The sequence below is a fragment of the Chiloscyllium punctatum genome, chromosome 50, assembly GCF_047496795.1.
Source record: "Chiloscyllium punctatum isolate Juve2018m chromosome 50, sChiPun1.3, whole genome shotgun sequence".
Taxonomy (NCBI): Eukaryota; Metazoa; Chordata; class Chondrichthyes; order Orectolobiformes; family Hemiscylliidae; genus Chiloscyllium; species Chiloscyllium punctatum.
Window position 1 is genome coordinate 17,495,218 of NC_092788.1, and position 69,968 is coordinate 17,565,185.

Genomic DNA, 69,968 nt, shown 5'->3' on the forward strand with positions numbered 1-69,968 from the left:
TTTACATAGTGGGGTCAGTCTGCTCTTCACTGAGAGTCTCACATTGACAGAGTGCAGTCAGTCTGCTCTTCCCTGAGAGTGTCACATTGACAGAGAGGGGTCAGTCTGCTCTTCCCTGGCTTTGTTACAATGACAGAGTGGGGTCAGTCTGTTCTTCCCTGGGTGGGTTACATTGAAAGAGTGGGGTCAGTCTGCTCTTCGCTGGGTGAGTTACACGGAGCGAGAGGGGTCCGTCTGCTCTTCCCTGGGTGTGTTACATTGACAGAGTGGGGTCAGTCTGCTCTTCTCGCGGTGTGTAACATTGACCGAGTGAGGTCAGTTTGCTCTTCCCTGGGTGAGTTACGTTGACAGGGTTGGTTCAGTCTGCTCTCCCCTGGGTGTGATACATTGACAGAGTGGAGTCAGACTGCTATTCCCTGAGTATGTTACGTTGACAGAGTGGGGTGTGTCTGCTCTTCCCTGGGTGTGTTACATTGACAGGGTGGGGTCAGTCTGCTCTTCCCTGGGTGTGTTACATTGACAGGGTGGGGTCAGTCTATCTTCCCTGGGTGAGTTACATGGAGAGAGAGGGGTCAGTCTGCTCTCCCCTGGGTGTGTTGCATTGACAGAGTGGGGTCAGTCTGCTCTTCCCGCGGTGTGTACCATTGACAGAGTGAGGTCAGTCTGCTCTTCTCTGGGTGAGTTACATTGACAGGGAGGTTCAGTCTGCTCTTCCTTGAGTGTGTTACATTGACAGAGTGGGGTCAGTCTGCTCTTCCCTGGGTGTGTTACATTGACAGAGTGGGGTCAGTCTGCTCTTCCCTGGGTGTGTTGCATCGACAGAGTGGGGTCAGTCTGATCTTCCCTGGGTATGTTGCATTGACAGAGTGGGGTCAGTCTGCTCTTCCCTGGGTGTGTTACATTGACAGAGTGGGGTCAGTCTGTTCTTCCCTGGGTGTGTTACTTTGACAGAGTGGGGTCACTCTGCTCTTCCCTGAGAGTGTCACATTGACAGAGTGGGGTCAGTCTGCTCTTCACTGAGAGTGTCACATTGACAGATTGGGGTCAGTCTGCTCTTCCCTGGGTGTGTGACATTGACAGAGTGCGTTCAGTCTGCTCTTCCCTGGGTGAGTTACATGGAGGGAGAGGGGTCAGTCTGCTCTTCACTGGGTGGGTTACATTGACAGAGTGGGGTCAGTCCGCTCTTCTCTGGGTGTGTTACATTGACAGAGTGGGGTCAGTCTGCTCTTCTCTGGGTGTGTTACTTTGACAGAGTGGGGTCAATCTGCTCTTCCCTGGGTGTGTTACACTGACAGAGTGGGGTCAGTCTGCTCTTCCCTGGGTGTGTTACATTGACAGAACGGGGTCAGTCTGTTCTTCCCTGGGTGGGTTACATTGACAGAACGGGGTCTGTCTGCTCTTCCCTGGGTGTGTTACATTGACAGAGTGGGGTCAGTCTGCTCTTCCCTGGGTGTGTTACATTGACAGAGTGGGGTCAATCTGCTCTTCCCTGGGTGTGTTACATTGACAGAGTGGGGTAAGTCTGCTCTCCCCTGGGTGGCTTACATTAACAGAATGGGTTCAGTCTGCTCTTCCCTGGGTGTGTTCCATTGACAGAGTGGGGTCAGTCTGCTCTTCCCTGGGTCTGTTACATTGACAGAGTGGGGTAAATCTGCTCTTCCCTGGGTGTGTTACATTGACAGAGAGGTGTCAGTCTGCTCTTCCCTGGGTGGGCTACATTGACCGAGTGCGGTCAGTCTGCTCTTCTCTGGATGTGTTACATTGAAAGTGTGGGGTCAGTCTGCTCTTCCCTGGGTGTGTTACATTGACACAGTGGGATCAATCTTCTCTTCCCTGGGTGTGTTACATTGACAGAGTGGGGTCAGTCTGCTCTTCCCTGGGTGCGTGACATTGACAGAGTGGGGTCAGTCTGCTCTTCCCTGGGTGTGTTACATTGACAGAGTGGGGTCAGTCTGCTCTTCCCTGGGTGTGTTACATTGACAGAGTGGGGTTAGTCTGCTCTTCCCTGGGTATGTTACATTGACTGAGTGGGGTCTGTCTGCTCCTTCCTGGGTGCGTTACATTGACAGGGTGGGGTCAGTCTGCTCTTCCCCGGGTGTGTTACATTGATGGAGTGGGGTCAGACTGCTCTTCCTTGGGTGTGTTACATTGACAGAGTGGGGTCAGTCTGCTCTTCCCGCGGTGTGTTACATTGACAGAGTGAGGTAAGTCTTCTCTTCCCTGGGTGAGTTACATTGACAGGATGGGGTCAGTCTGCTCTCCCCTGGGTGTGATACATTGACAGAGTGGGGTCAGACTGCTATTCCCTGAGTATGTTACATTGACAGAGTGGGGTCAGTCTGCCCTTCCCTGGTTGTGTTACATTGACACAGTGGGGTAAGTCTGCTCTTCCCTGGGTGTGTAACATTGACAGAGTGGGGTCTGTCTGCTCCTTCCTGGGTGCGTTACATTGACAGGGTGGGGTCAGTCTGCTCTTCCCCGGGTGTGTTACATTGATGGAGTGGGGTCAGTCTGCTCTTCCCTGGGTGTGTTACATTGAAAGAGTGGGGTCAGTCTGCTCTTCCCTGGGCGAGTTACACGGAGGGAGAGGGGTCAGTCTGCTCTTCCCTGTGTGTGTTACATTGACAGAGTGGGGTCAGTCTGCTCTTCCCTGGGTGTGTTACATTGACAGAGTGGGGACAGTCTGCTCTTCCCTGGGTGTGTTACATTGACAGAGTGAGGTCAGTCTGCTCTTCCCTGAGTGTTTAACTTTGACAGAGTGGGGTCAGTCTGTTCTTCCCTAGGTGAGTTACATTGAGATAGAGGGGTCACTCTGGTCTCCCCTGGGTGTGTTACATTGACAGAGTTGGGTGAGTCTGCTCTTCCCTGGGTCTGAGATAATGACAGAGTGGGGTCAGTCTGCTCTTCCCTGGGTAGGTTACATTGACTGAGTGTGGTCAGTCTGCTCTTCCCTGGGTGGGTTATATTGACAGAATGGGGTAAGTCTGCTCTTCCCTGGGTGAGTTACATAGAGGGAGAGGGGTCAGTCTGCTCTTCACTGGGTGGGTTACATTGACAGAGTGGGGTCAGTCCGCTCTTCACTGGGTGTGTTACATTGACAGAGTGGGGTCAGTCTGCTCTTCCCTGGGTGTGTTACACTGACAGAGTGGGGTCAGTCTGCTCTTCCCTGGGTGTGTTACATTGACAGAGTGGGGTCAGTCTGCTCTTCCCTGGGTGGGTTACATTGTCAGAGTGGGGTCAGTCTGCTCTTCCCTGGGTGTGTTGCATTGACAGTGTAGGGTCAGTCTGCTCTTCCCTGGGTGTGTTACATTGACAGAGTGGGGTCAGTCTGCTCTTCCCGCGGTGTGTAACATTGACAGAGTGAGGTCAGTCTGCTCTTCCCTGGGTGAGTTACATTGACAGAGTTGGTTCAGTCTGCTCTTCCCAGGGTCTGTGATATTGACAGATTGGGGTCAGTCTGCTCTTCCCTGGGTGTGTTACATTGACAGAGTGGGGTCAGTCTGCTTTTCCCTGGGTGTGTTACATTGACAGGGTGGGGTCAGTCTATCTTCCCTGGGTGAGTTACATGGAGAGAGAGGGGTCAGTCTGCTCTCCCCTGGGTGTGTTGCATTGACAGAGTGGGGTCAGTCTGCTCTTCCCTGGGTGTGTTACATTGAAAGAGTGGGGTCAGTCTGCTCTTCCCTGGGTGAGTTACACGGAGGGAGAGGGGTCAGTCTGCTCTTCCCTGGGTGTGTTACATTGACAGAGTGGGGTCAGTCTGCTCTTCCCTGGGTGTGTTACATTGACAGAGTGGGGTTAGTCTGCTCTTCCCTGGGTATGTTACATTGACCGAGTGAGGTCAATCTTCAGTTCCCTGGGTGAGTTACATTGACAGGGAGGGGTCAGTCTGCTCTTCCCTGGCTGTGTTACAATGACAGAGTGGGGTCAGACTGCTCTTCCTTGGGTGTGTTACATTGACAGAGTGGGGTCAGACAGCTATTCCCTGAGTATGTTACAGTGACAGAGTGGGGTCAGTCTGCCCTTCCCTGGTTGTGTTACATTTACAGAGTGGGGTAAGTCTGCTCTTCCCTGGGTGTGTTACATTGACAGAGTGGGGTCTGTCTGCTCTTTCCTGGGTGCGTTACATTGACAGGGTGGGGTCAGTCTGCTCTTCCCCGGGTGTGTTACATTGATGGAGTGGGGTCAGTCTGCTCTTCCCTGGGTGTGTTACATTGAAAGAGTGGGGTCAGTCTGCTCTTCCCTGGGTGAGTTACACGGAGGGAGAGGGGTCAGTCTGCTCTTCCCTGTGTGTGTTACATTGACAGAGTGGGGTCAGTCTGCTCTTCCCTGGGTGTGTTACATTGACAGTTTGGGGACAGTCTGATCTTCCCTGGGTGTGTTACATTGACAGAGTGAGGTCAGTCTGCTCTTCCCTGAGTGTGTCACTTTGACAGAGTGGGGTCAGTCTGTTCTTCCCTAGGTGAGTTACATTGAGATAGAGGGGTCACTCTGGTCTCCCCTGGGTGTGTTACATTGACAGAGTTGGGTGAGTCTGCTCTTCCCTGGGTCTGTGATAATGACAGAGTGGGGTCAGTCTGCTCTTCCCTGAGTAGGTTCCATTGACTGAGTGTGGTCAAGCTGCTCTTCCCTGTGTGGGTTATATTGACAGAATGGGGTAAGTCTGCTCTTCCCTGGGTGAGTTACATAGAGGGAGAGGGGTCAGTCTGCTCTTCACTGGGTGGGTTACATTGACAGAGTGGGGTCAGTCCGCTCTTCCCTGGGTGTGTTACATTGACAGAGTGGGGTCAGTCTGCTCTTCCCTGGGTGTTTTACACTGACAGATTGGGGTCAGTCTGCTCTTCCCTGGGTGTGTTACATTGACAGAGTGGGGTCAGTCTGCTCTTCCCTGGGTGGGTTACATTGTCAGAGTGGGGTCAGTCTGCTCTTCCCTGGGTGTGTTGCATTGACAGTGTAGGGTCAGTCTGCTCTTCCCTGGGTGTGTTACATTGACAGAGTGGGGTCAGTCTGCTCTTCCCGCGGTGTGTAACATTGACAGAGTGAGGTCAGTCTGCTCTTTCCTGGGTGAGTTACATTGACAGAGTTGGTTCAGTCTGCTCTTCCCAGGGTCTGTGATATTGACAGAGTGGGGTCAGTCTGCTCTTCCCTGGGTGTGTTACATTGACAGAGTGGGGTCAGTCTGCTTTTCCCTGGGTGTGTTACATTGACAGGGTGGGGTCAGTCTATCTTCCCTGGGTGAGTTACATGGAGAGAGAGGGGTCAGTCTGCTCTCCCCTGGGTATGTTGCATTGACAGAGTGGGGTCAGTCTGCTCTTCCCTGGGTGTGTTACATTGAAAGAGTGGGGTCAGTCTGCTCTTCCCTGGGTGAGTTACACGGAGGGAGAGCGGTCAGTCTGCTCTTCCCTGGGTGTGTTACATTGACAGAGTGGGGTCAGTCTGCTCTTCCCTGGGTGTGTTACATTGACAGAGGGGGGACAGTCTGCTCTTCCCTGGGTGTGTTACATTGACAGAGTGAGGTCAGTCTGCTCCTCCCTGAGTGTGTTACATTGACAGAGAGGGGTCAGTCTGCTCTTCCCTGGCTGTGTTACAATGACAGAGTGGGGTCAGTCTGCTCTTCCCTGGGTGGGTTAAATTGACAGAGTGTGGTCAGTCTGTTCTTCCCTGGGTGTGTTACTTTTACATAGTGGGGTCAGTCTGCTCTTCACTGAGAGTCTCACATTGACAGAGTGCGGTCAGTCTGCTCTTCCCTGAGAGTGTCACATTGACAGAGAGGGGTCAGTCTGCTCTTCCCTGGCTTTGTTACAATGACAGAGTGGGGTCAGTCTGTTCTTCCCTGGGTGGGTTACATTGAAAGAGTGGGGTCAGTCTGCTCTTCCCTGGGTGAGTTACACGGAGCGAGAGGGGTCCGTCTGCTCTTCCCTGGGTGTGTTACATTGACAGAGTGGGGTCAGTCTGCTCTTCCCGCGGTGTGTAACATTGACCGAGTGAGGTCAGTCTGCTCTTCCCTGGGTGAGTTACATTGACAGGGTTGGTTCAGTCTGCTCTCCCCTGGGTGTGATAAATTGACAGAGTGGGGTCAGACTGCTATTCCCTGAGTATGTTACGTTGACAGAGTGGGGTGTGTCTGCTCTTCCCTGGGTGTGTTACATTGACAGGGTGGGGTCAGTCTGCTCTTCCCTGGGTGTGTAACATTGACAGAGTGGGGTCTGTCTGCTCCTTCCTGGGTGCGTTACATTGACAGGGTGGGGTCAGTCTGCTCTTCCCCGGGTGTGTTACATTGATGGAGTGGGGTCAGACTGCTCTTCCTTGGGTGTGTTACATTGACAGAGTGGGGTCAGTCTGCTCTTCCCGCGGTGTGTTACATTGACAGAGTGAGGTAAGTCTTCTCTTCCCTGGGTGAGTTACATTGACAGGATGGGGTCAGTCTGCTCTCCCCTGGGTGTGATACATTGACAGAGTGGGGTCAGACTGCTATTCCCTGAGTATGTTACATTGACAGAGTGGGGTCAGTCTGCCCTTCCCTGGTTGTGTTACATTGACACAGTGGGGTAAGTCTGCTCTTCCCTGGGTGTGTAACATTGACAGAGTGGGGTCTGTCGGCTCCTTCCTGGGTGCGTTACATTGACAGGGTGGGGTCAGTCTGCTCTTCCCCGGGTGTGTTACATTGATGGAGTGGGGTCAGTCTGCTCTTCCCTGGGTGTGTTACATTGAAAGAGTGGGGTCAGTCTGCTCTTCCCTGGGTGAGTTACACGGAGGGAGAGGGGTCAGTCTGCTCTTCCCTGTGTGTGTTACATTGACAGAGTGGGGTCAGTCTGCTCTTCCCTGGGTGTGTTACATTGACAGAGTGGGGACAGTCTGCTCTTCCCTGGGTGTGTTACATTGACAGAGTGAGGTCAGTCTGCTCTTCCCTGAGTGTTTAACTTTGACAGAGTGGGGTCAGTCTGTTCTTCCCTAGGTGAGTTACATTGAGATAGAGGGGTCACTCTGGTCTCCCCTGGGTGTGTTACATTGACAGAGTTGGGTGAGTCTGCTCTTCCCTGGGTCTGAGATAATGACAGAGTGGGGTCAGTCTGCTCTTCCCTGGGTAGGTTACATTGACTTAGTGTGGTCAGTCTGCTCTTCCCTGCGTGGGTTATATTGACAGAATGGGGTAAATCTGCTCTTCCCTGGGTGAGTTACATAGAGGGAGAGGGGTCAGTCTGCTCTTCACTGGGTGGGTTACATTGACAGAGTGGGGTCAGTCCGCTCTTCCCTGGGTGTGTTACATTGACAGAGTGGGGTCAGTCTGCTCTTCCCTGGGTGTGTTACACTGACAGAGTGGGGTCAGTCTGCTCTTCCCTGGGTGTGTTACATTGACAGAGTGGGGTCAGTCTGCTCTTCCCTGGGTGGGTTACATTGTCAGAATGGGGTCAGTCTGCTCTTCCCTGGGTGTGTTACATTGACAGAGTGGGGTAAATCTGCTCTTCCCTGGGTGTGTTACATTGACAGAGAGGGGTCAGTCTGCTCTTCCCTGGGTGGGTTACATTGACCGAGTGCGGTCAGTCTGCTCTTATCTGGATGTGTTACATTGAAAGTGTGGGGGCAGTCTGCTCTTCCCTGGGTGTGTTACATTGACACAGTGGGATCAATCTTCTCTTCCCTGGGTGTGTTACATTGACAGAGTGGGGTCAGTCTGCTCTTCCCTGGGTGCGTGACATTGACAGAGTGGGGTCAGTCTGCTCTTCCCTGGGTGTGTTACATTGACAGAGTGGGGTCAGTCTGCTCTTCCCTGGGTGTGTTACATTGACAGAGTGGGGTTAGTCTGCTCTTCCCTGGGTATGTTACATTGACCGAGTGAGGTCAATCTTCTGTTCCCTGGGTGAGTTACATTGACAAGGAGGGGTCAGTCTGCTCTTCCCTGGCTGTGTTACAATGACAGAGTGGGGTCAGACTGCTCTTCCTTGGGTGTGTTACATTGACAGAGTGGGGTCAGTCTGCTATTCCCTGGGTGGTTAACATTGACAGGATGGGGTCAGTCTGCTCTCCCCTGGGTGCGATACATTGACAGAGTGGGGTCAGACTGCTATTCCCTGAATAAGTTACGATGACAGAGTGGGGTCAGTCTGCCCTTCCCTGGTTGTGTTACATTGACAGAGTGGGGTAAATCTGCTCTTCCCTGGGTGTGTTACATTGACAGATTGAGGTCAGTCTGCTCTTCCCTGAGTGTGTTACTTTGACAGACTGGGAAGAGTCTGCTCTTCCCTGAGTGTGTTACTTTGACAGAGTGGGGTCAGTCTGTTCTTCCCTAGGTGAGTTACATTGAGATAGAGGGGTCACTCTGGTCTCCCCTGGGTGTGTTACATTGACAGAGTTGGGTGAGTCTGCTCTTCCCTGGGTCTGTGATAATGACAGAGTGGGGTCAGTCTGCTCTTCCCTGGGTGGGTTACATTGACTGAGTGAGGTCAGTCTCCTCTTCCCTGGGTGGGTTATATTGACAGAATGGGGTCAGTCTGCTCTTCCCTGGGTGAGTTACATAGAGGGAGAGGGGTCAGTCTGCTCTTCACTGGGTGGGTTACATTGACAGAGTGGGGTCAGTCCGCTCTTCCCTGGGTGTGTTACATTGACAGAGTGGGGTCAGTCCGCTCTTCCCTGGGTGTGTTACATTGACAGAGTGGGGTCAGTCTGCACTTCCCTGAGAGTCTCACAATGACAGAGTGCGGTCAGTCTGCTCTTCCCTGAGAGTGTCACATTGACAGTGAGGGGTCAGTCTGCTCTTCCCTGGCTGTGTTACAATGACAGAGTGGGGTCAGTCTGCTCTTCCCTGGGTGGGTGACATTGAAAGAGTGGGGTCAGTCTGCTCTTCCCTGGGTGAGTAACACGGTGGGAGAGGAGTCAGTCTGCTCTTCCGTGGGTGTGTTACATTGACAGAGTGGGGTCAGTCTGCTCTTCCCGCGGTGTGTAACATTGACCGAGTGAGGTCAGTCTGCTCTTCCCTGGGTGAGTTACATTGACAGGGTTGGTTCAGTCTGCTCTCCCCTGGGTGTGATACATTGACAGAGTGGGGTCAGACTGCTATTCCCTGAGTATGTTACATTGACAGAGTGGGGTGTGTCTGCTCTTCCCTGGGTGCGTTACATTGACAGGGTGGGGTCAGTCTGCTCTTCCCTGGGTGTGTTACATTGACAGAGTGGGGTCAGTCTGATCTTCCCTGGGTGTGTCGCTTTGACAGATTGGGGTCAGTCTGATCTTCCCTGGGTATGTTGCATTGACAGAGTGGGGTCAGTCTGCTCTTCCCGCGGTGTGTAACATTGACCGAGTGAGGTCAGTCTGCTCTTCCCTGGGTGAGTTACATTGACAGGGTTGGTTCAGTCTGCTCTCCCCTGGGTGTGATAAATTGACAGAGTGGGGTCAGACTGCTATTCCCTGAGTATGTTACGTTGACAGAGTGGGGTGTGTCTGCTCTTCCCTGGGTGTGTTACATTGACAGGGTGGGGTCAGTCTGCTCTTCCCTTGGTGTGTTACATTGACAGAGTGGGGTCAGTCTGCTCTTCCCTGGGTGTGTTGCATTGACAGAGAGGGGTCAGTCTGATCTTCCCTGGGTATGTTGCATTGACAGAGTGGGGTCAGTCTGCTCTTCCCTGGGTGGGTTACATTGACAGAGTGGGGTCAGTCTGTTCTTCCCTGGGTGTGTTAATTTGACATAGTGGGGTCAGCCTGCTCTTCCCTGAGAGTCTCACATTGACAGAGTGCTGTCAGTCTGCTCTTCACTGAGAGTGCCACATTGACAGATTGGGGTCAGTCTGCTCTTCCCTGGGTGTGTGACGTTGACAGAGTGCGGTCAGTCTGCTCTTCCCTGGGTGAGTTACATGGAGGGAGAGGGGTCAGTCTGCTCTTCACTGGGTGGGTGACATTGACAGAGTGGGGTCAGTCCGCTCTTCTCTGGGTGTGTTACATTGACAGAGTGGGGTCAGTCTGCTCTTCTCTGGGTGTGTTACTTTGACAGAGTGGGGTCAGTCTGCTCTTCCCTGGGTGTGTTACACTGACAGAGTGGGGTCAGTCTGCTCTTCCCTGGGTGTGTTACATTGACAGAGTGGGGTCAGTCTGCTCTTCCCTGGGTGTGTTACATTGACAGAGTGGGGTCAATCTGCTATTCCCTGGGTGTGTTACATTGACAGAGTGGGGTAAGTGTGCTCTCCCCTGGGTGTCTGACATTGACAGAGTGGGGTCAGTCTATTCTTCACTGGGTGTGTTACATTGACAGAATGGGGTCAGTCTGCTCTTCCCTGGGTGTGTTACATTGACAGAGTGGGGTAAATCTGCTCTTCCCTGGGTGTGTTACATTGACAGAGAGGGGTCAGTCTGCTCTTCCCTGGGTGGGTTACATTGACCGAGTGCGGTCAGTCTGCTCTTATCTGGATGTGTTACATTGAAAGTGTGGGGGCAGTCTGCTCTTCCCTGGGTGTGTTACATTGACACAGTGGGATCAATCTTCTCTTCCCTGGGTGTGTTACATTGACAGAGTGGGGTCAGTCTGCTCTTCCCTGGGTGCGTGACATTGACTGAGTGGGGTCAGTCTGCTCTTCCCTGAGTGTGTTACATTGACAGAGTGGGGTCAGTCTGCTCTTCCCTGGGTGTGTTACATTGACAGAGTGGGGTTAGTCTACTCTTCCCTGGGTATGTTACTTTGACCGAGTGAGGTCAATCTTCTGTTCCCTGGGTGAGTTACATTGACAGGGAGGGGTCAGTCTGCTCTTCCCTGGCTGTGTTGCAATGACAGAGTGGGGTCAGACTGCTCTTCCTTGGGTGTGTTACATTGACAGAGTGGGGTCAGTCTGCTATTCCCTGGGTGAGTTACATTGACAGGATGGGGTCAGTCTGCTCTCCCCTGGGTGCGATACATTGACAGAGTGGGGTCAGACTGCTATTCCCTGAATATGTTACAATGACAGAGTGGGGTCAGTCTGCCCTTCCCTGGTTGTGTTACATTGACAGAGAGGGGTAAATCTGCTCTTCCCTGGGTGTGTTACATTGACAGAGTGAGGTCAGTCTGCTCTTCCCTGAGTGTGTTACTTTGACAGATTGGGAAGTGTCTGCTCTTCCCTGAGTGTGTTACTTTGACAGAGTGAGGTCAGTGTGTTCTTCCCTAGGTGAGTTACATTGAGATAGAGGGGTCACTCTGGTCTCCCCTGGGTGTGTTACATTGACAGAGTTGGGTGAGTCTGCTCTTCCCTGGGTCTGTGATAATGACAGAGTGGGGTCAGTCTGCTCTTCCCTGGGTGGGTTACATTGACTGAGTGTGGTCAGTCTGCTCTTCCCTGGGTGGGTTATATTGACAGAATGGGGTCAGTCTGCTCTTCCCTGGGTGAGTTACATAGAGGGAGAGGGGTCAGTCTGCTCTTCACTGGGTGGGTTACATTGACAGAGTGGGGTCAGTCCGCTCTTCCCTGGGTGTGTTACATTGACAGAGTGGGGTCAGTCTGCTCTTCCCTGGGTGTGTTACATTGACAGAGTGGGGTCAGTCTGCACTTCCCTGAGAGTCTCACAATGACAGAGTGCGGTCAGTCTGCTCTACCCTGAGAGTGTCACATTGACAGTGAGGGGTCAGTCTGCTCTTCCCTGGCTGTGTTACAATGACAGAGTGGGGTCAGTCTGCTCTTCCCTGGGTGGATGACATTGAACGAGTGGGGTCAGTCTGCTCTTCCCTGGGTGAGTAACACGGTGGGAGAGGAGTCAGTCTGCTCTTCCGTGGGTGTGTTACATTGACAGAGTGGGGTCAGTCTGCTCTTCCCGCGGTGTGTAACATTGACCGAGTGAGGTCAGTCTGCTCTTCCCTGGGTGAGTTACATTGACAGAGTGGGGTCAATCTGCTCTTCCCTGGGTGCGTTACATTGACAGAGTGGGGTAAGTCTGCTCTCCCCTGGGTGTCTTACATTGACAGATTGGGGTCAGATTGTTCTTCCCTGGGTGTGTTACATTGACAGAATGGGGTCAGTCTGCTCTTCCCTGGGTGTGTTAAATTGACAGAGTGGGGTCAGTCTGCTCTTCCCTGGGTCTGTTACATTGACAGAGTGGGGTAAATCTGCTCTTCCCTGGGTGTGTTACATTGACAGAGAGGCGTCAGTCTGCTCTTCCCTGGGTGGGTTACATTGACCGAGTGCGGTCAGTCTGCTCTTCTCTGGATGTGTTACATTGAAAGTGTGGGGTCAGTCTGCTTTTCCCTGGGTGTGTTACATTGACACAGTGGGATCAATCTTCTCTTCCCTGGGTGTGTTACATTGACAGAGTGCGGTCAGTCTGCTCTTCCCTGGGTGCGTGACATTGACAGAGTGGGGTCAGTCTGCTCTTCCCTGGGTGTGTTACATTGACAGAGTGGGGTCAGTCTGCTCTTCCCTGGGTGTGTTACATTGACAGAGTGAGGTTAGTCTGCTCTTCCCTGGGTATGTTACATTGACCGAGTGAGGTCAATCTTCTGTTCTCTGGGTGAGTTACATTGACTGAGTGTGGTCAGTCTGCTCTTCCCTGGGTGGGTTATATTGACAGAATGGGGTCAGTCTGCTCTTCCCTGGGTGAGTTACATAGAGGGAGAGGGGTCAGTCTGCTCTTCACTGGGTGGGTTACATTGACAGAGTGGGGTCAGTCCGCTCTTCCCTGGGTGTGTTACATTGACAGAGTGGGGTCAGTCTGCTCTTCCCTGGGTGTGTTACATTGACAGAGTGGGGTCAGTCTGCACTTCCCTGAGAGTCTCACAATGACAGAGTGCGGTCAGTCTGCTCTACCCTGAGAGTGTCACATTGACAGTGAGGGGTCAGTCTGCTCTTCCCTGGCTGTGTTACAATGACAGAGTGGGGTCAGTCTGCTCTTCCCTGGGTGGATGACATTGAAAGAGTGGGGTCAGTCTGCTCTTCCCTGGGTGAGTAACACGGTGGGAGAGGAGTCAGTCTGCTCTTCCGTGGGTGTGTTACATTGACAGAGTGGGGTCAGTCTGCTCTTCCCGCGGTGTGTAACATTGACCGAGTGAGGTCAGTCTGCTCTTCCCTGGGTGAGTTACATTGACAGAGTGGGGTCAATCTGCTCTTCCCTGGGTGCGTTACATTGACAGAGTGGGGTAAGTCTGCTCTCCCCTGGGTGTCTTACATTGACAGATTGGGGTCAGATTGTTCTTCCCTGGGTGTGTTACATTGACAGAATGGGGTCAGTCTGCTCTTCCCTGGGTGTGTTAAATTGACAGAGTGGGGTCAGTCTGCTCTTCCCTGGGTCTGTTACATTGACAGAGTGGGGTAAATCTGCTCTTCCCTGGGTGTGTTACATTGACAGAGAGGCGTCAGTCTGCTCTTCCCTGGGTGGGTTACATTGACCGAGTGCGGTCAGTCTGCTCTTCTCTGGATGTGTTACATTGAAAGTGTGGGGTCAGTCTGCTTTTCCCTGGGTGTGTTACATTGACACAGTGGGATCAATCTTCTCTTCCCTGGGTGTGTTACATTGACAGAGTGCGGTCAGTCTGCTCTTCCCTGGGTGCGTGACATTGACAGAGTGGGGTCAGTCTGCTCTTCCCTGGGTGTGTTACATTGACAGAGTGGGGTCAGTCTGCTCTTCCCTGGGTGTGTTACATTGACAGAGTGAGGTTAGTCTGCTCTTCCCTGGGTATGTTACATTGACCGAGTGAGGTCAATCTTCTGTTCTCTGGGTGAGTTACATTGACAGAGAGGGGTCAGTCTGCTCTTCCCTGTCTGAATTACAATGACAGAGTGGGATCAGACTGCTCTTCCTTGGGTGTGTTACATTGACAGAGTGGGGTCAGTCTGCTCTTCCCGCGGTATGTTACATTGACAGAGTGAGGTCCGTCTGCTCTTCCCTGGGTGAGTTACATTGACAGGGTGGGGTCAGTCTGCTCTCCCTTGGGTGTGATACATTGACAGAGTGGGGTCAGACTGCTATTCCCTGAGTATGTTACATTGACAGAGTGGATTCAGTCTGCCCTTCCAAGGGTGCGTGGCATTGACAGAGTGGGGTCAGTGTGCTTTTCTTTGGGTGTGTTACATTGACAGAGTGGGGTCAGTCTGCTCTTCCCTGGGTGTGTTACATTGACAGAGTGGGGTTAGTCTGCTCTTCCCTGGGTATGTTACATTGACCGAGTGAGGTCAATCTTCTGTTCCCTGGGTGAGTTACATTGACAGAGAGGGGTCAGCCTGCTCTTCCTTGGCTGCATTACAATGACAGAGTGGGGTCAGGCTGCTCTTCCTTGGGTGTGTTCCATTGACAGAGTGGGGTCACTCTGCTCTTCCCTGGGTGTGTTACATTGACAGAGTGGGGTAAGTCTGCTCTCCCCTGGGTGTCTTACATTGACAGAGTGGGGTCAGTCTGTTCTTCCCTGGGTGAGTTACATTGACCGAGTGCGGTCAGTCTGCTCTTCCCTGGGTGTGTTACATTGACAGAGTGAGGTCAGTCTGCTCTTCCGTGAGTGTGTTACTTTGACAGAGTGGGGACTGTCTGCTCTTCCCTGAGTGTGTTACTTTGACAGAGTGGGGTCAGTCTGCTCTTCCCTAGGTGAGTTACTTTGAGATATAGGGGTCAATCTGGTCTCCCCTGGGTGTGTTACATTGACAAAGGGGGGGCTATCTTCTCTTCCCTGGGTCAGTTACATTGACAGAGTGGGGTCAGTCTGCTCTTCCCTGTGTGTGTTACATTGACAGAATGGGGTCAGTCTGCTCTTCCCTGGGTGTGTATCATTGACAGTGTGGGATCAGTCTGCTCTTCCCTGGGTTTGTTACATTGACAGAGTGGGGTAGTCTGCTCTTCCCTGGGTGTGTTACATTGACAGAGTGGGGTCAGTCTGCTCTTCCCGCGGTGTGTAACATTGACCGAGTGAGGTCAGTCTGCTCTTCCCTGGGTGAGTTACATTGACAGGGTTGGTTCAGTCTGCTCTCCCCTGGGTGTGATACATTGACAGAGTGGGGTCAGACTGCTATTCCCTGAGTATTTTACATTGACAGAGTGGGGTGTGTCTGCTCTTCCCTGGGTGCGTTACATTGACAGGGTGGGGTCAGTCTGCTCTTCCCTGGGTGTGTTACATTGACAGAGTGGGGTCAGTCTGATCTTCCCTGGGTGTGTCGCTTTGACAGATTGGGGTCAGTCTGATCTTCCCTGGGTATGTTGCATTGACAGAGTGGGGTCAGTCTGCTCTTCCCGCGGTGTGTAACATTGACCGAGTGAGGTCAGTCTGCTCTTCCCTGGGTGAGTTACATTGACAGGGTTGGTTCAGTCTGCTCTCCCCTGGGTGTGATAAATTGACAGAGTGGGGTCAGACTGCTATTCCCTGAGTATGTTACGTTGACAGAGTGGGGTGTGTCTGCTCTTCCCTGGGTGTGTTACATTGACAGGTTGGGGTCAGTCTGCTCTTCCCTTGGTGTGTTACATTGACAGAGTGGGGTCAGTCTGCTCTTCCCTGGGTGTGTTGCATTGACAGAGAGGGGTCAGTCTGATCTTCCCTGGGTATGTTGCATTGACAGAGTGGGGTCAGTCTGCTCTTCCCTGGGTGGGTTACATTGACAGAGTGGGGTCAGTCTGTTCTTCCCTGGGTGTGTTAATTTGACATAGTGGGGTCAGCCTGCTCTTCCCTGAGAGTCTCACATTGACAGAGTGCGGTCAGTCTGCTCTTCACTGAGAGTGCCACATTGACAGATTGGGGTCAGTCTGCTCTTCCCTGGGTGTGTGACGTTGACAGAGTGCGGTCAGTCTGCTCTTCCCTGGGTGAGTTACATGGAGGGAGAGGGGTCAGTCTGCTCTTCACTGGGTGGGTGACATTGACAGAGTGGGGTCAGTCCGCTCTTCTCTGGGTGTGTTACATTGACAGAGTGGGGTCAGTCTGCTCTTCTCTGGGTGTGTTACTTTGACAGAGTGGGGTCAGTCTGCTCTTCCCTGGGTGTGTTACACTGACAGAGTGGGGTCAGTCTGCTCTTCCCTGGGTGTGTTACATTGACAGAGTGGGGTAAATCTGCTCTTCCCTGGGTGTGTTACATTGACAGAGAGGGGTCAGTCTGCTCTTCCCTGGGTGGGTTACATTGACCGAGTGCGGTCAGTCTGCTCTTATCTGGATGTGTTACATTGAAAGTGTGGGGGCAGTCTGCTCTTCCCTGGGTGTGTTACATTGACACAGTGGGATCAATCTTCTCTTCCCTGGGTGTGTTACATTGACAGAGTGGGGTCAGTCTGCTCTTCCCTGGGTGCGTGACATTGACAGAGTGGGGTCAGTCTGCTCTTCCCTGAGTGTGTTACATTGACAGAGTGGGGTCAGTCTGCTCTTCCCTGGGTGTGTTACATTGACAGAGTGGGGTTAGTCTGCTCTTCCCTGGGTATGTTACTTTGACCGAGTGAGGTCAATCTTCAGTTCCCTGGGTGAGTTACATTGACAGGGAGGGGTCAGTCTGCTCTTCCCTGGCTGTGTTACAATGACAGAGTGGGGTCAGACTGCTCTTCCTTGGGTGTGTTACATTGACAGAGTGGGGTCAGTCTGCTATTCCCTGGGTAAGTTACATTGACAGGATGGGGTCAGTCTGCTCTCCCCTGGGTGCGATACATTGACAGAGTGGGGTCAGACTGCTATTCCCTGAATATGTTACAATGACAGAGTGGGGTCAGTCTGCCCTTCCCTGGTTGTGTTACATTGACAGAGAGGGGTAAATCTGCTCTTCCCTGGGTGTGTTACATTGACAGAGTGAGGTCAGTCTGCTCTTCCCTGAGTGTGTTACTTTGACAGATTGGGAAGTGTCTGCTCTTCCCTGAGTGTGTTACTTTGACAGAGTGAGGTCAGTGTGTTCTTCCCTAGGTGAGTTACATTGAGATAGAGGGGTCACTCTGGTCTCCCCTGGGTGTGTTACATTGACAGAGTTGGGTGAGTCTGCTCTTCCCTGGGTCTGTGATAATGACAGAGTGGGGTCAGTCTGCTCTTCCCTGGGTGGGTTACATTGACTGAGTGTGGTCAGTCTGCTCTTCCCTGGGTGGGTTATATTGACAGAATGGGGTCAGTCTGCTCTTCCCTGGGTGAGTTACATAGAGGGAGAGGGGTCAGTCTGCTCTTCACTGGGTGGGTTACATTGACAGAGTGGGGTCAGTCCGCTCTTCCCTGGGTGTGTTACATTGACAGAGTGGGGTCAGTCTGCTCTTCCCTGGGTGTGTTACATTGACAGAGTGGGGTCAGTCTGCACTTCCCTGAGAGTCTCACAATGACAGAGTGCGGTCAGTCTGCTCTACCCTGAGAGTGTCACATTGACAGTGAGGGGTCAGTCTGCTCTTCCCTGGCTGTGTTACAATGACAGAGTGGGGTCAGTCTGCTCTTCCCTGGGTGGGTGACATTGAAAGAGTGGGGTCAGTCTGCTCTTCCCTGGGTGAGTAACACGGTGGGAGAGGAGTCAGTCTGCTCTTCCGTGGGTGTGTTACATTGACAGAGTGGGGTCAGTCTGCTCTTCCCGCGGTGTGTAACATTGACCGAGTGAGGTCAGTCTGCTCTTCCCTGGGTGAGTTACATTGACAGAGTGGGGTCAATCTGCTCTTCCCTGGGTGCGTTACATTGACAGAGTGGGGTAAGTCTGCTCTCCCCTGGGTGTCTTACATTGACAGATTGGGGTCAGATTGTTCTTCCCTGGGTGTGTTACATTGACAGAATGGGGTCAGTCTGCTCTTCCCTGGGTGTGTTAAATTGACAGAGTGGGGTCAGTCTGCTCTTCCCTGGGTCTGTTACATTGACAGAGTGGGGTAAATCTGCTCTTCCCTGGGTGTGTTACATTGACAGAGAGGCGTCAGTCTGCTCTTCCCTGGGTGGGTTACATTGACCGAGTGCGGTCAGTCTGCTCTTCTCTGGATGTGTTACATTGAAAGTGTGGGGTCAGTCTGCTTTTCCCTGGGTGTGTTACATTGACACAGTGGGATCAATCTTCTCTTCCCTGGGTGTGTTACATTGACAGAGTGCGGTCAGTCTGCTCTTCCCTGGGTGCGTGACATTGACAGAGTGGGGTCAGTCTGCTCTTCCCTGGGTGTGTTACATTGACAGAGTGGGGTCAGTCTGCTCTTCCCTGGGTGTGTTACATTGACAGAGTGAGGTTAGTCTGCTCTTCCCTGGGTATGTTACATTGACCGAGTGAGGTCAATCTTCTGTTCTCTGGGTGAGTTACATTGACAGAGAGGGGTCAGTCTGCTCTTCCCTGTCTGAATTACAATGACAGAGTGGGATCAGACTGCTCTTCCTTGGGTGTGTTACATTGACAGAGTGGGGTCAGTCTGCTCTTCCCGCGGTATGTTACATTGACAGAGTGAGGTCCGTCTGCTCTTCCCTGGGTGAGTTACATTGACAGGGTGGGGTCAGTCTGCTCTCCCTTGGGTGTGATACATTGACAGAGTGGGGTCAGACTGCTATTCCCTGAGTATGTTACATTGACAGAGTGGATTCAGTCTGCCCTTCCAAGGGTGCGTGGCATTGACAGAGTGGGGTCAGTGTGCTTTTCTTTGGGTGTGTTACATTGACAGAGTGGGGTCAGTCTGCTCTTCCCTGGGTGTGTTACATTGACAGAGTGGGGTTAGTCTGCTCTTCCCTGGGTATGTTACATTGACCGAGTGAGGTCAATCTTCTGTTCCCTGGGTGAGTTACATTGACAGAGAGGGGTCAGCCTGCTCTTCCTTGGCTGCATTACAATGACAGAGTGGGGTCAGGCTGCTCTTCCTTGGGTGTGTTACATTGACAGAGTGGGGTCACTCTGCTCTTCCCTGGGTGTGTTACATTGACAGAGTGGGGTAAGTCTGCTCTCCCCTGGGTGTCTTACATTGACAGAGTGGGGTCAGTCTGTTCTTCCCTGGGTGAGTTACATTGACCGAGTGCGGTCAGTCTGCTCTTCCCTGGGTGTGTTATATTGACAGAGTGGGGTGAGTCTGCTCTTCCCTGGGTCTGTTAAATTGACAGAGTGGGGTAAATCTGCTCTTCCCTGGGTGTGTTCCATTGACAGAGTGGGGTCAGTCTGCTCTTCCCTGGGTGCGTGACATTGACAGAGTGGGGTCAGTGTGCTTTTCTTTGGGTGTGTTACATTGACAGAGTGGGGTCAGGCTGCTCTTCCTTGGGTGTGTTACATTGACAGAGTGGGGTCAGTCTGCTCTTCCCTGGGTGTGTTACATTGATCGAGTGAGGTCAGTCTGCTCTTCCCTGGGTGCCTTACATTAACAGGGTTGGTTCAGTCTGCTCTCCCCTGGGTGTGATACATTGACAGAGTGGTGTCAGACTGCTATTTCCTGAGTATGTTACATTGACAGAGTGGGGTGTGTCTGCTCTTCCTTGGTTGTGTTACATTGACAGAGTGGGGTCAGTCTGCTCTTCTCTGAGTGTGTTACATTGACAGAGAGGTGTCAGTCTGATCTTCCCTGGCTGTGTTACAATGACAGAGTGGGGTCAGACTGCTCTTCCTTGGGTGTGTTACATTGACAAAGTGGGGTCAGTCTGCTCTTCCCGCGGTGTGTAACATTGACAGAGTGGGGTCAGTCTGCTCTTCCCGCGTTGTGTTACATTGACAGAGTGAGGTCAGTCTGCTCTTCCCGCGGTGTGTTACATTGACAGAGTGAGGTCAGTCTGCTCTTCCCTGGGTGAGTTACATTGACAGGGTTGGTTCAGTCTGCTCTCCCCTGGGTGTGATACATTGACAGAGTGGGGTCAGACTGCTATTCCCAGAGTATGTTACATTGACAGAGTGGGGTGTGTCTGCTCTTCCCTGGGTGTGTTACATTGACAGGGTGTGGTCAGTGTGCTCTTCCCTGGGTGTGTTACATTGACAGAGTGGGGTCAGTCTGATCTTCTTTGGGTGTGTTGCATTGACAGAGTGGGGTCAGTCTGATCTTCCCTGGGTATGTTGCATTGACAGAGTGGGGTCAGTCTGCTCTTCCCTGGGTGGGTTACATTGACAGAGTGGGGTCAGTCTGTTCTTCCCTGGGTGTGTTACTTTGACAGAGTGGGGTCAGTCTGCTCTTCCCTGAGAGTCTCACATTGACAGAGTGCGGTCAGTCTGCTCTTCCCTGAGAGTGTCACATTGACAGAGTGTGGTCAGTCTGTTCTTCCCTGGGTGTGTTACTTTGACAGAGTGGGGTCAGTCTGCTCTTCCCTGAGAGTCTCACATTGACAGAGTGCGGTCAGTCTGCTCTTCCCTGAGAGTGTCACATTGACAGAGTGTGGTCAGTCTGTTCTTCCCTGGGTGTGTTACATTGACAGAGTGCGGTCAGTCTGCTCTTCCCTGGGTGTGTTACATGGAGGGAGAGGGGGCAGTCTGCTCTTCACTGGGTGGGTTACATTGACAGAGTGGGGTCAGTCCGCTCTTCTCTGGGTGTGTTACTTTGACAGAGTGGGGTCAGTCTGCTCTTCCCTGGGTGTGTTACACTGACAGAGTGGGGTCAGTCTGCTCTTCCCTGGGTGTGTTACATTGACAGAGTGGGGTCAGTCTGTTCTTCCCTGGGTGGGTTACATTGACGGAACGGGGTCTGTCTGCTCTTCCCTGGGTGTGTTACATTGGCAGAGTGGGGTCAGTCTGCTCTTCCCTGGGTGTGTTACATTGACAGAGTGGGGACAGTCTGCTCTTCCCTGGGTGTGTTACATTGACAGAGTGAGGTCAGTCTGCTCTTCCCTGAGTGTGTTACTTTGACAGAGTGAGAAGAGTCTGCTCTTCCCTGAGTGTGTTACTTTGACAGAGTGGGGTCAGTCTGCTCTTCCCTAGGTGAGTTACATTGAGATAGAGGGGTCACTCTGATCTCCCCTGGGTGTGTTGCTTTGACAGAGTTGGGTGAGTCTGCTCTTCCCTGGGTCTGTGATAATGACAGAGTGGGGTCAGTCTGCTCATCCCTGGGTGGGTTACATTGACTGAGTGTGGTCAGTCTGCTCTTCCCTGGGTGGGTTACATTGACAGAATGGGGTCAGTCTGCTCTTCCCTGGGTGAGTTACATGGAGGGAGAGGGGTCAGTCTGCTCTTCACTGGGTGTGTTACATTGGCAGAGTGGGGTCAGTCTGTTCTTCCCTGGGTGGGTTACATTGACAGAACGGGTTCTGTCTGCTCTTCCCTGGGTGTGTTACATTGACAGAGTGGGGTCAGTCTGCTCTTCCCTGGGTGGGTGACATTGAAAGAGTGGGGTCAGTCTGCTCTTCCCTGGGTGAGTAACACGGTGGGAGAGGAGTCAGTCTGCTCTTCCGTGGGTGTGTTACATTGACAGAGTGGGGTCAGTCTGCTCTTCCCGCGGTGTGTAACATTGACCGAGTGAGGTCAGTCTGCTCTTCCCTGGGTGAGTTACATTGACAGAGTGGGGTCAATCTGCTCTTCCCTGGGTGCGTTACATTGACAGAGTGGGGTAAGTCTGCTCTCCCCTGGGTGTCTTACATTGACAGATTGGGGTCAGATTGTTCTTCCCTGGGTGTGTTACATTGACAGAATGGGGTCAGTCTGCTCTTCCCTGGGTGTGTTAAATTGACAGAGTGGTGTCAGTCTGCTCTTCCCTGGGTCTGTTACATTGACAGAGTGGGGTAAATCTGCTCTTCCCTGGGTGTGTTACATTGACAGAGAGGCGTCAGTCTGCTCTTCCCTGGGTGGGTTACATTGACCGAGTGCGGTCAGTCTGCTCTTCTCTGGATGTGTTACATTGAAAGTGTGGGGTCAGTCTGCTTTTCCCTGGGTGTGTTACATTGACACAGTGGGATCAATCTTCTCTTCCCTGGGTGTGTTACATTGACAGAGTGCGGTCAGTCTGCTCTTCCCTGGGTGCGTGACATTGACAGAGTGGGGTCAGTCTGCTCTTCCCTGGGTGTGTTACATTGACAGAGTGGGGTCAGTCTGCTCTTCCCTGGGTGTGTTACATTGACAGAGTGAGGTTAGTCTGCTCTTCCCTGGGTATGTTACATTGACCGAGTGAGGTCAATCTTCTGTTCTCTGGGTGAGTTACATTGACAGAGAGGGGTCAGTCTGCTCTTCCCTGTCTGAATTACAATGACAGAGTGGGATCAGACTGCTCTTCCTTGGGTGTGTTACATTGACAGAGTGGGGTCAGTCTGCTCTTCCCGCGGTATGTTACATTGACAGAGTGAGGTCCGTCTGCTCTTCCCTGGGTGAGTTACATTGACAGGGTGGGGTCAGTCTGCTCTCCCTTGTGTGTGATACATTGACAGAGTGGGGTCAGACTGCTATTCCCTGAGTATGTTACATTGACAGAGTGGATTCAGTCTGCCCTTCCAAGGGTGCGTGGCATTGACAGAGTGGGGTCAGTGTGCTTTTCTTTGGGTGTGTTACATTGACAGAGTGGGGTCAGTCTGCTCTTCCCTGGGTGTGTTACATTGACAGAGTGGGGTTAGTCTGCTCTTCCCTGGGTATGTTACATTGACCGAGTGAGGTCAATCTTCTGTTCCCTGGGTGAGTTACATTGACAGAGAGGGGTCAGCCTGCTCTTCCTTGGCTGCATTACAATGACAGAGTGGGGTCAGGCTGCTCTTCCTTGGGTGTGTTACATTGACAGAGTGGGGTCACTCTGCTCTTCCCTGGGTGTGTTACATTGACAGAGTGGGGTAAGTCTGCTCTCCCCTGGGTGTCTTACATTGACAGAGTGGGGTCAGTCTGTTCTTCCCTGGGTGAGTTACATTGACCGAGTGCGGTCAGTCTGCTCTTCCCTGGGTGTGTTATATTGACAGAGTGGGGTCAGTCTGCTCTTCCCTGGGTCTGTTAAATTGACAGAGTGGGGTAAATCTGCTCTTCCCTGGGTGTGTTCCATTGACAGAGTGGGGTCAGTCTGCTCTTCCCTGGGTGCGTGACATTGACAGAGTGGGGTCAGTGTGCTTTTCTTTGGGTGTGTTACATTGACAGAGTGGGGTCAGGCTGCTCTTCCTTGGGTGTGTTACATTGACAGAGTGGGGTCAGTCTGCTCTTCCCTGGGTGTGTTACATTGATCGAGTGAGGTCAGTCTGCTCTTCCCTGGGTGAGTTACATTAACAGGGTTGGTTCAGTCTGCTCTCCCCTGGGTGTGATACATTGACAGAGTGGTGTCAGACTGCTATTTCCTGAGTATGTTACATTGACAGAGTGGGGTGTGTCTGCTCTTCCTTGGTTGTGTTACATTGACAGAGTGGGGTCAGTCTGCTCTTCTCTGAGTGTGTTACATTGACAGAGAGGTGTCAGTCTGATCTTCCCTGGCTGTGTTACAATGACAGAGTGGGGTCAGACTGCTCTTCCTTGGGTGTGTTACATTGACAAAGTGGGGTCAGTCTGCTCTTCCCGCGGTGTGTAACATTGACAGAGTGGGGTCAGTCTGCTCTTCCCGCGTTGTGTTACATTGACAGAGTGAGGTCAGTCTGCTCTTCCCGCGGTGTGTTACATTGACAGAGTGAGGTCAGTCTGCTCTTCCCTGGGTGAGTTACATTGACAGGGTTGGTTCAGTCTGCTCTCCCCTGGGTGTGATACATTGACAGAGTGGGGTCAGACTGCTATTCCCAGAGTATGTTACATTGACAGAGTGGGGTGTGTCTGCTCTTCCCTGGGTGTGTTACATTGACAGGGTGTGGTCAGTGTGCTCTTCCCTGGGTGTGTTACATTGACAGAGTGGGGTCAGTCTGATCTTCTTTGGGTGTGTTGCATTGACAGAGTGGGGTCAGTCTGATCTTCCCTGGGTATGTTGCATTGACAGAGTGGGGTCAGTCTGCTCTTCCCTGGGTGGGTTACATTGACAGAGTGGGGTCAGTCTGTTCTTCCCTGGGTGTGTTACTTTGACAGAGTGGGGTCAGTCTGCTCTTCCCTGAGAGTCTCACATTGACAGAGTGCGGTCAGTCTGCTCTTCCCTGAGAGTGTCACATTGACAGAGTGTGGTCAGTCTGTTCTTCCCTGGGTGTGTTACTTTGACAGAGTGGGGTCAGTCTGCTCTTCCCTGAGAGTCTCACATTGACAGAGTGCGGTCAGTCTGCTCTTCCCTGAGAGTGTCACATTGACAGAGTGTGGTCAGTCTGTTCTTCCCTGGGTGTGTTACATTGACAGAGTGCGGTCAGTCTGCTCTTCCCTGGGTGTGTTACATGGAGGGAGAGGGGGCAGTCTGCTCTTCACTGGGTGGGTTACATTGACAGAGTGGGGTCAGTCCGCTCTTCTCTGGGTGTGTTACTTTGACAGAGTGGGGTCAGTCTGCTCTTCCCTGGGTGTGTTACACTGACAGAGTGGGGTCAGTCTGCTCTTCCCTGGGTGTGTTACATTGACAGAGTGGGGTCAGTCTGTTCTTCCCTGGGTGGGTTACATTGACGGAACGGGGTCTGTCTGCTCTTCCCTGGGTGTGTTACATTGGCAGAGTGGGGTCAGTCTGCTCTTCCCTGGGTGTGTTACATTGACAGAGTGGGGACAGTCTGCTCTTCCCTGGGTGTTTTACATTGACAGAGTGAGGTCAGTCTGCTCTTCCCTGAGTGTGTTACTTTGACAGAGTGAGAAGAGTCTGCTCTTCCCTGAGTGTGTTACTTTGACAGAGTGGGGTCAGTCTGCTCTTCCCTAGGTGAGTTACATTGAGATAGAGGGGTCACTCTGATCTCCCCTGGGTGTGTTGCTTTGACAGAGTTGGGTGAGTCTGCTCTTCCCTGGGTCTGTGATAATGACAGAGTGGGGTCAGTCTGCTCATCCCTGGGTGGGTTACATTGACTGAGTGTGGTCAGTCTGCTCTTCCCTGGGTGGGTTACATTGACAGAATGGGGTCAGTCTGCTCTTCCCTGGGTGAGTTACATGGAGGGAGAGGGGTCAGTCTGCTCTTCACTGGGTGTGTTACATTGGCAGAGTGGGGTCAGTCTGTTCTTCCCTGGGTGGGTTACATTGACAGAACGGGTTCTGTCTGCTCTTCCCTGGGTGTGTTACATTGACAGAGTGGGGTCAGTCTGCTCTCTCCTGGATGTCTTACATTGACAGAGTGGGGTCAGTCTGCTCTACCCTGGGTGGGTTACATTGACCGAGTGGGGTCAGGCTGCTCTTCCTTGGGTGTGTTACATTGACAGAGTGGGGTCAGTCTGCTCTTCCCGCGGTGTGTTACATTGACAGAGTGAGGTCAGTCTGCTCTTCCCTGGGTGAGTTACATTGACAGGGTTGGTTCAGTCTGCTCTCCCCTGGGTGTGATACATTGACAGAGTGGGGTCAGACTGCTATTCCCTGAGTATGTTACATTGACAGAGTGGGGTGTGGCTGCTCTTCCCCGGGTGTGTTACATTGACAGGGTGAGGTCAGTGTGCTCTTCCCTGGATGTGTTACATTGACAGAGTGGGGTCAGTCTGATCTTCCCTGGGTGTGTTGCATTGACAGAGTGGGGTCAGTCTGATTTCCTGGGTATGTTGCATTGACAGAGTGGGGTCAGTCTGCTCTTCCCTGGGTGGGTTACATTGACAGAGTGGGGTCAGTCTCTTCTTCCCTGGGTGTGTTACTTTGACAGAGTGGGGTCAGTCTGCTCTTCCCTGAGAGTCTCACATTGACAGAGTGCGGTCAGTCTGCTCTTCCCTGAGAGTGTCACATTGACAGATTGGGGTCAGTCTGCTCTTCCCTGGGTGTGTTACATTGACAGAGTGCGGTCAGTCCGCTCTTCTCTGGGTGTGTTACTTTGACAGAGTGGGGTCAGTCTGCTCTTCCCTGGGTGTGTTACATTGACAGAGTGGGGTAAGTCTGCTCTCTCCTGGGTGTCTTACATTGACAGAGTGGGGTCAGTCTGCTCTACCCTGGTTGGGTTACATTGACCGAGTGGGGTCAGGCTGCTCTTCCTTGGGTGTGTTACATTGACAGAGTGGGGTCAGTCTGCTCTTCCCGCGGTGTGTTACATTGACAGAGTGAGGTCAGTCTGCTCTTCCCTGGGTGAGTTACATTGACAGGGTTGGTTCAGTCTGCTCTCCACTGGGTGTGATACATTGACAGAGTGGGGTCAGACTGCTATTCCCTGAGTATGTTACATTGACAGAGTGGGGTGTGTCTGCTCTTCCCTGGGTGTGTTACATTGGCAGGGTGAGGTCAGTGTGCTCTTCCCTGGGTGTGTTACATTGACAGAGTGGGGTCAGTCTGATCTTCCCTGGGTGTGTTGCATTGACAGAGTGGGGTCAGTCTGATTTCCTGGGTATGTTGCATTGACAGAGTGGGGTCAGTCTGCTCTTCCCTGTGTGGGTTACATTGACAGAGTGGGGTCAGTCTCTTCTTCCCTGGGTGTGTTACTTTGACAGAGTGGGGTCAGTCTGCTCTTCCCTGAGAGTCTCACATTGACAGAGTGCGGTCAGTCTGCTCTTCCCTGAGAGTGTCACATTGACAGATTGGGGTCAGTCTGCTCTTCCCTGGGTGTGTTACATTGACAGAGTGCGGTCAGTCCGCTCTTCTCTGGGTGTGTTACTTTGACAGAGTGGGGTAAATCTGCTCTTCCCTGGGTGTGTTCCATTGACAGGGTTGGTTCAGTCTGCTCTCCCCTGGGTGTGATACATTGACAGAGTGGGGTCAGTCTGATCTTCCCTGGGTATGTTGCATTGACAGAGTGGGCTCAGTCTGATCTTCCCTGGGTGTGTTGCATTGACAGAGTGGGGTCAGTCTGATCTTCCCTGGGTATGTTGTATTGACAGAGTGGGGTCAGTCTGCTCTTCCCTCGGTGGGTTACATTGACACAGTGGGGTCAGTCCGTTCTTCCCTGGGTGTGTTACTTTGACAGAGTGGTGTCAGTCTGCTCTTCCCTGTGAGTCTCACATTGACAGAGTGCGGTCAGTCTGCTCTTCCCTGAGAGTGTCACATTGACAGAGTGGGGTCAGTCTGCTCTTCACTGAGAGTGTCACATTGACAGAGTGCGGTCAGTCTGCTCTTCCCTGAGAGTGTCACATTCACAGATTGGGGTCAGTCTGCTCTTCCCTGGGTGTGTTACATTGACAGAGTGCGGTCAGTCTGCTCTTCCCTTGGTGAGTTACATGGAGGGAGAGGGGTCAGTCTGCTCTTCACTGGGTGGGTTACATTGACAGAGTGGGGTCAGTCCGCTCTTCTCTGGGTGTGTTACTTTGACAGAGTGGGGTCAGTCTGCTCTTCCCTGGGTGTGTTACACTGACAGAGTGGGGTCAGTCCGCTCTTCTCTGGGTGTGTTACTTTGACAGAGTGGGGTCAGTCTGCTCTTCCCTGGGTGTGTTACACTGACAGAGTGGGGTCTGTCTGCTCTTCCCTGGGTGTGTTACATTGGCAGAGTGGGGTCAGTCTGCTCTTCCCTGGGTGTGTTACATTGACAGAGTGGGGACAGTCTGCTCTTCCCTGGATGTGTTACATTGACAGAGTGAGGTCAGTCTGCTCTTCACTGAGTGTGTTACTTTGACGGAGTGGGAAGAGTCTGCTCTTCCCTGAGTGTGTTGCTTTGACAGAGTGGGGTCAGTCTGCTCTTCCCTAGGTGAGTTACATTGAGATAGAGGGGTCACTCTGATCTCCCCTGGGTGTGTTGCTTTGACAGAGTTGGGTGAGTCTGCTCTTCCCTGGGTCTGTGATAATGACAGAGTGGGGTCAGTCTGCTCTTCCCTGGGTGGGTTACATTGACAGAGTGGGGTAAGTCTGCTCTCTCCTGGGTGTCTTACATTGACAGAGTGAGGTCAGTCTGCTCTTCCCTGGGTGAGTTACATTGACAGGGTTGGTTCAGTCTGCTCTCCCCTGGGTGTGATACATTGACAGAGTGGGGTCAGACTGCTATTCCCTGAGTATGTTACATTGACAGAGTGGGGTGTGTCTGCTCTTCCCTGGGTGTGTTACATTGACAGGGTGAGGTCAGTGTGCTCTTCCCTGGATGTGTTACATTGACAGAGTGGGGTCAGTCTGATCTTCCCTGGGTGTGTTGCATTCACAGAGTGGGGTCAGTCTGATTTCCTGGGTATGTTGCATTGACAGAGTGGGGTCAGTCTGCTCTTCCCTGGGTGGGTTACATTGACAGAATGGGGTCAGTCTCTTCTTCCCTGGGTGTGTTACTTTGACAGAGTGCGGTCAGTCTGCTCTTCCCTGAGAGTGTCACATTGACAGATTGGGGTCAGTCTGCTCTTCCCTGGGTGTGTTACATTGACAGAGTGCGGTCAGTCCGCTCTTCTCTGGGTGTGTTACTTTGACAGAGTGGGGTAAATCTGCTCTTCCCTGGGTGTGTTCCATTGACAGGGTTGGTTCAGTCTGCTCTCCCCTGGGTGGGATACATTGACAGAGTGGGTTCAGTCTGATTCTCCCTGGGTATGTTGCATTGACAGAGTGGGGTCAGTCTGATTTCCTGGGTATGTTGCATTGACAGAGTGGGGTCAGTCTGCTCTTCCCTGGGTGGGTTACATTGACAGAGTGGGGTCAGTCTCTTCTTCCCTGGGTGTGTTACTTTGACAGAGTGGGGTCAGTCTGCTCTTCCCTGAGAGTCTCACATTGACAGAGTGCGGTCAGTCTGCTCTTCCCTGAGAGTGTCACATTGACAGATTGGGGTCAGTCTGCTCTTCCCTGGGTGTGTTACATTGACAGAGTGCGGTCAGTCCGCTCTTCTCTGGGTGTGTTACTTTGACAGAGTGGGGTCAGTCTGCTCTTCCCTGGGTGTGTTACATTGACAGAGTGGGGTAAGTCTGCTCTCTCCTGGGTGTCTTACATTGACAGATTGGGGTCAGTCTGCTCTACCCTGGTTGGGTTACATTGACCGAGTGGGGTCAGGCTGCTCTTCTTTATGTGTGTTACATTGACAGAGTGGGGTCAGTCTGCTCTTCCCGCGGTGTGTTACATTGACAGAGTGAGGTCAGTCTGCTCTTCCCTGGGTGAGTTACATTGACAGGGTTGGTTCAGTCTGCTCTCCACTGGGTGTGATACATTGACAGAGTGGGGTCAGACTGCTATTCCCTGAGTATGTTACATTGACAGAGTGGGGTGTGTCTGCTCTTCCCTGGGTGTGTTACATTGGCAGGGTGAGGTCAGTGTGCTCTTCCCTGGGTGTGTTACATTGACAGAGTGGGGTCAGTCTGATCTTCCCTGGGTGTGTTGCATTGACAGAGTGGGGTCAGTCTGATTTCCTGGGTATGTTGCATTGACAGAGTGGGGTCAGTCTGCTCTTCCCTGTGTGGGTTACATTGACAGAGTGGGGTCAGTCTCTTCTTCCCTGGGTGTGTTACTTTGACAGAGTGGGGTCAGTCTGCTCTTCCCTGAGAGTCTCACATTGACAGAGTGCGGTCAGTCTGCTCTTCCCTGAGAGTGTCACATTGACAGATTGGGGTCAGTCTGCTCTTCCCTGGGTGTGTTCCATTGACAGGGTTGGTTCAGTCTGCTCTCCCCTGGGTGTGATACATTGACAGAGTGGGGTCAGTCTGATCTTCCCTGGGTATGTTGCATTGACAGAGTGGGCTCAGTCTGATGTTCCCTGGGTGTGTTGCATTGACAGAGTGGGGTCAGTCTGATCTTCCCTGGGTATGTTGTATTGACAGAGTGGGGTCAGTCTGCTCTTCCCTCGGTGGGTTACATTGACACAGTGGGGTCAGTCCGTTCTTCCCTGGGTGTGTTACTTTGACAGAGTGGTGTCAGTCTGCTCTTCCCTGTGAGTCTCACATTGACAGAGTGCGGTCAGTCTGCTCTTCCCTGAGAGTGTCACATTGACAGAGTGGGGTCAGTCTGCTCTTCACTGAGAGTGTCACATTGACAGAGTGCGGTCAGTCTGCTCTTCCCTGAGAGTGTCACATTCACAGATTGGGGTCAGTCTGCTCTTCCCTGGGTGTGTTACATTGACAGAGTGCGGTCAGTCTGCTCTTCCCTTGGTGAGTTACATGGAGGGAGAGGGGTCAGTCTGCTCTTCACTGGGTGGGTTACATTGACAGAGTGGGGTCAGTCCGCTCTTCTCTGGGTGTGTTACTTTGACAGAGTGGGGTCAGTCTGCTCTTCCCTGGGTGTGTTACACTGACAGAGTGGGGTCAGTCCGCTCTTCTCTGGGTGTGTTACTTTGACAGAGTGGGGTCAGTCTGCTCTTCCCTGGGTGTGTTACACTGACAGAGTGGGGTCTGTCTGCTCTTCCCTGGGTGTGTTACATTGGCAGAGTGGGGTCAGTCTGCTCTTCCCTGGGTGTGTTACATTGACAGAGTGGGGACAGTCTGCTCTTCCCTGGATGTGTTACATTGACAGAGTGAGGTCAGACTGCTCTTCACTGAGTGTGTTACTTTGACGGAGTGGGAAGAGTCTGCTCTTCCCTGAGTGTGTTGCTTTGACAGAGTGGGGTCAGTCTGCTCTTCCCTAGGTGAGTTACATTGAGATAGAGGGGTCACTCTGATCTCCCCTGGGTGTGTTGCTTTGACAGAGTTGGGTGAGTCTGCTCTTCCCTGGGTCTGTGATAATGACAGAGTGGGGTCAGTCTGCTCTTCCCTGGGTGGGTTACATTGACAGAGTGGGGTAAGTCTGCTCTCTCCTGGGTGTCTTACATTGACAGAGTGAGGTCAGTCTGCTCTTCCCTGGGTGAGTTACATTGACAGGGTTGGTTCAGTCTGCTCTCCCCTGGGTGTGATACATTGACAGAGTGGGGTCAGACTGCTATTCCCTGAGTATGTTACATTAACAGAGTGGGGTGTGTCTGCTCTTCCCTGGGTGTGTTACATTGACAGGGTGAGGTCAGTGTGCTCTTCCCTGGATGTGTTACATTGACAGAGTGGGGTCAGTCTGATCTTCCCTGGGTGTGTTGCATTCACAGAGTGGGGTCAGTCTGATTTCCTGGTATGTTGCATTGACAGAGTGGGGTCAGTCTGCTCTTCCCTGGGTGGGTTACATTGACAGAGTGGGGTCAGTCTCTTCTTCCCTGGGTGTGTTACTTTGACAGAATGCGGTCAGTCTGCTCTTCCCTGAGAGTGTCACATTGACAGATTGGGGTCAGTCTGCTCTTCCCTGGGTGTGTTACATTGACAGAGTGCGGTCAGTCCGCTCTTCTCTGGGTGTGTTACTTTGACAGAGTGGGGTAAATCTGCTCTTCCCTGGGTGTGTTCCATTGACAGGGTTGGTTCAGTCTGCTCTCCCCTGGGTGGGATACATTGACAGAGTGGGTTCAGTCTGATTCTCCCTGGGTATGTTGCATTGACAGAGTGGGCTCAGTCTGATCTTCCCTGGGTGTGTTGCATTGACAGAGTGGGGTCAGTCTGATCTTCCCTGGGTATGTTGTATTGACAGAGTGGGGTCAGTCTGCTCTTCCCTGGGTGGGTTACATTGACAGAGTGGGGTCAGTCTGTTCTTCCCTGGGTGTGTTACTTTGACAGAGTGGGGTCAGTCTGCTCTTCCCTGTGAGTCTCACATTGACAGAGTGCGGTCAGTCTGCTCTTCCCTGAGAGTGTCACATTGACAGAGTGGGGTCAGTCTGCTCTTCACTGAGAGTGTCACATTGACAGAGTGCGGTCAGTCTGCTCTTCCCTGAGAGTGACACATTCACAGATTGGGGTCAGTCTGCTCTTCCCTGGGTGTGTTACATTGACAGAGTGCGGTCAGTCTGCTCTTCCCTTGGTGAGTTACATGGAGGGAGAGGGGTCAGTCTGCTCTTCACTGGGTGGGTTACTTTGACAGAGTGGGGTCAGTCCACTCTTCTCTGGGTGTGTTACTTTGACAGAGTGGGGTCAGTCTGCTCTTCCCTGGGTGTGTTACACTGACAGAGTGGGGTCAGTCCGCTCTTCTCTGGGTGTGTTACTTTGACAGAGTGGGGTCAGTCTGCTCTTCCCTGGGTGTGTTACACTGACAGAGTGTGGTCTGTCTGCTCCTCCCTGGGTGTGTTACATTGGCAGAGTGGGGTAAGGCTGCTCTTCCCTGGGTGTGTTACATTGACAGAGTGGGGACAGTCTGCTCTTCCCTGGGTGTGTTACACTGACAGAGTGGGGTCAGTCCGCTCTTCTCTGTGTGTGTCACTTTGACAGAGTGGGGTCAGTCTGCTCTTCCCTGGGTGTGTTACACTGACAGAGTGTGGTCTGTCTGCTCCTCCCTGGGTGTGTTACATTGGCAGAGTGGGGTCAGTCTGCTCTTCCATGGGTGTGTTACATTGACAGAGTGGGGACAGTCTGCTCTTCCCTGGATGTGTTACATTGACAGAGTGAGGTCAGTCTGCTCTTCCCTGAGTGTGTTACTTTGACAGAGTGGGAAGAGTCTGCTCTTCCCTGAGTGTGTTGCGTTGACAGAGTGGGGTCAGTCTGCTCTTCCCTAGGTGAGTTACATTGAGATAGAGGGGTCACTCTGATCTCCCCTGGGTGTGTTGCTTTGACAGAGTTGGGTGAGTCTGCTCTTCCCTGGGTCTGTGATAATGACAGAGTGGGGTCAGTCTGCTTTTCCCTGGGTGGGTTACATTGACTGAGTGTGGTCAGTCTGCTCTTCCCTGGGTGGGTTACATTGACAGAATGGGGTCAGTCTGCTCTTCCCTGGGTGTTTTACATTGACAGAGTGGGGTAAGTCTGCTCTCCCCTGGGTGTCTTACATTGACAGAGTGGGGTCAGTCTGTTCTTCCCTGGGTGGGTTACATTGACCGAGTGCGGTCAGTCTGCTCTTCCCTGGGTGTGTTACATTGACAGAGTGGGGTCAGTCTGCTCTTCCCTGGGTCTGTTACATTGACAGAGTGGGGTAAATCTGCTCTTACCTGGGTGTGTTCCATTGACAGAGTGGGGTCAGTCTGCTCTTCCCTGGGTGCGTGACATTGTCAGAGTGGTGTCAGTCTGCTTTTCCCTGGGTATGTTACATTGACCGAGTGAGGTCAATCTTCTGTTCCCTGGGTGAGTTACATTGACAGAGAGGGGTCAGCCTGCTCTTCCCTGGCAGTGTTACAATGACAGAGTGGGGTCAGGCTGCTCTTCCTTGGGTGTGTTACATTGAAAGAGTGGGGTCAGTCTGCTCTTCCCGCGGTGTGTTACATTGACAGAGTGAGGTCAGTCTGCTCTTCCCTGGGTGAGTTGCATTGACAGGGTTGGTTCAGTCTGCTCTCCCCTGGGTGTGATACATTGACAGAGTGGGGTCAGACTGCTATTCCCTGAGTATGTTACATTGACAGAGTGGGGTGTCTCTGCTCTTGCCTGGGTGTGTTACATTGACAGGGTGGGGTCAGTGTGCTCTTCCCTGGGTGTGTTACATTGACAGAGTGGGGTCAGTCTGATCTTCCCTGGGTGGGTTACATTGACAGAGTGGGGTCAGTCTGCTCTTCCCTGAGAGTCTCACATTGACAGAGTGCGGTCAGTCTGCTCTTCCCTGAGAGTGTCACATTGACAGAGTGGGGTCAGTCTGCTCTTCCCTGAGAGTGTCACATTCACAGATTGGGGTCAGTCTGCTCTTCAGGGGGTGTGTTACATTGACAGAGTGGGGTCAGTCTACTCTTCCCTGTGTGTCTTACATTGACAGAGTGGGGTCAGTATGCTCTTCCCTGGGTGGGTTACATTGACAGAATGGGGTCAGTCTGCTCTTCCCTGGGTGAGTTACATGGAGGGAGAGGGGTCAGTCTGCTCTTCACTGGCTCGGTTACATTGACAGAGTGGGGTCAGTCTGTTCTTCCCTGGGTGGGTTACATTGACAGAACGGGGTCTGTCTGCTCTTCCCTGGGTGTGTTACATTGACAGAGTGGGGTCAGTCTGCTCTTCCCTGGGTGTGTTACATTGACAGAGTGGGGTAAGTCTGCTCTCCCCTGGGTGTCTTACATTGACAGAGTGGGGTCAGTCTGTTCTTCCCTGGGTTGGTTACATTGGCCGAGTGCGGTCAGTCTGCTCTTCCCTGGGTGTGTTACATTGACAGAGTGAGGTCAGTCTGCTCTTCCGTGAGTGCGTTACTTTGACAGAGTGGGGACAGTATGCTCTTCCCTGAGTGTGTTACTTTGACAGAGTGGGGTCAGTCTGCTCTTCCCTAGGTGAGTTACATTGAGATATAGGGGTCACTCTGGTCTCCCCTGGGTGTGTTACATTGACAAAGGTGGGGCTATCTTCTCTTCCCTGGGTCAGTTACATTGACAGAGTGGGGTCAGTCTGCTGTTCCCTGTGTGTGTTACATTGACAGAATGGGGTCAGTCTGCTCTTCCCTGGGTGTGTATCATTGACAGTGTGGGATCAGTCTGCTCTTCCCTGGGTTTGTTACATTGACAGAGTGGGGTAGTCTGCTCTTCCCTGGGTGTGTTACATTGACAGAGTGAGGTCAGTCTGCTCTTCCCTGAGTGTCTTACATTGACAGAGTGGGGACAGTCTGCTCTTCCCTGAGTGTGTTAATTTGGCAGAGTGGGGTCAGTCTGCTCTTCCCTAGGTGAGTTACATTGAGATATAGTGGTCACTCTGGTTTCCCCTGGGTGTGTTACATTGACAAAGGGGGGGCTATCTTCTCTTCCCTGGGTGAGTTACATTGACAGAGTGGGGTCAGTCTGTTCTTCCCTGGGTGTGTTACATTGACAGAGTGGGGTCAGTCTGCTCTTCCCAGGGTGTGTTACATTGACAGATTGGGTTCAGTCTGCTCTTCCCAGGGTGTGTTACATTGACAGAGTGGGGTCAGTCTGCTCTTCCTTGGGTGTGTTATATTGACAGAGTGCGGTCAGTGTGCTCTTCCCTGGGTGCGTGACATTGACAGAGTGGGGTCAGTCTGCTCTTCCCTGGGTGTGTTACATTGACAGAGTGGGGTCAGTCTGCTCTTCCCTGGGTGCGTGACATTGACAGAGTGGGGTCAGTCTGCTCTTCCCTCGGTGTGTTACATTGACAGAGTGGGGTCAGTCTGCTCTTCCCTGGGTGTGTTACATTGACAGAGTGGGGTAAGTCTGCTCTCCCCTGGGTGTCTTACATTGACAGAGTTGGGTCAGTCTGTTCTTCCCTGGGTGGGTTACATTGGCCGAGTGCGGTCAGTCTGCTCTTCCCTGGGTGTGTTACATTGACAGAGTTAGGTCAGTCTGCTCTTCCGTGAGTGCGTTACTTTGACAGAGTGGGGACAGTATGCTCTTCCCTGAGTGTGTTACTTTGACAGAGTGGGGTCAGTCTGCTCTTCCCTAGGTGAGTTACATTGAGATATAGGGGTCACTCTGGTCTCCCCTGGGTGTGTTACATTGACAAAGGTGGGGCTATCTTCTCTTCCCTGGGTCAGTTACATTGACAGAGTGGGGTCAGTCTGCTGTTCCCTGTGTGTGTTACATTGACAGAATGGGGTCAGTCTGCTCTTCCCTGGGTGTGTATCATTGACAGTGTGGGATCAGTCTGCTCTTCCCTGGGTTTGTTACATTGACAGAGTGGGGTAGTCTGCTCTTCCCTGGGTGTGTTACATTGACAGAGTGAGGTCAGTCTGCTCTTCCCTGAGTGTCTTACATTGACAGAGTGGGGACAGTCTGCTCTTCCCTGAGTGTGTTACTTTGACAGAGTGGGGTCAGTCTGCTCTTCCCTAGGTGAGTTACATTGAGATATAGTGGTCACTCTGGTCTCCCCTGGGTGTGTTACATTGACAAAGGGGGGGCTATCTTCTCTTCCCTGGTTGAGTTACATTGACAGAGTGGGGTCAGTCTGTTCTTCCCTGGGTGTGTTACATTGACAGAGTGGGGTCAGTCTGCTCTTCCCAGGGTGTGTTACATTGACAGATTGGGTTCTGTCTGCTCTTCCCAGGGTGTGTTACATTGACAGAGTGGGGTCAGTCTGCTCTTCCTTGGGTGTGTTACATTGACAGAGTGCGGTCAGTGTGCTCTTCCCTGGGTGCGTGACATTGACAGAGTGGGGTCAGTCTGCTCTTCCCTGGGTGTGTTACATTGACAGAGTGGGGTCAGTCTGCTCTTCCCTGGGTGCGTGACATTGACAGAGTGGGGTCAGTCTGCTCTTCCCTCGGTGTTTTACTTTGACAGTGTGGGGTCAGTCTGCTCTTCCCTGGGTGTGTTACATTGACAGAGTGGGGACAGTCTGCTCTTCCCTGGGTGTGTTACATTGACAGAGTGGGGTCAGTCTGCTCTTCCCTGGGTGTGTTACATTGACAGAGTGGGGTCAGTCTGCTCTTCCCAGGGTGTGTTACATTGACAGAGTGGGGTTAGTCTGCTCTTCCCTGGGTATGTTACATTGACCTAGCCAGGTCAATCTTCTGTTCCCTGGGTGTGTTACATTCACAGAGGGGGCTGAGTGTGCTCTTCCCTGGGTGTGTTACAATGACAGAGAGGGGTCAGTCTGTTCTTCCCTGGGTGTGTTTCAATGACAGAGTTGGGTCAGTCTGCTCTTTCCAGAATGTGTTACATTGACAGAGTTGGGTCCGTCTGATCTTCCCTGGGTGTGAAACGTTGACAGAAAGGGGTCAGTCTGCTCTTCCCTTGGTGTTTTAACATTGACAGAGTGGGGTCAGTCTGATCTTCCCTGGGTGTGTTGCATTGACAGAGTGGGGTCAGTCTGATCTTTCCTGGATATGTTGCATTGACAGAGTGGGGTCAGTCTGCTCTTCCCTGGGTGGGTTACATTGACAGAGTGGGGTCAGTCTGATCTTCCCTGGATATGTTGCATTGACAGAGTGGGGTCAGTCTGCTCTTCCCTGCGTGGGTTACATTGACAGAGTGGGGTCAGTCTGATCTTCCCTGGGTGTGTTGCATTGACAGAGTGGGGTCAGTCTGATCTTCCCTGGATATGTTGCATTGACAGAGTGGGGTCAGTCTGCTCTTCCCTGGGTGGGTTACTTTAACAGAGTGGGGTCAGTCTGCTCTTCCCTGAGAGTCTCACATTGACAGAGTGCGGTCAGTCTGCTCTTCCCTGAGAGTGTCACATTGACAGAGTGGGGTCAGTCTGCTCTTCACTGAGAGTGTCACATTCACAGATTGGGGTCAGTCTGCTCTTACCTGGGTGTGTTACATTGACAGAGTGGGGTCAGTCTACTCTTCCCTGTGTGTCTTACATTGACAGAGTGGGGTCAGTATGCTCTTCCCTGGGTGGGTTACATTGACAGAATGGGGTCAGTCTGCTCTTCCCTGGGTGAGTTACATGGAGGGAGAGGGGTTAGTCTGCTCTTCACTGGCTCGGTTACATTGACAGAGTGGGGTCAGTCTGTTCTTCCCTGGGTGGGTTACATTGACAGAACGGGGTCTGTCTGCTCTTCCCTGGGTGTGTTACATTGACAGAGTGGGGTCAGTCTGCTCTTCCCTGGGTGTGTTACATTGACAGAGTGGGGTAAGTCTGCTCTCCCCTGGGTGTCTTACATTGACAGAGTGGGGTCAGTCTGTTCTTCCCTGGGTGGGTTACATTGGCCGATTGCGGTCAGTCTGCTCTTCCCTGGGTGTGTTACATTGACAGAGTGGGTTCAGTCTGCTCTTCCCTCGGTCTGTTACATTGACAGAGTGGGGTAAATCTGCTCTTCCCTGGGTGTGTTACATTGACAGAGTGGGGTCAGTCTGCTCTTCCCTGGGTGCGTGACATTGACAGAGTGGGGTCAGTCTGCTCTTCCCTGGGTGTGTTACATTGACAGAGTGGGGTCAGTCTGCTCTTCCCTGGGTGTGTTACATTGACAGAGTGAGGTCAGTCTGCTCTTCCGTGAGTGTGTTACTTTGACAGAGTGGGGACAGTCTGCTCTTCCCTGAGTGTGTTACTTTGAAAGAGTGGGGTCAGTCTGCTCTTCCCTAGGTGAGTTACATTGAGATATAGGGGTCACTCTGGTCTCCCCTGGGTGTGTTACATTGACAAAGGGGGGGGTATCTTCTCTTCCCTGGGTCAGTTACATTGACAGAGTGGGGTCAGTCTGCTCTTCCCTGTGTGTGTTACATTGACAGAATGGGGTCAGTCTGCTCTTCCCTGGGTGTGTATCATTGACAGTGTGGGTTCAGTCTGCTCTTCCCTGGGTTTGTTACATTGACAGAGTGGGGTAGTCTGCTCTTCCCTGGGTATGTTACATTGACAGAGTGAGGTCAGTCTGCTCTTCCCTGAGTGTGTTACTTTGACAGAGTGGGGACATTCTGCTCTTCCCTGAGTGTGTTACTTTGACAGAGTGGGGTCAGTCTGCTCTTCCCTAGGTGAGTTACATTGAGATATAGGGGTCACTCTGGTCTCCCCTGGGTGTGTTACATTGACAAAGGTGGGGCTATCTTCTCTTCCCTGGGTGAGTTACATTGACAGAGTGCGGTCAGTCTGCTCTTCTCTGAGAGTGTCACATTGACAAGTGGGGTCAGTCTGCTCTTCCCTGGGTGTGTTACATTGACAGGGTGGGTTCAGTCTGCTCTTCCCTGGGTGTGTTACATTGACAGAGTGGGGTCAGTCTGCTCTTCCCTGGGTGTGTTACATTGTCAGGGTGGGGTCAGTCTGTTCTTCCCTGAGTGTGTTACTTTGACAGAGTTGTGTCAGTCTGCTCTTCCCTGCGTCTGTGATATTGACAGAGTGGGGTCAGTCTGCTCTTCCCGAGGTGCGTAAGATTGACAGAGTGGGGTCAGATTGCTCTTCCTTGGGTGTGTTACATTGACAGAGTGGGGTCATTCTGCTCTTCCCCCGGTGTGTTACTTTGACAGAGTGAGGTCAGACTGCTCTTCCCTGGGTGAGTCACATTGACAGGGTTGGTTCAGTCTGCTCTCCCCTGGGTGTGATACATTGACAGAGTTGGGTCAGTCTGCTCTTCCCTGGGTGTGTTACATTGAAAGAGTGGGGTCAGTCTGCTCTTCCCTGGGTGAGTTACACGGAGGGAGAGGGGTCAGTCTGCTCTTCCCTGGGTGTGTTACATTGACAGAGTGGGGTCAGTCTGCTCTTCCCTGGGTGTTACATTGACAGAGTGGGGACAGTCTGCTCTTCCCTGGGTGTGTTACATTGACAGAGTGAGGTCAGTCTGCTCTTCCCTGAGTGTGTTACTTTGACAGAGTGGGAAGAGTCTGCTCTTCCCTGAGTGTGTTACTTTGACAGAGTGGGGTCAGTCTGTTCTTCCCTAGGTGAGTTACATTGAGATAGAGGGGTCACTCTGGTCTCCACTGGGTGTGTTACATTGACAGAGTTGGGTGAGTCTGCTCTTCCCTGGGTCTGTGATAATGACAGAGTGGGGTCAGTCTGCTCTTCCCTGGGTGGGTTACATTGACTGAGTGGGGTCAGTCTGTTCTTCCCTGGGTGGGTTACATTGACCGAGTGCGGTCAGTCTGCTCTTCCCTGGGTGTGTGATATTGACAGAGTGGGGTCAGTCTGCTCTTCCCGAGGTGCGTAACATTGACAGAGTGGGGTCAGATTGCTCTTCCTTGGGTGTGTTACATTGACAGAGTGGAGTCATTCTGCTCTTCCCCCGGTGTGTTACTTTGACAGAGTGAGGTCAGACTGCTCTTCCCTGGGTGAGTCACATTGACAGGGTTGGTTCAGTCTGCTCTCCCCTGGGTGTAATACATTGACAGAGTTGGGTCAGTCTGCTCTTCCCTGGGTGTGTTACATTGAAAGAGTGGGGTCAGTCTGCTCTTCCCTGGGTGAGTTACACGGAGGGAGAGGGGTCAGTCTGCTCTTCCCTGGGTGTGTTACATTGACTGAGTGGGGTCAGTCTGCTCTTCCCTGTGTGTCTTACATTGACAGAGTGGGGTCAGTCTGCTCTTCCCTGCGTGGGTTACATTGACAGAATGGGGTCAGTCTGCTCTTCCCTGGGTGAGTTACATGGAGGGAGTGGGGTCAGTCTGCTCTTCACTGGCTCGGTTACATTGACAGAGTGGGTTCAGTCTGCTCTTCCCTGGGTGTGTTACATTGACAGAGTCGGGTCAGTCTGTTCTCCCCTGGGTGTGTTACATTGACAGAGTTGGGTGAGTCTGCTCTTCCCTGGGTCTGTGATAATGACAGAGTGGGGTCAGTCTGCTCTTCCCTGGGTGGGTTACATTGACTGAGTGGGGTCAGTCTGTTCTTCCCTGGGTGGGTTACATTGACCGAGTGCGGTCAGTCTGCTCTTCCCTGGGTGTGTTACATTGACAGAGTGGGGTCAGTCTGCTCTTCCCTGGTTCTGTTACATTGACAGAGTGGGGTAAATCTGCTCTTGCCTGCGTGTGTTACATTGACAGAGTGGGGTCAGTCTGCTCTTCCCTGGGTGCGTGACATTGACAGAGTGGGGTCAGTCTGCTCTTCCCCGGGTGTGTTACATTGACAGAGTGGGGTCAGTCTCCTCTTCCCTGGGTGTGTTACATTGACAGAGTGGGGTTAGTCTGCTCTTCCCTGGGTATGTTACATTGACCGAGTGAGGTCAATCTTCTGTTCCCTGGGTGAGTTACATTGACAGAGAGGGGTCAGCCTGCTCTTCCCTGGCTGTGTTACAATGACAGAGTGGGGTCAGGCTGCTCTTCCTTGGGTGTGTTACATTGACAGAGTGTGGTCAGTCTTCTCTTCCCGCGGTGTGTTACATTGACAGAGTGAGGTCAGTCTGCTCTTCCCTGGGTAAGTTACATTAACAGTGTTGGTTCAGTCTGCTATCCCCTGGGTGTGATACATTGACAGAGTGGGGTCAGACTGCTATTCCCTGAGTATGTTACATTGACAGAGTGGGGTGTGTCTGCTCTTCCCTGGGTGTGTTATATTGACAGAGTGGGGTCAGTCTGCTCTTCCCTGGGTGTGTTACATTGACAGGGTGGGGTCAGTCTGCTCTTCCCTGGATGTGTTACATTTACAGAGTGAGGTCAGTCTGCACTTCCCCGAGTGTGTTACTTTGACAGAGTGGGGACAGTCTGCTCTTCCCTGGGTGTGTTACATTGACAGAGTGAGGTCAGTCTGCTCTTCCGTGAGTGTGTTACTTTGACAGAGTGGGGTCAGTCTGCTCTCCCCTAGGTGAGTTACATTGAGATATAGGGGTCACTCTGGTCTCCCCTGGGTGTGTTACATTGACAAAGGGGGTCTATCTTCTCTTCCCTGGGTGAGTTACATTGACAGAGTGGGGTCAGTCTGCTCTTCCCCGTGTGTGTTACATTGACAGAATGGGGTCAGTCTGCTCTTCCCTGGGTGTGTTACATTGACAGAGTGAGGTCAGTCTGGTCTTCCCTGGGTGTGTTACAATGATAGAGTGGGGTCAGTCTGCTCTTCCCTGGGTGTGTTGCATTGACAGAGTGGGGTCAGTCTGTTCTTCCCAGAATGTGTTACATTGACAGAGTTGGGTCAGTCTGAACTTCCCTGGGTGTGTAACGTTGACAGAAAGGGGTCAGTCTGCTCTTCCCTGGGTGTTTTACATTGACAGAGTGGGGTCAGTCTGCTCTTCCCTGCGTGGGTTACATTGACAGAATGGGGTCAGTCTGCTCTTCCCTGGGTGAGTTACATGGAGGGAGAGGGGTCAGTCTGCTCTTCACTGGCTCGGTTACATTGACAGAGTGGGGTAAGTCTGCTCTCCCCTGGGTGTCTTACATTGACAGAGTGGGGTCAGTCTGTTCTTCCCTGGGTGGGTTACATTGACCGAGTGGGGTCAGTCTGCTTCTCCCTGGCTGTGTTACATTGACAGAGTGGGTTCAGTCTGCTCTTCCCTGGGTCTGTTACATTGACAGAGTGGGGTAAATCTGCTCTTCCCTGGGTGTGTTACATTGACAGAGTGGGGTCAGTCTGCTCTTCCCTGGGTGCGTGACATTGACAGAGTGGGGTCAGTCTGCTCTTCCCTGGGTGTGTTACATTGACAGAGTGGGGTCAGTCTGCTCTTCCCTGGGTGTGTTACATTGACAGAGTGGGGTTAGTCTGCTCTTCCCTGGGTATGTTACATTGACCGAGTGAGGTCAATCTTCTGTTCCCTGGGTGAGTTACATTGACAGAGAGGGGTCAGCCTGCTCTTCCCTGGCAGTGTTACAATGACAGAGTGGGGTCAGGCTGCTCTTCCTTGGGTGTGTTACATTGACAGAGAGGGGTCAGTCTGCACTTCCCGCGGTGTGTTACATTGACAGAGTGAGGTCAGTCTGCTCTTCCCTGGGTGAGTTACATTAACAGGGTTGGTTCAGTCTGCTATCCCCTGGGTGTGATATATTGACAGAGTGGGGTCAGACTGCTATTCCCTGAGTATGTTACATTGACAGAGTGGGGTCAGTCTGCTCTTCCCTGGGTGTGTTACAATGATAGAGTGGGGTCAGTCTGCTCTTCCCTGGGTGTGTTGCATTGACAGAGTGGGGTCAGTCTGCTCTTCCCAGAATGTGTTACATTGACAGAGTTGCGTCAGTCTGAACTTCCCTGGGTGTGTAACGTTGACAGAAAGGGGTCAGTCTGCTCTTCCCTGGGTGTTTTACATTGACAGAGTGGGGTCAGTCTGCTCTTCCCTGGGTGTGTTACATTGACAGAGTGGGGTCAGTCTGCTCTTCCCTGGGTGTTACATTGACAGAGTGGGGACAGTCTGCTCTTCCCTGGGTGTGTTACATTGACAGAGTGAGGTCAGTCTGCTCTTCCCTGAGTGTGTTACTTTGACAGAGTGGGAAGAGTCTGCTCTTCCCTGAGTGTGTTACTTTGAGAGAGTGGGGTCAGTCTGTTCTTCCCTAGGTGAGTTACATTGAGATAGAGGGGTCACTCTGGTCTCCCCTGGGTGTGTTACATTGACAGAGTTGGGTGAGTCTGCTCTTCCCTGGGTCTGTGATAATGACAGAGTGGGGTCAGTCTGCTCTTCCCTGGGTGGGTTACATTGACTGAGTGGGGTCAGTCTATTCTTCCCTGGGTGGGTTACATTGACCGAGTGCGGTCAGTCTGCTCTTCCCTGGGTGTGTTACATTGACAGAGTGGGGTCAGTCTGCTCTTCCCTGGGTCTGTTACATTGACAGAGTGGGGTAAATCTGCTCTTGCCTGCGTGTGTTACATTGACTGAGTGGGGTCAGTCTGCTCTTCCCTGGGTGCGTGACATTGACAGAGTGGGGTCAGTCTGCTCTTCCCTGGGTGTGTTACATTGACAGAGTGGGGTCAGTCTGCTCTTCCCTGGGTGTGTTACATTGACAGAGTGGGGTTAGTCTGCTCTTCCCTGGGTATGTTACATTGACCGAGTGAGGTCAATCTTCTGTTCCCTGGGTGAGTTACATTGACAGAGAGGGGTCAGCCTGCTCTTCCCTGGCTGTGTTACAATGACAGAGTGGGGTCAGGCTGCTCTTCCTTGGGTGTGTTACATTGACAGAGTGGGCTCAGTCTGCTCTTCCCGCGGTGTGTTACATTGACAGATTGAGGTCAGTCTGCTCTTCCCTGGGTAAGTTACATTAACAGTGTTGGTTCAGTCTGCTATCCCCTGGGTGTGATACATTGACAGAGTGGGGTCAGACTGCTATTCCCTGAGTATGTTACATTGACAGAGTGGGGTGTGTCTGCTCTTCCCTGGGTGTGTTATATTGACAGGGTGGGGTCAGTCTGCTCTTCCCTGGGTGTGTTACATTGACAGGGTGGGTTCAGTCTGCTCTTCCCTGGGTGTGTTACATTGACAGAGTGGGGTCAGTCTGCTCTTCCCTGGGTGTGTTACATTGACAGGGTGGGGTCAGTCTGCTCTTCCCTGGATGTGTTACATTTACAGAGTGAGGTCAGTCTGCACTTCCCCGAGTGTGTTACTTTGACAGAGTGGGGACAGTCTGCTCTTCCCTGGGTGTGTTACATTGACAGAGTGAGGTCAGTCTGCTCTTCCGTGAGTGTGTTACTTTGACAGAGTGGGGTCAGTCTGCTCTCCCCTAGGTGAGTTACATTGAGATATAGGGGTCACTCTGGTCTCCCCTGGGTGTGTTACATTGACAAAGGGGGTCTATCTTCTCTTCCCTGGGTGAGTTACATTGACAGAGTGGGGTCAGTCTGCTCTTCCCCGTGTGTGTTACATTGACAGAATGGGGTTAGTCTGCTCTTCCCTGGGTGTGTTACATTGACAGAGTGAGGTCAGTCTGGTCTTCCCTGGGTGTGTTACAATGATAGAGTGGGGTCAGTCTGCTCTTCCCTGGGTGTGTTGCATTGACAGAGTGGGGTCAGTCTGCTCTTCCCAGAATGTGTTACATTGACAGAGTTGGGTCAGTCTGAACTTCCCTGGGTGTGTAACGTTGACAGAAAGGGGTCAGTCTGCTCTTCCCTGGGTGTTTTACATTGACAGAGTGGGGTCAGTCTGCTCTTCCCTGGGTGTGTTGCATTGACAGAGTGGGGTCAGTCTGCTCTTCCCTGTGTGTCTTACATTGACAGAGTGGGGTCAGTCTGCTCTTCCCTGCGTGGGTTACATTGACAGAATGTGGTCTGTCTGCTCTTCCCTGGGTGAGTTACATTGACAGAGAGGGGTCAGCCTGCTCTTCCCTGGCTGTGTTACAATGACAGAGTGGGGTCAGGCTGCTCTTCCTTGGGTGTGTTACATTGACAGAGAGGGGTCAGTCTGCACTTCCCGCGGTGTGTTACATTGACAGAGTGAGGTCAGTCTGCTCTTCCCTGGGTGAGTTACATTAACAGGGTTGCTTCAGTCTGCTATCCCCTGGGTGTGATATATTGACAGAGTGGGGTCAGACTGCTATTCCCTGAGTATGTTACATTGACAGAGTGGGGTCAGTCTGCTCTTCCCTGGGTGTGTTACAATGATAGAGTGGGGTCAGTCTGCTCTTCCCTGGGTGTGTTGCATTGACAGAGTGGGGTCAGTCTGCTCTTCCCAGAATGTGTTAGATTGACAGAGTTGCGTCAGTCTGAACTTCCCTGGGTGTGTAACGTTGACAGAAAGGGGTCAGTCTGCTCTTCCCTGGGTGTTTTACATTGACAGAGTGGGGTCAGTCTGCTCTTCCCTGGGTGTGTTACATTGACAGAGTGGGGTCAGTCTGCTCTTCCCTGTGTGTCTTACATTGACAGAGTGGGGTCAGTCTGCGCTTCCCTGCGTGGGTTACATTGACAGAATGGGGTCAGTCTGCTCTTCCCTGGGTGAGTTACATGGAGGGAGAGGGGTCAGTCTGCTCTTCACTGGCTCGGTTACATTGATAGAGTGGGTTCAGTCTGCTCTTCCCTGGGTGTGTTACATTGACAGAGTCGGGTCAGTCTGTTCTCCCCTGGGTGTGTTACATTGACAGAGTTGGGTGAGTCTGCTCTTCCCTGGGTCTGTGATAATGACAGAGTGGGGTCAGTCTGCTCTTCACTGGGTGGGTTACATTGACTGAGTGGGGTCAGTCTGTTCTTCCCTGGGTGGGTTACATTGACCGAGTGCGGTCAGTCTGCTCTTCCCTGGGTGTGTTACATTGACAGAGTGGGGTCAGTCTGCTCTTCCCTGGGTCTGTTACATTGACAGAGTGTGGTAAATCTGCTCTTGCCTGCGTGTGTTACATTGACAGAGTGGGGTCAGTCTGCTCTTCCCTGGGTGCGTGACATTGACAGAGTGGGGTCAGTCTGCTCTTCCCTGGGTGTGTTACATTGACAGAGTGGGGTCAGTCTGCTCTTCCCTGGGTGTGTTACATTGACAGAGTGGGGTTAGTCTGCTCTTCCCTGGGTATGTTACATTGACCGAGTGAGGTCAATCTTTTGTTCCCTGGGTGAGTTACATTGACAGAGAGGGGTCAGCCTGCTCTTCCCTGGCTGTGTTACAATGACAGAGTGGGGTCAGGCTGCTCTTCCTTGGGTGTGTTACATTGGCAGAGTGGGCTCAGTCTGCTCTTCCCGCGGTGTGTTACATTGACAGAGTGAGGTCAGTCTGCTCTTCCCTGGGTAAGTTACATTAATAGTGTTGGTTCAGTCTGCTAACCCCTGGGTGTGATACATTGACAGAGTGGGGTCAGACTGCTATTCCCTGAGTATGTTACATTGACAGAGTGGGGTGTGTCTGCTCTTCCCTGGGTGTGTTATATTGACAGAGTGGGGTCAGTCTGCTCTTCCCTGGGTGTGTTACATTGACAGGGTGGGTTCAGTCTGCTCTTCCCTGGGTGTGTTACATTGACAGAGTGGGGTCAGTCTGCTCTTCCCTGGGTGTGTTACATTGACAGGGTGGGGTCAGTCTGCTCTTCCCTGGATGTGTTACATTTACAGAGTGAGGTCAGTCTGCACTTTCCCGAGTGTGTTACTTTGACAGAGTGGGGACAGTCTGCTCTTCCCTGGGTGTGTTACATTGACAGAGTGAGGTCAGTCTGCTCTTCCGTGAGTGTGTTACTTTGACAGAGTGGGGTCAGTCTGCTCTCCCCTAGGTGAGTTACATTGAGATATAGGGGTCACTCTGGTCTCCCCTGGGTGTGTTATATTGACAAAGGGGGTCTATCTTCTCTTCCCTGGGTGAGTTACATTGACAGAGTGGGGTCAGTCTGCTCTTCCCTGTGTGTGTTACATTGACAGAATGGGGTCAGTCTGCTCTTCCCTGGGTGTGTTACATTGACAGAGTGGGGTCAGTCTGCTCTTCCCTGGGTGTGTTACAATGATAGAGTGGGGTCAGTCTGCTCTTCCCTGGGTGTGTTGCATTGACAGAGTGGGGTCAGTCTGCTCTTCCCAGAATGTGTTACATTGACAGAGTTGCGTCAGTCTGAACTTCCCTGGGTGTGTAACGTTGACAGAAAGGGGTCAGTCTGCTCTTCCCTGGGTGTTTTACATTGACAGAGTGGGGTCAGTCTGCTCTTCCCTGGGTGTGTTACATTGACAGAGTGGGGTCAGTCTGCTCTTCCCTGGGTGTTACATTGACAGAGTGGGGACAGTCTGCTCTTCCCTGGGTGTGTTACATTGACAGAGTGAGGTCAGTCTGCTCTTCCCTGAGTGTGTTACTTTGACAGAGTGGGAAGAGTCTGCTCTTCCCTGAGTGTGTTACTTTGAGAGAGTGGGGTCAGTCTGTTCTTCCCTAGGTGAGTTACATTGAGATAGAGGGGTCACTCTGGTCTCCCCTGGGTGTGTTACATTGACAGAGTTGGGTGAGTCTGCTCTTCCCTGGGTCTGTGATAATGACAGAGTGGGGTCAGTCTGCTCTTCCCTGGGTGGGTTACATTGACTGAGTGGGGTCAGTCTATTCTTCCCTGGGTGGGTTACATTGACCGAGTGCGGTCAGTCTGCTCTTCCCTGGGTGTGTTACATTGACAGAGTGGGGTCAGTCTGCTCTTCCCTGGGTCTGTTACTTTGACAGAGTGGGGTAAATCTGCTCTTGCCTGCGTGTGTTACATTGACTGAGTGGGGTCAGTCTGCTCTTCCCTGGGTGCGTGACATTGACAGAGTGGGGTCAGTCTGCTCTTCCCTGGGTGTGTTACATTGACAGAGTGGGGTCAGTCTGCTCTTCCCTGGGTGTGTTACATTGACAGAGTGGGGTTAGTCTGCTCTTCCCTGGGTATGTTACATTGACCGAGTGAGGTCAATCTTCTGTTCCCTGGGTGAGTTACATTGACAGAGAGGCGTCAGCCTGCTCTTCCCTGGCTGTGTTACAATGACAGAGTGGGGTCAGGCTGCTCTTCCTTGGGTGTGTTACATTGACAGAGTGGGGTCAGTCTGCTCTTCCCTGGGTGTGTTACATTGACAGGGTGGGGTCAGTCTGCTCTTCCCTGGATGTGTTACATTTACAGAGTGAGGTCAGTCTGCACTTCCCCGAGTGTGTTACTTTGACAGAGTGGGGACAGTCTGCTCTTCCCTGGGTGTGTTACATTGACAGAGTGAGGTCAGTCTGCTCTTCCGTGAGTGTGGTACTTTGACAGAGTGGGGTCAGTCTGCTCTCCCCTAGGTGAGTTACATTGAGATATAGGGGTCACTCTGGTCTCCCCTGGGTGTGTTACATTGACAAAGGGGGTCTATCTTCTCTTCCCTGGGTGAGTTACATTGACAGAGTGGGGTCAGTCTGCTCTTCCCCGTGTGTGTTACATTGACAGAATGGGGTTAGTCTGCTCTTCCCTGGGTGTGTTACATTGACAGAGTGAGGTCAGTCTGATCTTCCCTGGGTGTGTTACAATGATAGAGTGGGGTCAGTCTGCTCTTCCCTGGGTGTGTTGCATTGACAGAGTGGGGTCAGTCTGCTCTTCCCAGAATGTGTTACATTGACAGAGTTGGGTCAGTCTGAACTTCCCTGGGTGTGTAACGTTGACAGAAAGGGGTCAGTCTGCTCTTCCCTGGGTGTTTTACATTGACAGAGTTGGGTCAGTCTGCTCTTCCCTGGGTGTGTTGCATTGACAGAGTGGGGTCAGTCTGCTCTTCCCTGTGTGTCTTACATTGACAGAGTGGGGTCAGTCTGCTCTTCCCTGCGTGGGTTACATTGACAGAATGGGGTCTGTCTGCTCTTCCCTGGGTGAGTTACATTGACAGAGAGGGGTCAGCCTGCTCTTCCCTGGCTGTGTTACAATGACAGAGTGGGGTCAGGCTGCTCTTCCTTGGGTGTGTTGCATTGACAGAGAGGGGTCAGTCTGCACTTCCCGCGGTGTGTTACATTGACAGAGTGAGGTCAGTCTGCTCTTCCCTGGGTGAGTTACATTAACAGGGTTGGTTCAGTCTGCTATCCCCTGGGTGTGATATATTGACAGAGTGGGGTCAGACTGCTATTCCCTGAGTATGTTACATTGACAGAGTGGGGTCAGTCTGCTCTTCCCTGGGTGTGTTACAATGATAGAGTGGGGTCAGTCTGCTCTTCCCTGGGTGTGTTGCATTGACAGAGTGGGGTCATTCTGCTCTTCCCAGAATGTGTTAGATTGACAGAGTTGCGTCAGTCTGAACTTCCCTGGGTGTGTAACGTTGACAGAAAGGGGTCAGTCTGCTCTTCCCTGGGTGTTTTACATTGACAGAGTGGGGTCAGTCTGCTCTTCCCTGGGTGTGTTACATTGACAGAGAGGGGTCAGTCTGCTCTTCCCTGTGTGTCTTACATTGACAGAGTGGGGTCAGTCTGCGCTTCCCTGCGTGGGTTACATTGACAGAATGGGGTCAGTCTGCTCTTCCCTGGGTGAGTTACATGGAGGGAGAGGGGTCAGTCTGCTCTTCACTGGCTCGGTTACATTGATAGAGTGGGTTCAGTCTGCTCTTCCCTGGGTGTGTTACATTGACAGAGTCGGGTCAGTCTGTTCTCCCCTGGGTGTGTTACATTGACAGAGTTGGGTGAGTCTGCTCTTCCCTGGGTCTGTGATAATGACAGAGTGGGGTCAGTCTGCTCTTCCCTGGGTGGGTTACATTGACTGAGTGGGGTCAGTCTGTTCTTCCCTGGGTGGGTTACATTGACCGAGTGCGGCCAGTCTGCTCTTCCCTGGGTGTGTTACATTGACAGAGTGGGGTCAGTCTGCTCTTCCCTGGGTCTGTTACATTGACAGAGTGGGGTAAATCTGCTCTTGCCTGCGTGTGTTACATTGACAGAGTGGGGTCAGTCTGCTCTTCCCTGGGTGCGTGACATTGACAGAGTGGGGTCAGTCTGCTCTTCCCTGGGTGTGTTACATTGACAGAGTGGGGTCAGTCTGCTCTTCCCTGGGTGTGTTACATTGACAGAGTGGGGTTAGTCTGCTCTTCCCTGGGTATGTTACATTGACCGAGTGAGGTCAATCTTCTGTTCCCTGGGTGAGTTACATTGACAGAGAGGGGTCAGCCTGCTCTTCCCTGGCTGTGTTACAATGACAGAGTGGGGTCAGGCTGCTCTTCCTTGGGTGTGTTACATTGGCAGAGTGGGCTCAGTCTGCTCTTCCCGCGGTGTGTTACATTGACAGAGTGAGGTCAGTCTGCTCTTCCCTGGGTAAGTTACATTAATAGTGTTGGTTCAGTCTGCTAACCCCTGGGTGTGATACATTGACAGAGTGGGGTCAGACTGCTATTCCCTGAGTATGTTACATTGACAGAGTGGGGTGTGTCTGCTCTTCCCTGGGTGTGTTATATTGACAGGGTGGGGTCAGTCTGCTCTTCCCTGGGTGTGTTACATTGACAGGGTGGGTTCAGTCTGCTCTTCCCTGGGTGTGTTACATTGACAGAGTGGGGTCAGTCTGCTCTTCCCTGGGTGTGTTACATTGACAGGGTGGGGTCAGTCTGCTCTTCCCTGGATGTGTTACATTTACAGAGTGAGGTCAGTCTGCACTTTCCCGAGTGTGTTACTTTGACAGAGTGGGGACAGTCTGCTCTTCCCTGGGTGTGTTACATTGACAGAGTGAGGTCAGTCTGCTCTCCCCTAGGTGAGTTACATTGAGATATAGGGGTCACTCTGGTCTCCCCTGGGTGTGTTATATTGACAAAGGGGGTCTATCTTCTCTTCCCTGGGTGAGTTACATTGACAGAGTGGGGTCAGTCTGCTCTTCCCTGTGTGTGTTACATTGACAGAATGGGGTCAGTCTGCTCTTCCCTGGGTGTGTTACATTGACAGAGTGAGGTCAGTCTGGTCTTCCCTGGGTGTGTTACAATGATAGAGTGGGGTCAGTCTGCTCTTCCCTGGGTGTGTTGCATTGACAGAGTGGGGTCAGTCTGCTCTTCCCAGAATGTGTTACATTGACAGAGTTGGGTCAGTCTGAACTTCCCTGGGTGTGTAACGTTGACAGAAAGGGGTCAGTCTGCTCTTCCCTGGGTGTTTTACATTGACAGAGTGGGGTCAGTCTGCTCTTCCCTGCGTGGGTTACATTGACAGAATGGGGTCAGTCTGCTCTTCCCTGGGTGAGTTACATGGAGGGAGAGGGGTCAGTCTGCTCTTCACTGGCTCGGTTACATTGACAGAGTGGGTTCAGTCTGCTCTTCCCTGGGTGTGTTACATTGACAGAGTCGGGTCAGTCTGTTCTTCCCTGGGTGGGTTACATTGACAGAACGGGGTCTGTCTGCTCTTCCCTGGGTGTGTTACATTGACAGAGTGGGGTCAGTCTGCTCTTCCCTGGGTGTGTTACATTGACAGAGTGGGGTAAGTCTGCTCTCCCCTGGGTGTCTTACATTGACAGAGTGGGGTCAGTCTGTTCTTCCCTGGGTGGGTTACATTGACCGAGTGGGGTCAGTCTGCTTCTCCCTGGGTGTGTTACATTGACAGAGTGGGTTCAGTCTGCTCTTCCCTGGGTCTGTTACATTGACAGAGTGGGGTAAATCTGCTCTTCCCTGGGTGTGTTACATTGACAGAGTGGGGTCAGTCTGCTCTTCCCTGGGTGCGTGACATTGACAGAGTGGGGTCAGTCTGCTCTTCCCTGGGTGTGTTACATTGACAGAGTGGGGTCAGTCTGCTCTTCCCTGGGTGTGTTACATTGACAGAGTGGGGTTAGTCTGCTCTTCCCTGGGTATGTTACATTGACCGAGTGAGGTCAATCTTCTGTTCCCTGGGTGAGTTACATTGACAGAGAGGGGTCAGCCTGCTCTTCCCTGGCTGTGTTACAATGACAGAGTGGGGTCAGGCTGCTCTTCCTTGGGTGTGTTACATTGACAGAGAGGGGTCAGTCTGCACTTCCCGCGGTGTGTTACATTGACAGAGTGAGGTCAGTCTGCTCTTCCCTGGGTGAGTTACATTAACAGGGTTGGTTCAGTCTGCTATCCCCTGGGTGTGATATATTGACAGAGTGGGGTCAGACTGCTATTCCCTGTGTATGTTACATTGACAGAGTGGGGTCAGTCTGCTCTTCCCTGGGTGTGTTACAATGATAGAGTGGGGTCAGTCTGCTCTTCCCTGGGTGTGTTGCATTGACAGAATGGGGTCAGTCTGCTCTTCCCAGAATGTGTTACATTGACAGAGTTGGGTCAGTCTGAACTTCCCTGGGTGTGTAACGTTGACAGAAAGGGGTCAGTCTGCTCTTCCCTGGGTGTTTTACATTGACAGAGTGGGGTCAGTCTGCTCTTCCCATGGTGTGTTACATTGACAGAGTGGGGTCAGTCTGCTCTTCCCTGTGTGTCTTACATTGACAGAGTGGGGTCAGTCTGCTCTTACCTGCGTGGGTTACATTGACAGAATGGGGTCAGTCTGCTCTTCCCTGGGTGAGTTACATGGAGGGAGAGGGGTCAGTCTGCTCTTCACTGGCTCGGTTACATTGACAGAGTGGGTTCAGTCTGCTCTTCCCTGGGTGTGTTACATTGACAGAGTCGGGTCAGTCTGTTCTTCCCTGGGTGGGTTACATTGACAGAACGGGGTCTGTCTGCTCTTCCCTGGGTGTGTTACATTGACAGAGTGGGGTCAGTCTGCTCTTCCCTGGGTGTGTTACATTGACAGAGTGGGGTAAGTCTGCTCTCCCCTGGGTGTCTTACATTGACAGAGTGGGGTCAGTCTGTTCTTCCCTGCGTGGGTTACATTGACCAAGTCGGGTCAGTCTGCTCTTCCCTGGGTGTGTTACATTGACAGAGTGGGTTCAGTCTGCTCTTCCCTGGGTGTGTTACATTGACAGAGTGGGGTCAGTCTGCTCTTCCCTGGGTGTGTTACATTGACAGAGTGGGGTCAGTCTGCTCTTCCCTGGGTGCGTGACATTGACAGAGTGGGGTCAGTCTGCTCTTCCCTGGGTGTGTTACATTGACAGAATGGGGCCAGTCTGCTCTTCCCTGGGTGTGTTACATTGACAGAGTGGGGTTAGTCTGCTCTTCCCTGGGTATGTTACATTGACCGAGTGAGGTCAATCTTCTGTTCCGTGTGTGAGTTACATTGACAGAGAGGGGTCAGCCTGCTCTTCCCTGGCTGTGTTACAATGACAGAGTGGGGTCAGGCTGCTCTTCCTTGGGTGTGTTACATTGACAGAGAGGGGTCAGTCTGCACTTCCCGCGGTGTGTTACATTGACAGAGTGAGGTCAGTCTGCTCTTCCCTGGGTGAGTTACATTAACAGGGTTGGTTCAGTCTGCTATCCCCTGGGTGTGATATATTGACAGAGTGGGGTCAGACTGCTATTCCCTGAGTATGTTACATTGACAGAGTGGGTTCAGTCTGCTCTTCCCTGGGTGTGTTACATTGACAGAGTGAGGTCAGTCTGCTCTTCCCTGGGTGTGTTACAATGATAGAGTGGGGTCAGTCTACTCTTCCCTGAGTGTGTTGCATTGACAGAGTGGGGTCAGTCTGCTCTTCCCAGAATGTGTTACTTTGACAGAGTTGGGTCAGTCTGAACTTCCCTGGGTGTGTAACGTTGACATAAAGGGGTCAGTCTGCTCTTCCCTGGGTGTTTTACATTGACAGAGTGTGGTCAGTCTGCTCTTCCCTGGGTGTGTTACATTGACAGAGTGTGGTCAGTCTACTCTTCCCTGTGTGTCTTACATTGACAGAGTGGGGTCAGTCTCCTCTTCCCTGGGGGGGTTACATTGACAGAATTGGGTCAGTCTGCTCTTCCCTGGGTGAGTTACATGGAGGGAGAGGGGCCAGTCTGCTCTTCACTGGCTGGGTAACATTGACAGAGTGGGTTCAGTCTGCTCTTCCCTGGGTGTGTTACATTGACAGAGTGGGGTCAGTCTGTTCTTCCCTGGGTGGGTTACATTGACAGAGTGGGGTCAGTCTGCTCTTCCCTGGGTGTGTTACATTGACAGAGTGGGGACAGTCTTTTTTCCCGGGGTTTGTTACATTGACAGAGTGGGGTCAGTCTGCTCTTCCCTTGCTGTGTTACAATGACAGAGTGGGGTCAGTGTGCACTTCTCTGTGGGTATTGCATTGACAGAGTGGGGGTCAGTCTGCTCTTCCCAGGGTGTGTTACATTGACAGAGTGTGGTCAGGCTGCTCTTCCCAGGGCGTGTCACATTGACAGAGTGGGGTCAGTCTCCTCTTTTATGGGTGGGTTACATTGACAGAATGAATTCAGTCTGCTCTTCCCTGCGTATGTTGCATTGACAGAGTGGGGTCAGTCTGATCTTCCCTGGTTGTGTTACATTGACAGAGTGAGTTCAGTCTGCTCTTCCCTGGGTGTGTTACATTGACAGAGTGGGGTCAGTCTGTTCTCCCATTGTGTGTTACATTGACAGAGTGAGGTCAGTCTGCTCTTCCCTGGGTTTGTTACATTGACAGAGTGGGGTCAGTCTTCTCTTCCCTGGGTATGTTACATTGACAGATTGGGGTCAGTCTGCTCTTCCCTGAGTGTGTTACATTGACAGAGTGGGGTCAGTCTGTTCTTCCTTGGGTGTGTTAAATTGACAGTGTTGGGTCAGTCTGCTCTTCCCTGGGTGTGTTACATTGACAGAGTGGCGTCAGTCTCTTATTCCCTGGGAGTGTTACAGTGACAGGGTGGTGTCAGTCTGCACTCCCCTGGGTGTGTTCCATTGACAGAGTGGGGTCAGTCTGCTCTTCACTGGGTCTGTTAAATTGACAGAGTGGGGTCAGTCTGTTCTTCCCTTGGTGTGTTACATTGACAGAGTGGTATCTGTCTGCTCTTCCCTGGGTGTGTTACATTGACAGAGTGGGGTCAGTCTGTTCTCCCATTGTGTATTACATTGACAGAGAGGGGTCAGTCTGCACTTCCCGCGGTGTGTTACATTGACAGAGTGAGGTCAGTCTGCTCTTCCCTGGGTGAGTTACATTAACAGGGTTGGTTCAGTCTGCTATCCCCTGTGTGTGATATATTGACAGAGTGGGGTCAGACTGCTATTCCCTGAGTATGTTACATTGACAGAGTGGGTTCAGTCTGCTCTTCCCTGGGTGTGTTACATTGACAGAGTGAGGTCAGTCTGCTCTTCCCTGGGTGTGTTACAATGATAGAGTGGGGTCAGTCTACTCTTCCCTGAGTGTGTTGCATTGACAGAGTGGGGTCAGTCTGCTCTTCCCAGAATGTGTTACTTTGACAGAGTTGGGTGAGTCTGAACTTCCCTGGGTGTGTAACGTTGACATAAAGGGGTCAGTCTGCTCTTCCCTGGGTGTGTTACATTCGCAGAGTGGGGTCAGTCTACTCTTCCCTGTGTGTCTTACATTGACAGAGTGGGGTCAGTCTGCTCTTCCCTGGGGGGGTTACATTGACAGAATTGGGTCAGTCTGCTCTTCCCTGGGTGAGTTACATGGAGGGAGAGGGGCCAGTCTGCTCTTCACTGGCTGGGTAACATTGACAGAGTGGGTTCAGTCTGCTCTTCCCTGGGTGTGTTACATTGACAGAGTGGGGTCAGTCTGTTCTTCCCTGGGTGGGTTACATTGACAGAGTGGGGTCAGTCTGCTCTTCCCTGGGTGTGTTACATTGACAGAGTGGGGACAGTCTTTTTTCCCGGGGTTTGTTACATTGACAGAGTGGGGTCAGTCTGCTCTTCCCTTGCTGTGTTACAATGACAGAGTGGGGTCAGTGTGCACTTCTCTGTGGGTATTGCATTGACAGAGTGGGGGTCAGTCTGCTCTTCCCAGGGTGTGTTACATTGACAGAGTGTGGTCAGGCTGCTCTTCCCAGGGCGTGTCACATTGACAGAGTGGGGTCAGTCTCCTCTTTTATGGGTGGGTTACATTGACAGAATGAATTCAGTCTGCTCTTCCCTGCGTATGTTGCATTGACAGAGTGGGGTCAGTCTGATCTTCCCTGGTTGTGTTACATTGACAGAGTGAGTTCAGTCTGCTCTTCCCTGGGTGTGTTACATTGACAGAGTGGGGTCAGTCTGTTCTCCCATTGTGTGTTACATTGACAGAGTGAGGTCAGTCTGCTCTTCCCTGGGTTTGTTACATTGACAGAGTGGGGTCAGTCTTCTCTTCCCTGGGTATGTTACATTGACAGATTGGGGTCAGTCTGCTCTTCCCTGAGTGTGTTACATTGACAGAGTGGGGTCAGTCTGTTCTTCCTTGGGTGTGTTAAATTGACAGTGTTGGGTCAGTCTGCTCTTCCCTGGGTGTGTTACATTGACAGAGTGGCGTCAGTCTCTTATTCCCTGGGAGTGTTACAGTGACAGGGTGGTGTCAGTCTGCACTCCCCTGGGTGTGTTCCATTGACAGAGTGGGGTCAGTCTGCTCTTCACTGGGTCTGTTAAATTGACAGAGTGGGGTCAGTCTGTTCTTCCCTTGGTGTGTTACATTGACAGAGTGGTATCTGTCTGCTCTTCCCTGGGTGTGTTACATTGACAGAGTGGGGTCAGTCTGTTCTCCCATTGTGTGTTACATTGACAGAGTGGGGTAAGTCTGCTCTTCCCTGGGTGTGTTACAATGACAGAGTGGGGTCAATGTGCACTTCACTGGGTGGGTTACATTGAAAGAGTGGGGTAAGTCTGCAGTTCACTGTGTGAGTAACTTTGCAGAAGAGGTCATTCTGCTCTTCTCTGGGTGTGTTACATTGACAGAGTGAGGTCCGTCTGCTCTTCCCTGGGTTTGTTACATTGACAGAGTTTGGTCAGTCTGCTCTTCCCTGGGTGTGTTACATTGACAGAGTTGGGTCAGTGTGCTCTTCCCAGGGCGTGTCACATTGACAGAGTGGGGACAGTCTGCTCTTTTATGGGTGGGTTACATTGATAGAGTGGGGTCAGTCTGCTCATCCCTGGGTATGTTACATTGACAGAGTGGGGTCAGTCTGATCTTCCCTGGTTGTGTTACATTGAAAGAGTGAGTTCAGTCTGCTCTTCCCTGGGTGTGTTACATTGACAGAGTGGGGTCAGTCTGCTCTTCCCTGGGAGGGTTACATTGACAGAGTGGGGTCAGTCTTCTCTTCCCTGGGTGTGTTACATTGACAGAGTGGGGTCAGTCTGCTCTTCCCCAAGTTTGTTACATTGACACAGTGGGGTCAGTCTGTTCTTCCCTGGGTGTGTTACATTGACAGAGTGGGGTCAGTCTGCTCTTCCCTGGCTGTGTTACATTGACAGAGTGGGGTCAGTCTGCTCTTCCCTGGGTGTGTTACATTGACAGAGTGGGGTCAGTCTGCTCTTCCCTGGATGTGTTACATTGACAGAGTGGGGACAGTCTGCTCTTCCCTGGGTGTGTTACATTGACAGAGTGGGGTCAGTCTGCTCTTCCCTGGATGTGTTACATTGACAGAGTGGGGTCAATCCGCTCTTCCCTGGTTGGGTAACATTGACAGAGTGGGGTTAGTCTGCTCTTCCCTAGGTGTGTTCCATTGACAGAGTGGGGTCAGTCTTTTCTCCCAGGGTTTGTTACATTGACAGAGTGGAGTCAGTCTGTCCTTCCCTGCGTGTGTTACATTGACAGAGTGTGGTCAGTCTGCTCTTCCTAGGGCGTGTCACATTGACAGAGTGGGGTCAGTCTGCTCTTTTATGGGTGGGTTACATTGCCAGAGTGGGGTAAGTCTGCTCTTCCCTGGGTGTGTAACATTGGCAGAGTGAGGTCAGTCTGCTCTTCCCTGGGTGTATTACCTTGACAGAGTGAGGTCAGTCTGCTCTTCCCTGGGTGAGTTACATTGACAGGGTTGGTTCAGTCTGCTCTCCCCTGGGTGTGATACATTGACAGAGTGGGGTCAGACTGCTATTCCCTTAGTATGTTACATTGACAGAGTTGGGTGTGTCTGCTCTTCCCAGGGTGTGTTACATTGACAGGGTGGTGTCAGTCTGCTCTTCCCTGGGTGTGTTACATTGACAGGGTGGGTTCAGTCTGCTCTTCCCTGGGTGTGTTACATTGACAGAGTGGGGTCAGTCTGCTCTTCCCTGGGTGTGTTACATTGACAGAGTGGGGTCACTCTGCTCTTCCCTGGGTGTGTTACACTGACAGAGTCGGGTCAGTCTGCTCTTCACTGGGTGTGGTACATTGACCGAGTCGGGTCAGTCTGCTGTTCCCTGGGTGTGGTACATTGACAGAGTGTGGTCAGTCTGCTCTTCCCTGGGTGTGTTACATTGACAGAGTGAGGTCAGTCTGCTATTCACTGGGTGTGTTACATTAACAGAGTGGGTTCAGTCTGCTCTTCCCTGGGTGTGTTACATTGACAGAGTGGGGTCAGTCTGGTCTTCCCTGGGTGTGTTACATTGACAGAGTGGGGTCAGTCGGCTCTTCCCTGGGCGTGTGACAATGACAGAGTGGGGTCAGTCTGGTATTCCCTGTGTGTGTTACATTGACAGAGTGTGGTCAGTCTGCTCTTCCCTGGCTGTGTTACATTGACAGATTGCGTTCAGTCTGCTCTTCCCTTGGTATGTTACATTGATAGAGTGGGGTCAATCTGATCTTCTATGGGTGTGTAATATTGACCGAGTGGGTTCAGTCTGTTCTTCCCTGGGTGTGTTACATTGACAGAGTGAGGTCAGTCTGCTATTCACTGAGTGTGTTACATTGACAGAGTGGGGTCAGTCTGCTCTTCCCTCGGGGTGTTACACTGACAGAGTCGGGTCAGTCTGCTCTTCCCTGGGAGGGTTAGATTGACAGAGTGGGGTCAGTCTGGTCTTCCCTGGTTGTGTTACATTGATACAGTCGGGTCAGTCTGCTCTTCCATGGGTGTGTTACATTGACAGAGTGGGGTCAGTCTGCTCTTCCCTGGGTCTGTTACATTGACAGTGTGAGGTCAGTCTGCTCTTCCCTGGGTGTGTTACATTGACAGTATGAGGTCAGTATACTCTTCCCCGTTGGTTTACATTGACAGAGTGGGGTCTGTGTATTCTTCCCTGGTGTGTTACATTGATAGAGTGTGGTCAGTCTGCTCTTCCCTGGGTGTGTTATATTGACAGATTGCGGTCAGTCTGTTCTTCCCTGAGTATGTTATATTGATAGAGTAGGGTCAATCTGATCTTCTCTGGGTGTGTTATATTGACAGAGTGGGTTCAGTCTCTTCTTCCCTGGGTGTATTACATTGACAGAGTGAGGTCAGTCTGCTATTCACTGGGTGTGTGACATTGACAGATTGCCGTCAGTCTGCTCTTCCGTGGGTGTGTTACATTGACAGATTGCGCTTAGTCTGCTCTTCCCTGGGTATGTTACATTCATAGAGTGGGGTCAATCTGATCTTCTCTGGGTGTGTTATATTGACAGAGTGGGTTCAGTCTGTTCTTCCCTGGGTGTATTACATTGACAGAGTGAGGTCAGTCTGCTATTCACTGGGTGTGTTACATTGACAGAGTGGGGTCAGTCTGCTGTTCCCTGGGTGTGGTACATTGACAGTGTGTGGTCAGTCTGCTCTTCCCTGGGTGTGTTACATTGACAGAGTGGGTTCAGTCGGCTCTTCCCTGGGTGTGTGACAATGACAGAGTGGGTTCTGTCTATTCTTCTCTGGGCGTGTTACTTTGATCGAGTTTGGTCAGTATGCTCTTCCCTGGGTGTGTTACATTGACAGATTGCGGTCAGTCGGCTCTTCCATTGGTATGTTACATTGATAGAGTGGGGTCAATCTGATCTTCTCTGGGTGTGTAATATTGACAGATTGGGTTCAGTCTGTTCTTCCCTGGGTGTGTTACATTGACAGAGTGAGGTCAGTCTGCTCTTCCCTGGGTGTGTTACACTGACAGAGTCGGGTCAGTCTGCTGTTCACTGGTTGTGGTTCATTGACAGAGTGTGGTCAGTCTCCTCTTCCCTGTGTGTGTTACATTGACTGAGTGGGGTCGTACTGCCCTTCCCTGGGTGTGTTACATTGACAGAGTGGGGTCAGTCTTGTCTTCCCTGGGTATGTTGCATTGACAGAGTGTGGTCAGTCTGCTCTTTCCTGGGTGTGTTACATTGACGGAGTGTGATCAGTCTGCTCTTCCCTGGGTGTGTGACATTGACAGAGTGGGGTCAGTCTGCTCTTCGCTGTGTGTGTTACATTGACAGAGTGGGGTCAGACTGGTCTTCCCTGGGTGGGTTACAATGACAGACTGGGTCAGTCTGTTCTTCCCTGGTTGTGTTACATTGACAGAGTGATGTCAGTCTTCTCTGCCCTGGGTGGGTTACATTGACAGAGTAGGGTCAGTCTGGTCTTCCCTGGTTGTGTTTCATTGATAGAGACGGGTCAGTCTGCTCTTCCTTGGGTGTGTTACATTGACAGAGTGTGGTCAGTCTGCTCTTCCCTGGGTGTGTGACATTGACAGAGTGGGGTCAGTCTGCTCTTCACTGGGTGGGTTACATTGACAGAATGGGGTCTGTCTGCTCTTCCCTGGGTCTGTTACATTGACAGTGTGAGGTCAGTCTGCTCTTCCCTGGGTGTGTTACATTGACAGAGTGGGGTCAGTCGGCTCTTCCCTGGGTGTGTGACAAAGACAGAGTGGGGTCAGTCTGGTCATCCCTGTGTGTGTTACATTGACAGAGTGTGGTCAGTCTGCTCTTCCCTGGCTGTGTTACATTGGCAGATTGCGGTCAGTCTGCTCTTCCCTGGGTGTGTTACATTGACAGAGTGATGTCAGTCTGCTATTCACTGGGTGTGTTACATTGACAATGTGAGGTCAGTCTGCTCTTCCCTGGGTCTGTTACATTGACAGAGTGGGGTCAGTCTGATCTTCCCTGGGTGTGTTATATTGACAGAGTGGGTTCAGTCTGCTCTTCCCTGGGTGTGTGACATTGACAGAGTGGGGTCAGTCTGCTCTTCCCTGGGTGTGTTACATTGACAGATTGCGCTCAGTCTGCTCTTCCCTGGGTATGTTACATTCATAGAGTGGGGTCAATCTGATCTTCTCTGGGTGTGTTATATTGACAGAGTGGGTTCAGTCTGTTCTTCCCTGGGTGTGTTACATTGACAGAGTGAGGTCAGTCTGCTATTCACTGGGTGTGTTACAGTGACAGAGTGGGGTCTGTCTGCTCTTCCCTGGGTGTGTTACATTGACATTGTGGGGTCAGTCTGGTCTTCCCTGGGTGTGTTACGTTGACAGATTGCAGTCAGTCTGCTCTTCCCTGGGTGTGTTACATTGACAGAGTGGGGTCAGTCTGCTCTTCCCTGGGTGTGTTACACTGACAGAGTGGGGTCAGTCTGTTCTTCCCTGAGTGTGTTACATTGACAGAGTGAGGTCAGTCTGATATTCACTGGGCGTGGTAATTGACCGAGTGAGGTCAGTGTGCTCTTCCCTGGGTGTGTTACATTGACATTGTGGGTTCAGTCTGTTTTTTTTTACCTGGGTGGGTTACATTGACAGTGTGGGGTCAGTCTGGTCTTCCCTGGGTGGGTTACAATGACACAGTGGGGTCAGTCTGCTCCTCGCTGGTTGTGATTCATTGACTGATTGTGGTCAGTGTGTTCTTCCCTGGGTATGTTACATTGACAGAGTGAGGTCAGTCTGATCTTCCCTGGGTGGGTTACATTGACAGAGTGGGGTCAGTCTGGTCTTCCCTGGGTGTGTTACATTGACAGATTGCAGTCAGTCTGCTCTTCCCTGGGTGTGTTACATTGACAGAGTGGGGTCAGTCTGCTCTTCCCTGGGTGTGTTATCTGACAGAGTGGGGTCAGTCTGTTCTTCCCTGAGTGTGTTACATTGACAGAGTGAGGTCAGTCTGCTATTCACTGGGTGTGGTAATTGACCGAGTGAGGTCAGTGTGCTCTTCCCTGGGTGTGTTACATTGACAGAGTGGGGTCAGTCTGCTCTTCACTGGGTGTGTTACATTGACAGAGTGGGGTCAGTCTGCTGTTCATTGGGTGTGGTTCATTGACAGAGTGGTGTCAGTCTGGTCTTCCCTGGGTGGGTTACAATGACAGTGTCGGGTCAGTCTGCTCTTCCATGGGTGTGTTACATTGACAGAATGGGGTCAGTCTGCTCTTCCCTGGGTGTGTTACATTGACAGAGTGGGCACAGTCTGCTCTTCCCTGGGTGTGTTACATTGACAGCGTGATGTCAGTCTGCTCTTCCCTTGGTCTGTTACATTGACAGAGTGGGGTCAGTGTGCTCTTCCCTGGCTGTGTTACATTGACAGAGTGGGGTCTGTCTATTCTTCCCTGGGTGTGTTACTTTGATAGAGTGTGGTCAGTCTGCTCTTACCTGGGTGTGTTTCATTGACAGAGTGCGGTCAGTCTGCTCTTCCCTGGGTGTCTTACATTGACAGAGTGTGGTCAGTCTGCTCTTCCCTGGGTGGGTTACATTGACAGAATGGGGTCAATCTGCTCTTCCCTGGGTGTGTTACTTTGATAGAGTGTGGTCAGTCTGCTCTTACCTGGGTGTGTTACATTGACAGATTGCGGTCAGTCTGCTCTTCCCTGGGTATGTTACATTGACAGAGTGGGGTCAGTCTGATCTTCCCTGGGTGTGTTACATTGACAGAGTGGGGTCAGTCTGATCTTCCCTGGGTGTGACACAATGACAGTGTGAGGTCAGTCTGCTCTACCCTGGGTGTGTTACATTGACAGAGTGGGGTCAGTCTGCTCTTCCCTGGGTGTGTTACATTGACAGATTGCGCTCAGTCTGCTCTTCCCTGGGTATGTTACATTCATGGAGTGGGGTCAATCTGATCTTCTCTGGGTGTGTTATATTGACAGAGTTGGTTCAGTCTCTTCTTCCCTGGGTGGATTACATTGACAGAGTGATGTCGGTCTGCTATTCACTGGGTGTGTTACATTGACAGAGTGGGGTCAGTCTGCTCTTCCATGGGTGTGTTACACTGCCAGAGTCGGGTCAGTCTGCTCTTCACTGGGTGTGGCACATTGACAGAGTGGGGTCAGTCTACTGTTCCCTGGGTCTGGTACATTGACAGTGCGTGGTCAGTCAGCTCTTCCCTGGGTGTGTTACATTGACAGAGTGGGGTCAATATGCTCTTCACTGGGTGTTTTACATTGACAGAGTGGGGTCAGTCTGCTCTTCCCTGGGTGTGTTACATTGACTGAGTGGGGTCTGTCTGCTCTTTCCTGGGTGTGTTACATTGACAGAGTGTGGTCAGTCTGCTCTTCCCTGGGCGTGTTACATTGACAGAGTGGGGTCAGTCTGATCTTCCCTGGGTGTGATGCAATGACAGTGTGAGGTCAGTCTGCTCTTCCCTGGGTGTGTTACATTGACAGAGTGGGGTCAGTCTGCTCTTCCCTGGGTGTGTTACATTTTAAGAGTGGGGTCAGTCTGCTCTTCCCTCGGTGTGTTACATTGACAGAGATCTGTCAGTCTCCTCTTCCCTGGGTGTGTTACATTGACAGAGTGGGGTCAGTCTGGTCTTCCCTGGGTTGGTTACATTGACAGAGTGGGGTCAGTCTGGTCTTCCCTGGTTGTGTTACATTGACAGAGTGGGGTCAGTCTGCTCTTCCCTGAGTGTGTTACACTGACAGAGTGGGGTCAGTCTGCTCTTCCCTGGGTGTGTTACATTGACATTGTGGGGTCAGTCTGGTCTTCCCTGGGTGTGTTACATTGACAGAGTGGGGTCAGTCTGGTCTTCCCTGGGTGTGTCACATTGACAGATTGCAGTCAGTCTGCTCTTCCCTGGGTGTGTTACATTGACAGAGTGGGGTCAGTCTGCTCTTCCCTGGGTGTGTTACACTGACAGAGTGGGGTCAGTCTGTTCTTCCCTGAGTGTGTTACATTGACAGAGTGAGGTCAGTCTGATATTCACTGGGCGTGGTAATTGACCGAGTGAGGTCAGTGTGCTCTTCCCTGGGTGTGTTACATTGACATTGTGGGTTCAGTCTGTTTTTTTTTACCTGGGTGGGTTACATTGACAGTGTGGGGTCAGTCTGGTCTTCCCTGGGTGGGTTACAATGACAGAGTGGGGTCAGTCTGCTCTTCGCTGGTTGTGATTCATTGACTGATTGTGGTCAGTGTGTTCTTCCCTGGGTGTGTTACATTGACAGAGTGGGGTCAGTCTGATCTTCCCTGGGTGTGTTACATTGGCAGAGTGGGGTCTGTCTATTCTTCCCTGGGTGTGATACAATGACAGTGTGAAGTCAGTCTGCTCTTCCCTGGGTGTGTTACATTGACAGATTGGGGTCAGTCTGCCCTTCCCTGGGTGTGTTACATTGACAGATTGCGCTCAGTCTGCTCTTCCCTGGGTATGTTACATTCATAGAGTGGGGTCAATCTGATCTTCTCTGGGTGTGTTATATTGACAGAGTGGGTTCAGTCTCTTCTTTCCTGGGTGTATTACATTGACAGAGTGAGGTCAGTCTGCTATTCGCTGGGTGTGTTACATTGACAGAGTGGGGTCAGTCTGCTCTTCCATGGGTGTGTTACACTGCCAGAGTCGGGTCAGTCTGCTCTTCACTGAGTGTGGCACATTGACAGAGTGGGGTCAGTCTGCTGTTCCCTGGGTCTGGTACATTGACAGTGTGTGGTCAGTCTGCTCTTCCCTGGGTGTGTTACATTGACAGAGTGGGGTCAATCTGCTCTTCACTGGGTGTTTTACATTGACAGAGTGGGGTCAGTCAGCTCTTCCCTGGGTGGGTTACATTGACTGAGTGGGGTCTGTCTGTTCTTTCCTGGGTGTGTTACATTGACAGAGTGTGGTCAGTCTGCTCTTCCCTGGGCGTGTTACATTGACAGAGTGGGGTCAGTCTGATCTTCCCTGGGTGTGATGCAATGACAGTGTGAGCTCAGTCTGCTCTTCCCTGGGTGTGTTACATTGACAGAGTGGGGTCAGTCTGCTCTTCCCTGGTTGTGTTACATTGACAGTGTGGTGTCAGTCTGTTCTTCCCTGGGTGGGTTACATTGACAGAGTGGGGTCAGTCTGGTCTTCCCTGGGTGGGTTACAATGACAGAGTGGGTCAGTCTGCTCTTTTTTGGGTGTGTTTCATTGACAGAGTGGGGTCAGTCTGTTCTTCCCTGTGTGTGTTACATTGACAGAGTGGGGTCAGTCTGGTCTTCCCTGGTTGTGTTACATTGACAGAGCGGGGTCAGTCTGGTCTTCCCTGGGTGTGTTACACTGACGGAGTGGGGTCAGTCTGCTCTTCCCTGGGTGTGTTACATTGACAGTGTGGGGTCAGTCTCGTCTTCCCTGTTTGTGTTACATTGACAGAGTGGGGTCAGTCTGGTCTTCCCTGGGTTGGTTACATTGACAGAGTGGGGTCAGTCTGGTCTTCCCTGGTTGTGTTACATTGACAGAGTGGGGTCAGTCTGCTCTTCCCTGAGTGTGTTACACTGACAGAGTGGGGTCAGTCTGCTCTTCCCTGGGTGTGTTACATTGACATTGTGGGGTCAGTCTGGTCTTCCCTGGGTGTGTTACATTGACAGAGTGGGGTCAGTCTGGTCTTCCCTGGGTGTGTTACATTGACAGATTGCAGTCAGTCTGCTCTTCCCTGGGTGTGTTACATTGACAGAGTGGGGTCAGTCTGCTCTTCCCTGGGTGTGTTACACTGACAGAGTGGGGTCAGTCTGTTCTTCCCTGAGTGTGTTACATTGACAGAGTGAGGTCAGTCTGCTATTCACTGGGCGTGGTAATTGACCGAGTGAGGTCAGTGTGCTCTTCCCTGGGTGTGTTACATTGACATTGTGGGTTCAGTCTGTTTTTTTTTACCTGGGTGGGTTACAGTGACAGTGTGGGGTCAGTCTGGTCTTCCCTGGGTGGGTTACAATGACAGAGTGGGGTCAGTCTGCTCCTCGCTGGTTGTGATTCATTAACTGATTGTGGTCAGTGTGTTCTTCCCTGGGTATGTTACATTGACAGAGTGGGGTCAGTCTGCTCTTCCCTGAGTGTGTTACACTGACAGAGTGGGGTCAGTCTGCTCTTCACTGGGTGTGTTACATTGACATTGTGGGGTCAGTCTGGTCTTCCCTGGGTGTGTTACATTGACAGAGTGGGGTCAGTCTGGTCTTCCCTGGGTGTGTTACATTGACAGATTGCAGTCAGTCTGCTCTTCCCTGGGTGTGTTACATTGACAGAGTGGGGTCAGTCTGCTCTTCCCTGGTTGGGTTACATTGACAGAGTGGGGTCAGTCTGGTCTTCCCTGGGTGTGTTACATTGACAGATTGCAGTCAGTCTGCTCTACCCTGGGTGTGCTACATTGACAGAGTGGGGTCAGTCTGCTCTTCCCTGGGTGTGTTACACTGACAGAGTGGGGTCAGTCTGTTCTTCCCTGAGTGTGTTACATTGACAGAGTGAGGTCAGTCTGCGATTCACTGGGTGTGGTAATTGACCGAGTGAGGTCAGTGTGCTCTTCCCTGGGTGTGTTACATTGACAGAGTGGGGTCAGTCTGCTCTTCCCTGAGTGTGTTACACTGACAGAGTGGGGTCAGTCTGCTCTTCCCTGGGTGTGTTACATTGACATTGTGGGGTCAGTCTGGTCTTCCCTGGGTGTGTTACATTGACAGAGTGGGGTCAGTCTGCTCTTCCCTGGGTGTGTTACATTGACAGATTGCAGTCAGTCTGCTCTTCCCTGGGTGTGTTACATTGACAGAGTGGGGTCAGTCTGCTCTTCCCTGGGTGTGTTACACTGACAGAGTGGGGTCAGTCTGTTCTTCCCTGAGTGTGTTACATTGACAGAGTGAGGTCAGTCTGATATTCACTGGGCGTGGTAATTGACCGAGTGAGGTCAGTGTGCTCTTCCCTGGGTGTGTTACATTGACATTGTGGGTTCAGTCTGTTTTTTTTTACCTGGGTGGGTTACATTGACAGTGTGGGGTCAGTCTGGTCTTCCCTGGGTGGGTTACAATGACAGAGTGGGGTCAGTCTGCTCTTCGCTGGTTGTGATTCATTGACTGATTGTGGTCAGTGTGTTCTTCCCTGGGTGTGTTACATTGACAGAGTGGGGTCAGTCTGATCTTCCCTGGGTGTGTTACATTGGCAGAGTGGGGTCTGTCTATTCTTCCCTGGGTGTGATACAATGACAGTGTGAAGTCAGTCTGCTCTTCCCTGGGTGTGTTACATTGACAGATTGGGGTCAGTCTGCCCTTCCCTGGGTGTGTTACATTGACAGATTGCGCTCAGTCTGCTCTTCCCTGGGTATGTTACATTCATAGAGTGGGGTCAATCTGATCTTCTCTGGGTGTGTTATATTGACAGAGTGGGTTCAGTCTCTTCTTTCCTGGGTGTATTACATTGACAGAGTGAGGTCAGTCTGCTATTCGCTGGGTGTGTTACATTGACAGAGTGGGGTCAGTCTGCTCTTCCATGGGTGTGTTACACTGCCAGAGTCGGGTCAGTCTGCTCTTCACTGAGTGTGGCACATTGACAGAGTGGGGTCAGTCTGCTGTTCCCTGGGTCTGGTACATGGACAGTGTGTGGTCAGTCTGCTCTTCCCTGGGTGTGTTACATTGACAGAGTGGGGTCAATCTGCTCTTCACTGGGTGTTTTACATTGACAGAGTGGGGTCAGTCAGCTCTTCCCTGGGTGGGTTACATTGACTGAGTGGGGTCTGTCTGTTCTTTCCTGGGTGTGTTACATTGACAGAGTGTGGTCAGTCTGCTCTTCCCTGGGCGTGTTACATTGACAGAGTGGGGTCAGTCTGATCTTCCCTGGGTGTGATGCAATGACAGTGTGAGCTCAGTCTGCTCTTCCCTGGGTGTGTTACATTGACAGAGTGGGGTCAGTCTGCTCTTCCCTGGTTGTGTTACATTGACAGTGTGGTGTCAGTCTGTTCTTCCCTGGGTGGGTTACATTGACAGAGTGGGGTCAGTCTGGTCTTCCCTGGGTGGGTTACAATGACAGAGTGGGTCAGTCTGCTCTTTTTTGGGTGTGTTTCATTGACAGAGTGGGGTCAGTCTGTTCTTCCCTGTGTGTGTTACATTGACAGAGTGGGGTCAGTCTGGTCTTCCCTGGTTGTGTTACATTGACAGAGCGGGGTCAGTCTGGTCTTCCCTGGGTGTGTTACACTGACGGAGTGGGGTCAGTCTGCTCTTCCCTGGGTGTGTTACATTGACAGTGTGGGGTCAGTCTCGTCTTCCCTGTTTGTGTTACATTGACAGAGTGGGGTCAGTCTGGTCTTCCCTGGGTTGGTTACATTGACAGAGTGGGGTCAGTCTGGTCTTCCCTGGTTGTGTTACATTGACAGAGTGGGGTCAGTCTGCTCTTCCCTGAGTGTGTTACACTGACAGAGTGGGGTCAGTCTGCTCTTCCCTGGGTGTGTTACATTGACATTGTGGGGTCAGTCTGGTCTTCCCTGGGTGTGTTACATTGACAGAGTGGGGTCAGTCTGGTCTTCCCTGGGTGTGTTACATTGAAGATTGCAGTCAGTCTGCTCTTCCCTGGGTGTGTTACATTGACAGAGTGGGGTCAGTCTGCTCTTCCCTGGGTGTGTTACACTGACAGAGTGGGGTCAGTCTGTTCTTCCCTGAGTGTGTTACATTGACAGAGTGAGGTCAGTCTGCTATTCACTGGGCGTGGTAATTGACCGAGTGAGGTCAGTGTGCTCTTCCCTGGGTGTGTTACATTGACATTGTGGGTTCAGTCTGTTTTTTTTTTACCTGGGTGGGTTACATTGACAGTGTGGGGTCAGTCTGGTCTTCCCTGGGTGGGTTACAATGACAGAGTGGGGTCAGTCTGCTCCTCGCTGGTTGTGATTCATTAACTGATTGTGGTCAGTGTGTTCTTCCCTGGGTATGTTACATTGACAGAGTGGGGTCAGTCTGCTCTTCCCTGAGTGTGTTACACTGACAGAGTGGGGTCAGTCTGCTCTTCACTGGGTGTGTTACATTGACATTGTGGGGTCAGTCTGGTCTTCCCTGGGTGTGTTACATTGACAGAGTGGGGTCAGTCTGGTCTTCCCTGGGTGTGTTACATTGACAGATTGCAGTCAGTCTGCTCTTCCCTGGGTGTGTTACATTGACAGAGTGGGGTCAGTCTGCTCTTCCCTGGTTGGGTTACATTGACAGAGTGGGGTCAGTCTGGTCTTCCCTGGGTGTGTTACATTGACAGATTGCAGTCAGTCTGCTCTACCCTGGGTGTGTTACATTGACAGAGTGGGGACAGTCTGCTCTTCCCTGGGTGTGTTACACTGACAGAGTGGGGTCAGTCTGTTCTTCCCTGAGTGTGTTACATTGACAGAGTGAGGTCAGTCTGCTATTCACTGGGTGTGGTAATTGACCGAGTGAGGTCAGTGTGCTCTTCCCTGGGTGTGTTACATTGACAGAGTGGGGTCAGTCTGCTCTTCACTGGGTGTGTTACATTGACAGAGTGGGGTCAGTCTGCTGTTCATTGGGTGTGGTTCATTGACAGAGTGGTGTCAGTCTGGTCTTCCCTGGGTGGGTTACAATGACAGTGTCGGGTCACTCTGCTCTTCCATGGGTGTGTTACATTGACAGGATGGGGTCAGTCTGCTCTTCCCTGGGTGTGTTACATTGACAGAGTGGGGTCAGTCTGCTCTTCCCTGGGTGTGTTACATTGACAGCGTGATGTCAGTCTGCTCTTCCCTTGGTCTGTTACATTGACAGAGTGGGGTCAGTGTGCTCTTCCCTGGCTGTGTTACATTAACAGAGTGGGGTCTGTCTATTTTTCCCTGGGTGTGTTACTTTGATAGAGTGTGGTCAGTCTGCTCTTACCTGGGTGTGTTACATTGACAGAGTGCGGTCAGTCTGCTCTTCCCTGGGTGTCTTACATTGACAGAGTGTGGTCAGTCTGCTCTTCCCTGGGTGGGTTACATTGACAGAATGGGGTAAATCTGCTCGTCCCTGGGTGTGTTACTTTGATAGAGTGTGGTCAGTCTGCTCTTACCTGGGTGTGTTACATTGACAGATTGCGGTCAGTCTGCTCTTCCCTGGGTATGTTACATTGACAGAGTGGGGTCAGTCTGATCTTCCCTGGGTGTGTTACATTGACAGAGTGGGGTCAGTCTGCTCTTCCCTGGGTGTGTTACATTGACAGCGTGATGACAGTCTGCTCTTCCCTTGGTCTGTTACATTGACAGAGTGGGGTCAGTGTGCTCTTCCCTGGCTGTGTTACATTGACAGAGTGGGGTCTGTCTATTTTTCCCTGGGTGTGTTACTTTGATAGAGTGTGGTCAGTCTGCTCTTACCTGGGTGTGTTACATTGACAGAGTGCGGTCAGTCTGCTCTTCCCTGGGTGTCTTACATTGACAGAGTGTGGTCAGTCTGCTCTTCCCTGGGTGGGTTACATTGACAGAATGGGGTAAATCTGCTCTTCCCTGGGTGTGTTACTTTGATAGAGTGTGGTCAGTCTGCTCTTACCTGGGTGTGTTACATTGACAGATTGCGGTCAGTCTGCTCTTCCCTGGGTATGTTACATTGACAGAGTGGGGTCAGTCTGGTCTTCCCTGGTTGTGTTACATTGACAGAGTGGGGTCAGTCTGCTCTTCCCTGAGTGTGTTACACTGACAGAGTGGGGTCAGTCTGCTCTTCCCTGGGTGTGTTACATTGACATTGTGGGGTCAGTCTGGTCTTCCCTGGGTGTGTTACATTGACAGAGTGGGGTCAGTCTGGTCTTCCCTGGGTGTGTTACATTGACAGATTGCAGTCAGTCTGCTCTTCCCTGGGTGTGTTACATTGACAGAGTGGGGTCAGTCTGCTCTTCCCTGGGTGTGTTACACTGACAGAGTGGGGTCAGTCTGTTCTTCCCTGAGTGTGTTACATTGACAGAGTGAGGTCAGTCTGCTATTCACTGGGCGTGGTAATTGACCGAGTGAGGTCAGTGTGCTCTTCCCTGGGTGTGTTACATTGACATTGTGGGTTCAGTCTGTTTTTTTTTACCTGGGTGGGTTACAGTGACAGTGTGGGGTCAGTCTGGTCTTCCCTGGGTGG